The following is a 72,089-nucleotide window of genomic DNA, read 5'->3' on the forward strand; positions in this document are numbered from 1 at the left end:
CTATCAATCCTCATTTTTTATCATGTCGAGGTATGCCAACTTCGACAACTCTATCGATCATGGTTTGACGTAGTGCAACCATGTGTAAATCCCTAGGGTTGTGTAAAAAGAACTTTCTCCGGAGCCTTGTCGGCAAATAAGGTTCTTCTGAACCTAAAACATAATACAAATAATCAAACTTAATGCGATCCGTCAGTCGTCCCTCTTATCTCAAGCTTTCCGAAGTACCCAGAGGAGGGTACCGCGCGCTGTTGACCGACCCCTCTTAGTCAGATGGAAACTGAAGCGAAAGACACTGCAAGATACTCCAGAAGATGATAACCATCCGAAGCATACTCCGTAGATCCCCCAGAAATACCCTTCACACCTCGCACATCAGGTTCGTGAACCCAGAGGATAGAACTCATGGGATCGACCACTATAACCAGGTATATGCATAAAGGTGGTATATAGTTGAGATCAAAAAGATTTAAGATGTGTGCTTCCTCCCTACTCCCTGTTCCTCGTTGGGTTATGGGTCTAGGGTGGAGTCGCACAACTGAACATCCTGCTGACCTCAATTATATATGGCTTGCATACACCAAGTATTAGTGGTTAAGCCGAGTAAGAGCTCTACCATGAACCTCATAGTAAAGCCCTTCATCCTATTCCATAAAATAGGAGCTGGAGTCAAGAGAACCACTGCAGGTTGAGCTACTATAATGACTACAAATCCGAAAGTTGTTGTCATTCCGCTTGAGCCAACATAGTAGCTAACACCCTCGGTTGGTAAAGAAATCCAAGTCGTAAGAGTCAAGGACATTGACTACGACCATCCATTCATGCTTAATCCCCCGAATTAAGCATCGCAGCGAATATCCCAAAAATCCGAGAGCTGCAATAAATTAAACTCTACGAAGAGTGGATGAGAAGACTAAGATTCTGAGTGATGAACCCTATGCTCACTAGAATGGAACTAGACCGAGAAAACTCAGAACCTTCGGAAGAGTAGTTGCAGTAGATGCTTGCACTACTTAGGCACTTCGTCCACCCTGTTACCGCCGAGTAGTGCCTAGGATCCTCCACCCTCTCGCATGGAGGAAATCGTCGTCGCCCTATAAACGATAGACTTCATTCTCCGAAGTGTACACTAGAATACCGAGAACCACAGGATAACCTCCGCAGCCATGAATACCTGAACAAAGTGCGAAAGAAGTTGCGTTAAGCCTCATGACCCAAATCCTGAAGAGATTATAGAACTGACACCAGCCTAGGTGTTAGTCGAGGGGTTATGTAGGAGCATGCGCTCTCCGCACTAGAATAAGCCAACGCCTTGGAAATTAGAGCATGTCTTACGAGATTCATCAGACTATCAGGTGTTCCACGAATACTATCTCACGCATAAATAGTAGAACCACCTCCAGAGATAGCCCAACACTCGTCTAGTGAAACCCTATCTCCCTGACCCTGAGGGTTTCCGTTAGGGATATCTCAAGATTCATTAGTGTAGGTTCATTTTGCACAAGATTGAGATAGCCAGTATACAGCAAAAAGATACCATAGATACACAACCCATCCGATGATCTAGAAAGCCTATAAAAGCCAATTGACAGAAAACGCAAAACCAAAGACAACCCGAGCTTCCTAAGAACCAACTTGAAGGACTACACTACCGGTATGAGAGAGAACGTTAGGAACTTCGGAATGGCGATCACGCCAGTGATGATCTTGCCATAGAAGTATATTGTTTTCTAAGTACTAAAAAGCTCTGCCCTTCCGAGAGCTTAGGACCATCCGAGACTCCTTACGGAGATTGGTCCAACCCTCATTAGACCACTACTACTTTCGGATATTCCACACGTTTCACACTCGATCGATCCACTTCTTAGACTTGATAAGTGCTTGCCCGACGTCACTCTTCGTATCCCACTCATCTTGATAGAAATCATTGAGGACCCTAACCTCGTAGATACACCAGTCGGAACTCACTAACTACACGAGACGGAATCCACATCCCGTAGGTGAAGGTTGTCGGAATGACAAACACAGACCAGAGTTCACTTGGGAATGCGAGGACAAACAAAATAGGAAGTACCCTCCTACCTCTACTCGGTCATTCACACCTACTTCCTTGCCTAGACTTGAATTTCGGGACGAAATTCCCTCTAACGGGGGGATGATGTGACAACCCAAAGTTTATTCCGTAACATTACCCCGTTTCCGTTAACAGAATATTCCATTTTATAAAAGTTCCGTTAATTTGAGGTCGTAAAATAAATAAATGTTTTATTTATTTATATTCTATGTCGTTATTCGTTGTAATAAAAATAAAGTAAAAGCATGTGAATTAAATTTCCATATTAAATTGGAAAAAGTGAATTTTATTGCGACCACTAAATCAGGTGCGACCAAAAGCCCCGTTTAACGGCAGTATTGGGTAGAATACCACTGAGCTTCAACTCCAACCCATATATAAGGGGGAATGGACTTCATTCTACCCCCTTTCCACTCTCTCTCTATACTCTCTCTCATAAAGCTCGTTTTTACCTCAAAACCGCGAATTTCTGCCTCCAAAGCGTAAGTCTCCTTACCCTAACTTATTCTAAACATCATGGCTTGTTGTTATAGCTCAAAAATCGATCATACAAGCTGTTAAAGAGGAGTTTACGACCTAAGAACCTCCTTAGGCCGTAAACCCCTTAAATGAGGCCAAAATGACCCAAAAATGTCCCTTCAAGCTTAGAAACCAATTGGGGAATTAGCCTAGAAGTGTTTGAACCATAAAACAATCATTTTTGGGACATAAAAGAGGGTTTACGGCCCAAGCACATGCATAGGCCGTAAACACCCTCTAAACTTGTTGAATCAAGTCTAAAACACTCCCAAACCACCCTTAGGCTTAAGACATAAATTAGGGACTTGCTATTTCAGGTTTAGAACAGTTAAACACATATATTTGAGGGGTGAAATGGAGTTTACGGCCCAAGCACATGCCTAGGCCGTAAACACCTCCAAACCATGTCAAATGGTAGTTTTAATCCCCCCAAATGGCCTTATACTTCATTATAAATTACTAGGATTGAAGCTAGGGCCTTAAACTTCCATAAAGTCAAGGGGTAGGAGTTCACAGCCGTGAACTCCCATAGGGATGGTTCATGGGCCGTAAACTCCCATTTGGTCCCTTTAAAAGCCTTAAACCCACTCAAACATTTTAGATTTGGACCTAGCAAAATTCCACGATCAATATAAGGCCTTTAAACATCCTAGAACCCCTCACCATGAGTTTACAGCCGTGAACTCATGGGGAGTTGTCCCAGGGCTGTAAACACTATGTATAGAGTTTACTCTTGGAGGGCAAACTCCATCCCTAAGCCATTCACACCCTTAAATGTTACCCGGGACACCCAAACACTTAACTAAAGTGTTTTCCGCTCCTTAGAGTGCGTATACTTGTTTTATTAGTATTAAATGTACTAATTGTATGTGAACATATCTTATCATATGTTAAATAGGTCACTAAGTGTGTCCAAGTCTTTACTTGACACCGAGCACCCAACCGACACCTTCGTCGGATCCACTTACACAACGTGAGTTCATACCCTGAATGAACCTTTTAAATGTTTTTACATGTTTTATAGGGGGAATACAAGTTAAACATGCCAGTTATCATATCAATCACATGTGATTGATAACCCGCATACACAAGGATTTACCACACTATAAACTGTTTTACCGAGTAGGATACTATAAATGGTTTTCAAAAATGTCGTCACTTGTTCAAAACTCTTACTTATACTGTTTTATCAAAGTTCATTTTAAACTGGTTTATGAAAAGTTTCCCAAAAGGATTTCTAAAGGTTTTCAAACTTATTTTCCCAAAGAATACTAAGTTGCGATTTTCTTAAGTATAAAGGTTTTTCCCAAGTCTTCATCAAAGTTTTCTTTGATGTTATATACCCTCACTTGTTTGATACCGCTGCTTTACTTCTACTTAGTTTACTTAGTTTAAACTCCTATTTGATATGCTTTTACCTAGTGATGCGCTTCTTCTTCACTTATACTTGATCTCGCTTCCGTTTCACTTATACTTATTAACGATTCCACTTCGGGGTACACGTATACTTGATGACACTTTTGCTTCACGATTCGCTTATACATCACGATTCGGTTATTCCACACTGTTTGCTTATACATCACGATTCGGTTATTCCACACTGTTTGCTTATACATCACGATTCGGTTATACCTCACGATTCGCTTATACATCACGATTCGGTTATACTTCACGATATGTTTCCACTTGTTAAACACTCAAACGTAGTTAGATGTATGCCTGTGCTTGTATAGTTGCATATAGATAATGGTTGAAGGACTTAGGAAGGCTTGTTCGCCTATTTCCTTTTCTTCGTTGAGATGTGGTCTGGTGGGATCGGATGTCCGTCTGAAGGTCGTTTGATCATTAATGTTATGTTATGTATACAAGCATAGACGTATAGGTTTACATTAGTCAGTTCAGTTATGAGTCTCTACTGTTAGTCCCACACTTATATTGGAAATTCACTACCCACTATTTGGGATGCATCTTCGGGACATGGCCTTCTCCATCGTCCAGGTGGTAACCAGAGTCTCCTGTAGGGAGAGCGGACATTGTGTGTATAGATCTATACGGGATTGACACCCCTGCACCCTGACTGCTAGCTACAGTCCATGGCCTACCAAGCCAAGGGGTGACAAATGTCATGTTTTTTAGACGCTTGCAGGGTGTCAAGTACTCTAGTGTCGGTTAGTATGGTTACGAGTATCCCAGGTTACCTTATAATTCATGGCCTTAAGGTAACAATATTTTACACTGTATTTTACACTATATGCTGGAAACCCAATCTCAGAGTCACACTGTTTTTAGACCTTGCTAGCTGTATCTTTCATTTGATACTGTCTGGGGTCTGTATCCTCTGTTTTAGACCTTACTAGCTGTATCTTTCATTTGATACTGTTTGGGGTCTGTATTCTTTGTTTTAGACCTTACTAGTTGTATCTTTCATTTGATACCGTCTGGGTCTGTATTCTCTGTTTTTAGACCTTGCTATTTGTACCTTTCATTTGGTACCGTCTGGGTTCTGTGTCTCCCTTGTTAGACTGAGCCAGGCGTGTCGTTCATTCGGTACTCTCATGTAGTCTATGATTCCTTTTGCCTTAGTCAGCAGTCTTCACTACTGAGGCATATGTTATTTTCCCTGATTTCTCTTTCTTTCTTTAATAATCGAATTCGGTATTTTGATAATGATAGCGATTAAGGGAAAACTACTTTTTACCACATAACTTCGTCCAGTCTTGGTAGAAGACTGCTTTTATTAAAGAAAATATCGGATTTTCTGGAAAGGACTCTAATATAATGGATACTCCAAAACTACCACTTTTATTAAAGTTATTTGAATAAAGATGACACTAAATACTTATGAACTCACCAGCATTTGTAAAAAATGTTGATACTCACTTTTCAAATAACTTGTATTCTCAGGTCAGCATTAGACATGTACATTCCCGGAGCCGTTGATGAAGATAGCTTAGTGCTAAGCTGAACCTATATAACTACTTGTATTACTTTGATGAATTGTAATGCAAACCATGTAAAACTATTACTATTAATACAATGGTTGTTGTACTTTGATTACTGTAATGCATGTGTTGTGATACTTGACATGACGTCATCCACCCCAGAACGTTTCCGCCGTTCCGGTTTTGGGGTGTGACAGTACAACCCGCATACTCAGTTACTACGCTGAGCGTAGGCGTAAATCAACCCAAACTATGGGACTCTAACCCAGTATGCACGTCGTACCTCTTGGTACACCCAACATACTTTGTCTGAATCAAGCCCTTCTCATTAAGTGCTTATTCCTTATCGACTTTACATCCAAATTCAGATCTAGACCCAAAACATCATTCTAAGTCATAAAGTTTCCACCTTTATGACTTTACATGGATAGATATAGGGTCCAAAAGCTAAAACCCTAATTTAATAATCCATTAAGACATCATAACTCTTGAATGGAAGGGGTAAAAGGACCAAGATCACATTTTTATGGTTCCTAGAACTTAAATACATCTAAAAGGACAGCTCTTCTAGTTAGAGTAAACCATACTCATGAACACTATGACATACTCAAATTTCTCGGCCAGAACAGACCGATTTGGTTTATGCTTTTAAAATAAAATCAGAGTAATTTTCCAAAAGATGTTGCGAAATTTGTTCCCAAAACAAAATATAATGAAATTTATCAAAATATTTATTAAAGAAATATATTTTCATTATGTAACAAAACATCGGAATGTCTTGTTCCAATATAAAACAAAATATAATAAAAATTTATCAAAATATTTATAAGCCTTACAACAGTTATTTACAACTACTGACCTATAATCCAAAAATCCATCTTCAACCTCCAAATTATGCTCTGGGTCCACTGCCTGTCATATTAAAAGCTGAGTGGGTCAGGCTTGGGATCCTAGTGAGCATATAGGGTTTTCAACCCACAATAAATAAATTTATTAATTTCATCAACCAACAATAAATTTATTAATTTCATCAAACAACAATAACCCTAAGGAATTTATGTCAAATAAGGCAACTGATATGTGCATAATTAGTTCATATTAAGTATAGATTTTTATTCGTTTATTAGCTAAATTATTGCATTTTATGGACAAAAGGTACTTAAAAGTGTTTGAATTATATTTTTAGTCCAAAAATGAAGCTCGGAAGCAGGAGAAGCGGTTGAGAGATCGAGAATGGAACAAAGAAGAAAAACACTAAAAATAGCACCTACTCGGCGAGTAGGGTCGACTACTCGGCGAGTCCAAGCGAAGATTCGAGAAGATAAAGACTCGGGATCCCAGAGACTTATCACAATACGGGGACTGAGAGATGGACTCGATGAGTCGCCACCTGACTCGACGAGTCGATTCGTATATATAAAGATAACTCCACAGAATGATGGGGGAGAATTCTGGAACGATTCAGAAGAGCTTAGCTGCAATTCAGAAGGCAGAAAAACCCTAGAAGACGACGAGAGAAGCTAGAATTCAATCCCGAAGGAGAATTAAGGCAAAATTTCATCATTCCACTTAATCTTTTGTTTCGTCATTATGGTTAAATAGTTAGACTCTGTTTGTTTGCTGTTATTTACTTCAATTGTGAGCTAAAACCTTTAGACTTCTGTTTGGGGATACAAAATTGATACTATGGTTTGATTGATTGGTAGGATTAATTCTAAATTGGTGATTTTTGTTATTTTAGCTTGCTAAATAACCTTGTGTGTGAATAATAATTAATTTTCTGTTAATAGGAAGATAATTGATTAGCATGAACATCTATTGATTATCAACCTCATATGCTATGTGATCACTTTGCCATATGTCTAGGATTAATGAATATGAAACTAGAGTTAATAAGAAAATTGAGTAAATTCATGTGCAAGCTTGTGTGATGACCATCAACAAGAAGTTAATTAAAAATTTAAATTAGTTAACTATTGCAAGTCTAAATTAACCCGAATAATTAATCTAGTAAATCTAATTAAATTAGACAACAGGCCACTGTTTAAGTTAGTTTATTTGCTAAGGATTAGTGTAGTGAATGCGAATCTAATCACTTGAATCGGTAACCGACAAAAGAATTAATCCATTGCACCATTACCTTAAAATCAACCATAGGATCAATTGAGTTTAACTAAATAGAAGTTCCTTCCCAATTATTGAATCTAGTTAATTCTTCGTTTTCTAGTTTTTAAATTAGTAATAGTTAGCAAGTTTCTAGTCTTGTAAAACTAGAGAAACCCCCTTCTTATTAATTAATTTAGATAGAATTAGTTTTTAGTTTTAATTTGCCATTCCGTGTGTTCGATACCCTACTTATCCAACTATACTACAATTGATAGGTTCACTGCCTTTGTGTATTATTTTACAATTAAAAGTAGGTTTAAAACTAAGTGAGTTTTAACACATCAAGTTTTTGGCGCCGTTGCCAAGGAACAGTTCTGAAATTAACACTAAATTCCAAATTCATCGATCCTTTGTGTGGGATTTATCTTACACAAAGTTATTTAAAAGGTAATTCAGTAAGTAGAATTAGTTTTAATAAAATTCCATTTTTAGAGTAACTAGGAATTTTTTTCTTTTTTTTCCTTGAACTCGCCGAGTGCACTCGTGCCGACTCGGCGAGTACATCGCTGTTACAACTTTATATATATTTTTTTATTTTTGTTCCTTTTACGCGTTTTTTGTTTTGTTTACAGTTGTTTCATGACCCAAGGATCTGATACACCTCTGGTCCCTCCTCTTGAAGACCCGGAATCCGCACTAAGGAGGAGCAAAGGCAAAGCTGTTGGAGAATCCGCTTTTTCAAAGAACTCACCACTCAAAAACCTAAAGTCCGTTTTCAGCAAGAAGAGGAGCAGCAAATCCGAAGCATCCAGTGCCTCTTTGACAATCGAAGACCCAATTCAAGAAGATATCGAGTACGAGACCGAGGAAGAAGAAGAGCCCACATACGAGCACGACTCCGCGTTTGAAGACGATTCAGCTATCACTATGGCTAACATCGATGAAGTCCCCATGGGGGAATGGAAGAAGAGGATGAGGGATGACACCGGCCCGGGACTTGTGTAGCCCGCAATTCCTACGACCGCTAGTTTCGAACTAAAAGGCCGTATTCTCGCTCAACTCAAGGAAATTCCGTTTTATGGGAAGGATCACGAAGATGCCTACAAGCACTTGGACGGAGTGAATGATGTGGCTGACTACTTCAATGTACCGAATGTTCCCCGTGAGACCCAGCTTCTTCGCATGCTCCCAGTCACGTTCAAAGGAGCTGCAAAGGATTGGCTAAAGTCACTTCCTCCCGGATCGGTCACTACATGGGCCAAGATGAAAGAAGAGTTCATAGACCACTTTTGCCCGCCCTCCAAAATAGACAAGCTAAAGAAAGCCATTTCCAACTTCGAGCAACAACCTAGAGAATATCTTTATGAAGCTTGGGAAAGGTACAAGAGTTTGCGTAGAAATTGCCCACACCATGACCTTAATAGCCAACAAGAGGTCTCCATTTTATATGATGGAGTCAATGTCACCACAAGGCAATTGCTCACTTCTCAAGGCCCGCTCACGAAGAAGGTGCCCCCAGTAATCAAGGAGTTAATTGAAGAATTCTCTAAGCACTCTAAAGAATACCACAATCCAATAAACGAAGTAAGTCAGGGGGTAGTGAACTCGGCAAATGATAGCATGGCGGCGGTGATAGCTAAGCTTGATAGTCTTGATAGGAGGATGACAAAAATGGATCAAACAATCCATGCTATTCGGGTAGGATGTGAGAATTTTAGAGGGCCCCATCTCACAAAAGATTGTGATTTGGATGAGAATGGAAATAAAAAGGCTCAAGTATTCTATTCAAGTGGCGATCGATACGACGAAAATTGGCAGAAATCGAAGAAGGAATGGCTCCCATACGAAGAATATAAGAAGGCTAAGGAGGAGAAATACAAGCAAAAGGAGAGGGGATATTATCAAAAGGAAGAACCGGTGATAGAAAAGAAAGCCGATTTGGAAGAATTGTTCACTAGATTCATAGTCGCGTCCGAAAAAAGACACAATGATCACGATGCTGCAATACACGAGACCAGAAATATGCTAAGGAATCAGCAGACATCCATTCTCAATATTGAGAAACAGCTGGGACAGCTTGCACACCAAGTGAACGAAAGAAGACCGGGTCAACTTCCAAGTAATACCGAAGCCAATCCGAGAATGGAGAATGTGAGTGCAGTGACCTCCATCAATGAAGAAATTTTCACACATGCACAGAGGATCTCCAAGAGGAAGACAGAAAAGGTAGAAGAGTCGGCTCCAGCTAAACCCGACCAGACTCGCCGAGTCCCTCAAATGGACTCGATGAGTCCATGCGTAAATGACAAAACTATCATCCCATTAAAGCCATATAATCCCCCTCTGCCATTCCCAATCAAAGCCATGCCTGTGGAAAAAGTTGAAGCCTATAGAACCTTCATGAAGCATGTTAAAGCCCTACAAGTCAATGTGCCATTTGTAGAAACGATGCTCACAACACCCAAGTACTTCAACTTACTAAAAGGTCTCCTTGCTGCTAGGAAAGACTTGGCTGAAGTCGCGGAGATAATATTGAGTGAGATACCCAAAAAGAAGGGCGATCTGGGGAGTATTATAATTCCGTGCCAGTTTGGAAATACATTTGTCACTCAAGCATTGACCGACTCGGGTGCATGCATCAATTTGATGCCTTTCTCTTTCTTTAAGAAGTTGAATTTACCGGAGCCAAGGCCAGTAAACATGAAGATCCATTTGGCGGACAAGACAACAATTCATCCACGAGGCGTTTGCGAGGATCTTCTTATTAAAGTCGACAAGTTCATATTTCCAATAGACTTTGTGGTGGTTGACATGGAAGAAGACCCCGAAATTCCAATTATTTTGGGGAGATCATTTTTAAACACCGCATGTGCTTTAATTGATGTAGGTGAGTCTACACTAACGTTGAGGGTAGGTGACGAGTCCGCAATATTTAGAGCCGTACCAGAAGCCAAGCAAGAAGAGGAAAGAAAAGAAGAGATCTCATTTATCCATTTGGATGATGAGATACTACAAAAAGAACTTGAAATTTTGCAAGAAAAAGATTCAAGCAAGTTTTTGCTACCTTCTGGAGAGGATGGAGATGTTAACAAGGACTTGGAGGAGATAGAAAAGCTACTGGAAGGAGCCAACTCAGAAAACACAGAGGAAATAGTGGAATACGATCCGACTCGCCGAGTCACTCTCCTGGACTCGACGAGTCCATTCGAAATTGCCAACAACTTGGACGACTTAGATCTGCTTGTTGCTAGTTCTATGCATATTCTGGACTTGGATATTTTTCCTCATTCTTTATAAGAACAAACAGCAGAAAAAGAAATGGATACAGAAGTTCAACACACCCATATAGCATGTCTTAATGCAATTCCGCTTGAAGATGGGGTAAGCACAAAAAAAGAGGAGAAGGCAATGGATAGGAGAGTGGAGGCTGATCAACCATTCATTACCAAACCTAGAGCACGAATTTTCACATAATATGAAGTAATTAAGTTTGAAGAAAAGGAAGTGCAAGAGAAGGTGAAAAAGAATGGGGTGAAGAAGAAAAAGAGGAGAAGAGAAGCCCAAGCAGCTGAGGATGATGCTGTAAAAAAGAAGAGAGAGGAATCAAAACGGGCTTACAAAAAGAAGATTCACGCGTACAAAACAAAGTACAAACCACAAAAGAAAAGGTGTGCATTCCCGATGCTGGAAGATGACGAGATGTAGATGGGAAGGAGTCCAGCTAACGACTCCTTAAAAAGAAGCGCTTGGTGGGAGGCAACCCATTATTTAGAGTTTGCTTTCTTTTACCTTTTTAGTTTTGCTTGAAATTTCTTTTTCCGTTTTTAGAATTTTAATCTTCCAAATCATCGGACATGTCTGCTTGAGAGTGCGTATGGACTAAGTGTGGGGTGGAATAAATTTTCTTTTCTAAATAAATGACAAAAATGTTATAATTTTTGAATTATTTGCAAGAGACTCGCCGAGTCTGACCATGACTCGACGAGTCCATTGAGATTTTAAAAAAGAACAACATCGCGACCAGACTCGCTGAGTCTGACCCTGACTCGACGAGTCGGTATTATTTACAGAAAAAAATAAAAATAATTTTTACAACCGGTAACTAGGGCTTTAACCCTAATGAAATCAGTTTCTTTTTCACAACACACTCACCGTGCGCCTCCCTCCAACTATTTCTCTCAAGCATTCAAGTGTTCTTCCATTATTCTTTAAGTTTTTCAAGATCTATCACGAAAGGTAACTAATTTCTTCCTATTGTCTGTTCAAAGCATGATTTTAAGATGATCTAGGGTAGTAATTTCATAGAAAACCTGATTTTGAAGAATAGTGAATTTCTAGGGTTTCGATTTTTCATGAATTATGTTGTTTTGCATGACTATTCTTGCCCTAATACCTTATAAACATGTTCCTGGACAAAAACCTTGAAGTAATTTTGAGGTTTAATGGTTCAATTTAGACCAACTCGCCGACTGAATCGCGCAGTTCTTGCGACTCGCCGAGTCGTTCATGGACTCGACGAGTCGGGTCGGGGACACAGGAGTGACTTATTTTAATGATTTTCTGTGTTTTCTGGGATTTATGTTATGTGTTGTGCAGGGAAAATGTTTCACAGGAAACAAGGTTCAAGTGGACGCCAAGGAGATTTTCTTTGGTTAAATTTCCCTCAAATCGAATCCGCTTCTACTATGACAAGGTGGAAGAAGAAATTGGCTGAAGTAAAGAAGAAAGAAATTTATGTGCCCAACAGAATTGATTGGGGTTGGTTGCAAAGCGTGCGCTATGAAGAGGAGTTGGCTCCTTATCTTTTAAAGGAGTTTGTTTATGAGGGAGAGACGATGGTATGCGATGGGTGGAGCCGGATCTTTCGTATTCAAGAGCCGGTGTACCAGGAGCTTTTCCTGGAGTTTTTCTCCACGGTATCTTTTTGTGGGGGGGATGACTGTTATCACCCGACGAGTGTTAGTTTCTGTCTTGGGGGCGAGTTTCATCAGTGCTCCGTGGTTGATCTCGCTTGTCGGATGGGTATTTATGATCGTTCATTGGTGTCGACCGCTATTTTCCGTGCATTTATGGAACACTCTCACAAAGTGTTCCCCGATGGAGTGACGAGCACGGGTTGGTGGAATACGATTCCCAACAAAGTGTACATTCCTAAATTAGCTCAGGAGGGAAGCATCCGATCGCCTACACACTGCCTTATCCACCGCCTTATTTCCACCACCATTAACCAAAGGAAGGATGATGACAAGGTTTCTAACCTTGATGTCTTCTACTTATGGAGCATTATCACACCCGATATTTTCTACAATATTCCTTGGTGTTTAGCTTCATATTTGGCTGAGGGTGCGATCAAAGACCGCAAGACATTGAAGATTAATGGTGGAATGTTTGTCACACGGCTCGCTAATTCGTTTGGGTTAATGACCCGTGGCGCGTGGAACTTGATGACTATGATTCCTACCCCTTCATTCAATCCTATTCTTTTTAGGAGGGCTAGGATCATTGAGGATTATGGTGGAGGTCATTATGCTATCTCGCATGAAGATCCTTTTGTTGGTCCCGAGGCGCCAGGAAGGAGGGTCCAGTCGAGGCGAGAACGTGATGTGGAGGAGGAACCGCCGGTGATTCCGGTAGACAATGATGAAGTACCAATAGATTGGTACGATGTTGAGATGAGGCGGTTACAAGATCAAATGGCGCGGGGTATCAACTTTAGCAATCAATCACATATTCGACTTTTTGACCACTTCAACATTCCGCATATCGATGGTGGTAACTTCCCGTATATTCCGTCGTGGGAAGAGGTGATCAATGCGAGAAGGAGCGGTGCGAGTGGAAGTGGAGCGGTGCCGAATCATGATGATGATGAGGAGGATTAGTTTCTTTGTGTTTTTATTGAACAATTTTTATTTTTGTTTTTGTTTTTTTATTTGGTGTGTTTTGGGATTTGTTAAGACTTTTCACTGTTATGCTTGATGTTTGATTGCCTTGATTATTTTTCAGAATTGAATTAGGAGTGCTTGCATAGAAGGGTTAGAGTTATAGAGTCAAGAGGGTTATAAAGAGTAAAAGAGAGTCAAGGAAGGGGAGCGTTAGAGTCAAAGTGTCGAGTCCGGTCCTTAGGGACATGAGCGAGTGAGTCCAGAAGTGAGGAGAAATTTTGAAGATTTATTAGAGGCTGGAACAAATGCAGAATTTCATTTTTTTTGTCCAGCGGTCTACTCGTCGAGTGCACTAAGCTGACTCGACGAGTCACCTTATATTCTCACATACTCGAAGATTTCCGCGCTTATACTTGACGAGTCACATATATGACTCGACGAGTCATTCATTTTTATACTGAGGGGACTGCTGATTTGATGCTGATGAGTGTACCACTTGACCACTTATTTCTTCCATATCGATTCTTGAAGATCTTACACTATTTTCCCTGCATATTTGGAGCTACCACACGAGATTTTGATGCCTAAGTCATGGATGAGTTGTTCCCATGGCTAAAGTCAAGAGAAGAAGGAGCTGAAGAAGAGTATCAACCTATCGACTGCTACCCCAGGGGAGTTTGTTCCAATTCCCTCTATATATTTGCATTTTTATTTTTTGCATAATATGCAATGAGGGCATTGCATAAAATAAGTGTGGGGTAGGGGATTGGTCATACATTAGAAAATTTAGAATCTTAATTTAGGTTAATTTTTAAAAAAAATTGTTTCATACCAAAAATATTACTTAGGACTTAATTTAGAAAATTTTGGTAAAAGCAAATTAGGATTCTATGTTAGAATTATGATGATAATTGCATGAAAACCCAAATGTTTAGTTGAGCCTATACACGTTCTAGTGCATTTGTGGCTTCCTTATTCCAGTGAAATCATGGGACAAAAACACGACCCCGCTCAGCCTGAGGGATGCAATATGTTTAGCAGCCTAAACCTGAAATGTATCCAGGAAAATTATTATCGTTACCCAATAAAGGTTGAGGTTGAGCGCCCCTGCTTAAGCATGTAGGGATTTGAGTGAAAAAAGAGAGGTATATGTAAAAAGAAAGAGAGAATTACGAGTAAAAGTTGTAAGAATTTTGGAGCAAATAAAGTGAAGATCAAAAGATCAAAATTCCAAGAAATTCAAAAGAGTTGAAGATACCAAAAATCGAACAATAAAGGTGGTGAATTCTAAGAGATCAAAGATCAAATTATCAAGAAAGTGAAGAATTCGAAAAAGCTCCATAGTGGTATCGAAAAGTTGTAATTTTAGATTATGTATGCTTGGGTTGCTCATCTAAAAATACCTTGAGGGTAAGTGGTTTTCTGCGGATGGATTCGGAGGGTTGCATAAAATGAGCATAGTTCGGGGTGAGTGGGCGAATGTTTATGAGGATTGTGAGTATTTGGAATATGGGGGGTTCTTTAGGAAAAATTTAGACACAAATGTATGTGTTGCGGTCTTGGCATAATGGCTGGGTTAGATTGGAGTTGTCATATATGATCCTAACGTTTAAAATTCAGTTTTGCTTGGGGGCAAGCAAAAGTCAAGTGTGGGGTATTTTGATATGTGCATAATTAGTTCATATTAAGTATAGATTTTTATTTGTGTATTAGCTAAATTATTGAATTTTATGGACAAAAGGTACTTAAAAGTGTTTGAATTATATTTTTAGTCCAAAAATGAAGCTCGGAAGCAGGAGAAGCGGTTGAGAGATCAAGAATGGAACAAAGAAGAAAAACACTAAAAATAGCACCTACTCGGCGAGTAGGGTCGACTACTCGGCGAGTCCAAGCGAAGATTCGAGAAGATAAAGACTCGGGATCCCAGAGACTTGTCACAATACGGGGACTGAGAGATGGACTCGACGAGTCGCCACCTAACTCGACGAGACGATTCGTATATATAAAGATAACTCCACAGAATGATGGGGGAGAATTCTGGAACGATTCAGAAGAGCTTAGCTGCGATTAAGAAGGCAGAAAAACCCTAGAAGACGACGAGAGAAGCTAGAATTCAATCCCGAAGGAGAATTAAGGCAAAATTTCATCATTCCACTTAATCTTTTGTTTTGTCATTATGGTTAAATAGTTAGACTCTGTTTGTTTGCTGTTATTTACTTCAATTATGAGCTAAAACCTTTAGACTTCTGTTTGGGGATACAAAATTGATACTATGGTTTGATTGATTGGTAGGATTAATTCTAAATTGGTGATTTTTGTTATTTTCGCTTGCTAAATAACCTTGTGTATGAATAATAATTAATTTTTTGTTAAAAGGAAGATAATTGATTATCATGAACATCTATTGATTATCAACCTCATATGCGATGTGATCACTTTGCCATATGTCTAGGTTTAATGAATATGAAACTAGAGTTAATAAGAAAATTGAGTAAATTCATGTGCAAGCTTGTGTGATGACCATCAACAAGAAGTTCATTAAAAGATTAAATTAGTTAACTATTGCAAGTCTAAATTAACCTGAATAATTAATCTAGTAAATCTAATTAAATTAGACAACTGGCCACTGTTTAAGTTAATTTATTTGCTAAGCATTAGTGTAGTGAATGTGAATCTAATCACTTGAATCGGTAACCGACAAAAGAATTAATCCATTGCACCATTACCTTGAAATCAACCATAGGATCAATTGAGTTGAACTAAACAGAAGTTCCTTCCCAATTATTGAATCTAGTTAATTCTTTGTTTTCTAGTTTTTAAATTAGTAATAGTTAGCAAGTTTGTAGTCTTGTAAAACTAGAGAAACCCCCTTCTTATTAATTAATTTAGAATGAATTAGTTTTTAGTTTTAATTTGTCGTTCCCTGTGTTCGATACCCTACTTATCCAACTATGCCACAATTGATAGGTTCACTACCTTTGTGTGTTATTTTACAATTAAAAGTAGGTTTAAAACTAAGTGAGTTTTAACACATCAGCAACCATGTGGGGGATAGAGTATACCATTGAACACTAAGTTCACAAACACCTACAGGTTGCGAGCATACTAGCGTTCCACTAGACTGTCTAGAAAAGTCTGTGGTCGTCATCTATACTCCGCTAGATGACTGAAACAATAACAATATCGAGGCCTCTCATCATTTTAACACACATCAACTTATTCATCTACCCATGTTTTATCAAACATATTTATAGATAAAAATACATATACAGTTTAAAACTTGCATAAAACATCTATTCAACACGCATTTGATATAAACACAAAATATAATTACACATAGCACATATTTTATAGAAAAAACTTCATATCTATGTGAAGATGACTATACACTCACCTGATATGACGACGATTGGACAACACTTCATCTCTTAAAACAATATTCTTCGATGAAACCGCGATGATTTCTTAAAAACCAGGCTTCACGTGGGCAGAGTTTCGGCTCGAAAACTATTTTTCTCGGGATCTTCGGGCTCTCTAGGACCTGCTTACGATGCTAGGATGATAAAATAGGCTTGGGGGCTAATTTTTGCATCAAATGGGAGAGTAGAGGGTGAGAAGAGTGAAAAATGTAAAAAATATTTGGCTGGCTTCAGTTCCTATTTATAGGAGACCGAAGCACCTTAGTACGTGGGGCGTATATCTCAGGTACGCAGGGCGTATTGCCTCGCATACCTCTTCGCTGAGCGTAACTTCGTATGCGGGGCGTACGAAGTGGATCAAGTCGGATGCGTCAATGCTACAACACATGGCTCGCATGCAAAGGATTAGGGCGTGACTAACTTCGAAACCCTTACACGAATACACTGGGCATACTCCTTCGGTACGTTGGGCGTACTCCCTCGGACCAGCCTCAAAGTTTGTGCCCAAAACTTCAAAAATTCGTAACTTTCACATACAAACTCCATTTTTGACATTCTTTATATCCACGTGTAGGTGAAATGAATCTCTATAACTTTCGTTTAGACTCTGTTGGCTAATTTTGACTTTAATTTTAAAGTTATATTTTTAACACGCCGGGACAGGAAAAGTCCGTTAAAAATCCATAAGTTCTTCATCTGACGTCCGTTTTTGTTTGTCTTTTTACCGTTTAACCACTATCAACAAGATATCTGATTCTTATTTAGGTTGTTTCGGCTAAAAATCACTTGATCTAAAGTTCGAGTTTCGGGTTGCATACTACTATGCAAAATATTAGAAAATTCATAACTTTCTCATACGAAGTCATATTTAGACATTCTTTTTATTCACGCTCTCGGTTTAACGTATAATACGAATTTCATTTAGATTGCTAAGGCTAAAAATCACTTTATCGTAAAGTCACTTTTTACGTCACACAACGTTGTGCCGGTTCTGTCGCGAAACTTCGACAAGTCATAACTTCTTTGTTATAACTCGGATTTCGGTACTCTTTATATCTCCGAAATCCTTTTTTCAACCACTACAACTTCATTCTTAGATATCAATTCTATCTGATATTTATTTTTGACGCTTATTTTTATCCTTAATTCATTAAATCATAATAATTAAGTAAATAAGCACAAAATTCACATAATATTCACATAATTCCTCTTTATTACTTTAAAACGAGTTACAAAATTTGACCTAGACTATTACATCATCATTTATGCTTTGGCCCAGAAACACGGGCGTTACAAACACCAAGCTAAAGGGACCAAAAAGGATACAAAGTCATGGTTAACGATATATAAGCAAATAATTCATCAAGTTTCAAAACTTATACCTCCAAAGGATGCTTGAGGATGAAACACTTCTGGATCCAAGATGCCTTAAGCTTCCAAGATGATTCCCCTTTCTTCTTCTTCCTTCAAGAACACCAAAATGCACTCTAAAGCTCAAAAAGGCTCACATAATGGAATAAGGTTTGCTAGGGACGAATTGGGAGGTGGAGGCTGATAAGGGAATAGGTCTTGAGAAGTTAATAACGCTTAAATAGTGCTCAAAGCCTAAAAATTAGGGTTTGTACTTTGCCACATACGCCCAACGTACTTACATGAAGGCACATTTTCAATTAAGGAGCCATAGGACCAATTTTGCAAATAAATTTTATACTAAGGGTATAAATGGAAAATACCTGGATCAGGTGTTACAAAAGATGAAACATCCCAAAAACATGGTCCAAAATTTTCATTTTAAAATCATTAATAAAACCATAGCTAACAATCCATTACATAAAAACTGTAGTCATGTATCTCAAAATATCTTATAATTATTTGTCAAACACATCAGAGTAAAAATATCCCAGGCTAAACCAATGGTGTGTGTACTGCAATCATCCCGAGCTTTTCCCCTTGCTACTGGAAGTACTTGAAATCAAAACTGAAAAATGTAAGCACAAAGCTTAGTGAGTCTCCCCAAACTACCACATACTATACACATATAACCATGCAACTAGAAGGTATGGGCCCCACCCAGACTACACTGGCTTCGAGATACGGGCCCCGCCTACACTCGGATACTATGAGGTACGGGCCCTGCCTACACTCAGCTACTATGAGATACAGGCCCCACCCACACTTGGCTACTATGAGATATAGGCCCCACCCATAGTTAGCTACTAACATACATACAAGTATCACACAAACAACAAGTATACTAATTCTTCCAGTCAGCCATATCCATACTCAAATAATACTATGAGATACGGGGCCCGCCCACACTCAGCTACTATGAGATATGGGCCCCGCCCACACTCGATTACTATGAGATACGGGCCTCGCCCACACTCAGCTACTAACATACATACAAGTATCACACAGAAAAAAAGTATAACTAAATCTATCAATCAATCATATATCGATACTCAAATAATAGTATGAGATACGGGCCCTTCCCACACTCAGGTACTATGAGATACGGTCCCTTCCTACACTCAACTACTAAACAAATCACATATACGGGCCGGCCTTGGTGCCGTAGACCTGTTCCTACTGAAGGAAACTCACTTCGCACTGCTGAAGTCCCGCGAATAAATCTCTGGCTGTCACACCCCAAAACCAAGAACGGCGGAAACGTTCTGGGGCGGAGGACGTCATGTATAATATCAACAACAATGTAAAGTAGTAAACAAGCAACAACATCATCCATTGCATTAATAAAATAATTATTATACAATTGTATTCTGTCAAATTTTGATAAACACTAAAGCATTAAATCAAAATGAAAGATAAGTCTTGAATAAGCTCCATCTTCCTTTCTCCTTACATCGGTACCTGTCTATGATGACCTGAGGATACAAGTAATTTTGAAAGCGAGTATCAGCTATAAAGCTGGTGAGATCATAAGTATTAATGTGTCTTAATTTGTGAAAACTTATAATTTCTAAGACTTGACATTTCTTTGAAAGAAAGCTAGTATAAGTATGAAAATGTTTGTAGCTCAACTGTAAATGTTTGAAAAACCCTAGAATCCCTATGATTCCTATTAGTAACAAAAGGAGTCTTCTGCCAAGACTTAACTGTGCTCTTTGTAGTCTTCTACCAAGACCTAATTGTGTTACTATTATTATCATTATAAGAAATTGTATCCTTTGGTACTAGGATACCTAAATATAATTTTACCTCATTGGTTATGTGATCTTCGTATCCAAGTATGTTGATCTTCGTATCCAAGTATCCAACCTACAATCAGATAAATCTAGTCTTGGCGGACAACTGGCTGAACTCAAAAAGAATAAGAAGCTGAAAAGCAAGCAGATCTCCGATTTACAAGATCATTTTAATCTGCTGACTTCGAGCTATTTTGAGCTAAAGAAGAAACTTGAAGTTGATTTTGGTGAGAGATACCATATGTCTGTTGAAGAACAAAGGATTAACCTTCATGTACAAGCTTTTCTGGTTGACCTCCAATCGGTCAGTCCTCTGGTACTACTGAACGTGTTGTAGTTGAACCTCCGTTAGCTCCACATATTCAAGAACTTATTCGTCGTAATTAGGAAGATGATGTTCAGAGAGGTCAAATACTGTTTAAATGGAATACTAATCGGAATACATCTCCGAGCGAACCCTTAATAACTGTTACTGATCTTGAAGTTGTGAGGTTCTGGAATACATTTGGGGATAGATCAGGAATGACTGTCTGGGGATTTCATGACCCTCTCAGAAAGTGGATTGTCATTCATAAGAGTGGTAACTCAGAGTTATATAAGGATATTCATGCATTTGGGTCGTTTACAAGAATTGATTTGACGGAGTTGTCTCAAGCTCCGTTCATCAATCTTTTCAACACTCCTCATGTTACTCAGTTTAAGCACTTTCTGGATGATCAAGTAAAGAAAGGATTTCCATCGATGTCGACGGTAGAATCGGTTATATTTGAACACCCAGATATTTTGGAACCATCAACTGACAAGCCGTTACAGGTAGTGATGTGGCCCGCAACGAAACAAGTCAAGCAGTTTCCTGTGCTTCAAGGAGCAGATATTTTGGAACCATCAACTGACAAGTCGTTGGGTTTATGATGAAAATACATCAGGAGCGGTCATCAAACTTAAGAATGTGTGTATTCGTTTGTACGATCGCAGAGACTTGTTGCAGTTCAGGAAATGGGATATTCATTATCTTAGCAACTTTCAAATTAAAGTTGTTGAAGATATATATGAGGAAGGAGCCAAGGTGTACACATCAATGATCGCGGAGATTCTAAGCAAGAGAATGTGGAATGGAGCGATGGGCCAGATGGACGTGATGATTGTCAACAAAGGAATGGGTTCGAGCTAGTCCAAACCAAGGGGGAGATTGAAAGACCCTGTGTAATGGTTTGGTCTAGGCATACTAGTTAGTGGTAGTGATGGTGTAGTAAAAAGTGATTTTGTTTAGTTTATAGTTGTTATGTGTTTACGGCCGTAAACTCCTTGCGGTTGTAAGTTAGGCCTATAGATAGGGCGTTGTGTCACACTTTAAAGGTTGTTGATGCCTTCGTGTTTTCTCCAAGTTGTATCTGACTTTTTATTGCTTTAAGGCGTATGCAAGCTTGGTTCGTTGTTATTTTCTTATTGTTTCATCTTTTGCTTCTGTTATTTGTCTTTGATCATTGGTAGATCCGTTTTTGGGCTTTACAATCGTCGATAGACTGACCAAGTCTGCTCACTTCCTGCCGATCAAAGAAACAGACAAGATGGAGAAACTTACAAGAACTTACATTAGGGAAATTGTAAGACTGCATGGTGTTCCCTTATCTATTATCTCGGACAGAGATAGCAGATTCACTTCGAGGTTCTGGCAGTCATTACAAAGCTCCCTAGGAACTAGGCTAGACATGAGTACAACCTATCATCCACAGACCGACGGGCAAAGTGAAAGAACTATCCAGACCTTAGAAGATATGTTGCGTGCTGGTGTGATTGACTTTTGAAAAGCTTGGGATACCCTTTTACCCCTGGTCGAATTTTCCTACAACAACAGCTATCACACGAGCATAAAGGCAGCTCCATTCGAGGCCCTCTATGGCCGAAAGTGCAGATCCCTTCTGTGCTGGGCTGAGGTGGGTGATACCCAGTTAGCTAAGGGACGAGTTCCCGAGAGCACTCTCACGGGTCCGGAGATCATTCGGGAAACGACAGAGAAGATCGTTCAAATTTGTGAACGATTGAAAGCCTCTAGAGACGGACAGAAAAGCTACGCTGACAAGCGAAGGAAACCGTTGGAATTCTAGGTGGGCGACCGAGTTCTACTGAATGTCTCACCCTGGAAGGGCTTGATACGCTTTGGAAAGCGTGGGAATCTGAATCCAAGATACATAGGGCATTTCGAGATTCTCGCAAGAATCGGCCCCGTAGCTTACAAAATCAACCTACCGCACGAACTTGGTAATGTACATCCTACCTTCCACGTCTCGAACTTGAAAAAGTGTATGTCCGACGAGACTCTTGTTATTCCACTCGATGAGATCGAGACCAACGAGAGCCTCAACTTCGTGGAGGAACCAGTAGAAATCATGGACCGAGAGGTCAAGCAAACAAAACAGAGTCGTATCCCGATAGTGAAGGTTCGCTGGAACGCCAAACGAGGACCTGAATTCACTTGGGAACAAGAGGATCAGATGAAACTGAAATACCCTCATCTTTTCTCTTAGTTATTTCTAATTTCTTATTTGCTTAAATTCTAATTTCGGGACGAAATTCCTTCTAACGGGGGGATGATGTGACAACCCGAAATTTCCATTCTGTACGAACTTTATAAGGTTAATAGAAGTTATGACAGTCACAGTAAATTTCAGACTTTTCTGTATAAGTTTGAGTATTTCGGGATTAACACTTAAGGAGATATCAGGAGAGTGGATGCACTAAGGTTTTGTGCAACACTGTTATTCTAAAACTCTATTTCATTAGAGTTCATTACAGGAATAAAATATTTTCTGCCAAAAATCTCAGGGCTATATATAGAATTTTGAGCCATATTCATTCATTATTGACAATTCCAACTAGAGAAAAGCCAATTCTCTCTCACGGATCTTCGGGTTTTCATCCCAAATCGTGAGTACCCTTCTCTAGTTGTATTATATGGCTTATAACATGTTTAATAACATAGATTACATAGCAAAACTGCAAGATTCGGGAGTTTACCGCCCAAGAACATCTTGGGGAGTAAACTCTTACTTAGGGCCTATATGATGCCTAGTCCCTTCCACTTGCTAAATAACGAACTTAGGCTTGTATATAGGTGTATTTAAGACAAGAAAACATCAAAGAAACACCACAGTTTAGGTGTTCACGGCCCAAGAAGTTCTTGGACCGTGAACTCCAAAAACAAGGACCAAAGAGTGCTTTTAACACTCCTAAAGCTTTGGACAATTACCTAGATTTACTCCTAGTTATTTGAGAGACCTTAAAACATCAAAAACCCCTTCCAAAGTGAGTTTACGGACCTAATATGGTTCATGGGCCGTGAACATCAAACAAGGGCACCAATGTGTGCCTAAGGCCTTCATTAGCTTTAGTTAAATGTATAGAACTTACCCTACATGAGTTTGGGACTTGAAAGCACAAAAATATCCACTTCCATATGAGTTTACGGCAGTAAACTCAAAAGGAAATGGCCTTTGGGCCGAAAACTCCCAAAAAGAGTGTTTTGATGCTCTAAACCCTTCCAAGGATTTAAACCACCAAGTCAAATTGCTTCTAGAAATCATTTAGGACTTCAAAACACAAAATGACACTAAGTCTAGGAGTTCACGGCCGTAAACACAAGAGTTTACGACCGTAAACTCCTTGTGTGGGGTTATATGGAGAGTAAACTCAAGTATGGAGTCCCTTGGAACCCTAAACTCACTAGCCTTGTCCCACAACAACTTAGATGCAATCATTAGGGCTTATAACACTTATATAAAGTGTCTATTATGTTATAGGATGTCTTAACATTATCAATTAGTAGTTTAAGACTAATTGGATACATATATGTGGTATTATATGTTAACTAGGGTTATAAAGGGTGTTCAAGACTTCACTTGTCACCTAGCAATCCTACATCTTCAGTTCATCCGTACCACTCACTACAAGTGAGTTCATATCCCTTAATCAATGTTTTAAATGATTTTAAATGCTTTAATGGGGGGGGGAATACAAGTAGAAAACAACATGTTATCAAATCTTTCATATGTATTTATAACTGTGTTTTCATCCAGCAGATTTCACATACTACAAAATGTGATGCATGAAATGGTTTTCTATCTTAAAAATACTTTGTTATCAAATGTATTACTTTTGAAATGTTTATTAAAATGACATCAAGTCATTGTTACCTATTGTTCAAAACTCTTAGATGTTTTACAAAACCATTTTTACCTACTTGAACAACCAATTACCTTCCAGTTAACTATCATAGGGATAGTTAGAAGATAGAAAACATTATTCCTATTACAAGGAATCACACAAGAGTCAGTTCATTCATGAGTATATACCAGTACATTAAATGATACATGAGTACACTTACATATGCTTACATGATACATGAGCATATTTACCTAGGCTTACATGATACATGAGTACGTTTACATAGATACATTTACCTGAATACGCTTACATGAATACCATACATGAGGAAGATTTATTAGTACCTTCTATGTAAATTTTCCTGCCTATCCTAGTTCAACGGGATGTCTAGATAGGACTAACCATTCTGGAGCCCAGCTGCTAGCACCATTGGCTGATGACCATCTACTGATGTCTAAGGTTACTACTTATATTAGGAGTCAATTATGGGCCTAACCAGTCCTTGATCCTACTGTTCGCTACAGAGGCTGATGAACATCTACGGATGTCTATGGTTAATACTTATATTAGGAAAACGTTTACGGGACTAACCCTTCCTCCCCCTGTTGCTGCTACAGAGGACAATTGGACAATCTTCGGATGTTCATTAGGTTATACATTTCGCTTACCGCGATGTCGTGTTAGTCCTAGTACCAAAGGATAACACTTACATTAGTACATTTTCCTACTTACTTTATTTTGTGATACATTCACATAAACGAGGAATTAGACTAAGTACTTTTAGTACTAGTCAATAGAAAGGAAAAACTATCATTTTACTTACAAAACATTCGGGTCTTGGTAGAAGACTACATTACATACTAGTCGGAAATAAGGGATTTCCTAGGGTTTTGAAACTTATATCAACTGTTTCATTTAAAGATTTTCATGGCATTCATAACAGCTTTTCTGTCACAACTAGAAATTTTGTGTCTTGTAATCTCTATATTCAAGTAATGTTGAATCAAAAACTTAAGAGCATGTGTGATACCTATTATTATGACATCAAAAACTTCAATCAAATACATCATACAAATACTACAAATAGTCATCAAGCAAATTGGAAACCCTAGAAGTTCTTGTTTAGATCCATATGGGACTAGGACTTCCTTGTTGGACTCAATGGACCAATAAGCTTCCAATTTGACTATCATGGGCTTAGAACCCTTAATGGGGCTCTAATTGGACCCACATTAATTTATTTCAACATTATGGGCCATATTGGGCCTAGAATGAAATAAATTAAAAGCTTTGATCCATGAATAACCTAAACTAGTCCAACAAAATGTAAAAATCATATTATGTTCCTTTTAGGTTAAAACTCCCCCAACCTAACTTCTACATGGGCTAGAGGACATAAAAGCCCAAATTTTCCCTTTTTCCTTCCAAATTCTCGGCCCAAGTCCCAAACCCAAGAAAAGATGAAGAGAGTTGACTTGCAATTGACACCTCATTATTGTCTTTTGGATCTCCATGCAACCTATTCCATGTTTCCATGCACATCACCTTAAAGGTCTATTTCTCCATCTCTCCCTCTCACTCTCGGCCGAAACACACACACATACACAAATTCTCTCTAGGATACTCAAGAACACATCCTTCCTCTCCACTCAAAGATCTCGAAAATTAGGAGGCTTTCAAGAGGATATTTCCACAAACTCTTCATCTAAGGTAAGGCTATGCTTGGATCTATGACTTAGATTCTTTGTTTTATCAAAATCTCTTCCTAATCCATGCAAAAATCATGATCTTGCATCCTAGAACCACCTCAAACTCGAGATCTTCAAGAAAGGGGTGCTAAGGCCAAAAACCACCAAGCTTTCTTCCATCTTTTCTTCAAAAACCGAAACCACACCCTAAGGTGAGCTTCATACTCCCTATTTTTCTGTTTTATAAGTTTTATGGGGGGGGGGATTACAAGTGAAAGTGTAGATCTATATGTGTTTTGTATGCCTTGTATGATTTATATGCTTATATGTGTGCTTTTGTGTGTTTATGATGTTGGATCTAGTCATAAGTCCCTAAAAATCGAGATATACCTTATGTTAAATGATACTAGCACAAAATATATTTCTACATACAAAGTGTTCCAAGAAAAATAGCTAAGTGGCTTAATAACATTTTCTTTGGGCTAAAAACTCAATTTTTGGACATAAAATGTTAAAAATACAAAGTTAAAGGGCCCAAAATGACATATTACGAATTCTGATGGATGAGAAGAGTCAAAACAATTTCAATAAAGTATTTTCTGGAAATATACCCTTTCGGAAGGTTAAAAATATAAATTTCAAGCTTAATGCGCTAAAAATGACATTTTTGGCCCAATAGGGCCCAAAACGCAAAATTTTCTGTTTTGAAGGACCAAAACTGTATTTTTCTGCAAAACAGTGGACTACTAGTGGCCCAAGTCCTTTTCTAAGGTTTAAAAAGCTTTTCAAATTTTAAAAGGACCAAAGTTGCAAAAAATTTCCAATTTGGGCCAAAATTGAAAAAAATGCGAAAAAGAGGGGTTATAACCGAGAAAATTGTATTTTCAGGGACTCAAACTGTTTTCAACTAAAAATATGCTGAAAAATATCAAATTCAATAAGTTTTGGTGTTAAAATGTCAAGAAAAAATGGTTTAAGGACCAAACCGGAAATTTATTTAATTAAAGGGTTGAAAAAGTAAATTCACAACAAAAAGAGGGGCTGTAACAGAAAAGTTGAAATGTTAATTCAATACATCCATTGTGATCAAACACTGGCACTACGACTATCGACGAATTATATTACCCAACAACACCAAAAATCGTTATCAAACGAATTGATTCGGTCTCGAATCAACGACAAACCCGAAACTACTAACACGACTATAACTCGACTCATACACGGAAACATTTGGGAATTCAATACACACGTGAGAGTGCACAGACGTCAACGCACCATCTTTGGGCCCCAAAGTGTAAAATCTTGTTTTTTGGGCCTAGCTAGCCCAATGACCTGATCTTTAGGCCCGAAGACTCCAACCTTACAAGTTGTTGGGTCTTACATGATCCAACACAGCGTAAAAGGACTTTCAATGGCTTTTTACTATTGGTCCCCAAGGGTCCTTTGGTACTGCTAGTAAAGTCGGTTATTCACATGCGAGTGGGCCAAGAGCCCTTCGTACACTTTTTTTTTATCCCCAACCAGCTAATGGAGTTACCGAGGTCTTCGTGCCCTCTTTCTCTTCGGATGCGGGACTACAAGAAGTCAGGGCGGTTGGATTATGTGAATAGTACGGACGACGCCCATGGGATCGTTTGTATAATTGTAAACTGATCGTTTGCGTAACGCGTGTTTATAATAATTCACAATGCACAATAATCCGACGTCGCCTGGAATCAATGACTTCACATGCCATGATGGTACAACAACTACATGGAAATTCAAAGTGTTAGGAAAACATCGGGTTTTCCTAGGGTTTTCAATACATACAATTTCGAAATGTACACAAGTTCAACGAATACTTTTTACAACTATAGAAACAAACAAGCATACTTATGGATCTTCACAAACTTTTTCAGAAACTCTTTTCAGAAAATATCGGATTTTCTGGTGGTTTTCAAAATGATACAAAACGTTGCTTTTCAAATACCGCTTATGAACTCACCAACATTTCATATGTTGACGTTTTTCAAAATACTTGTATTCTCAGGTAACAAGTGAACCAAAGGAAAAATGTACTCAGTGATGGCTTGCAGTTTGTTTATCTATGAACCGAACAATTTGTTTTTGGGAATGTAATATTAAAACAATGTACTCAGTGTAAACACTATCAGTTGTACTATATTAATGCATGGTGACGAATGATGTTATGTTTCATATATATTCAATGTTATGGTATTCAATTAAGTCACAACAGCCCTCGGACGTTTCCGCCGTCTGGTTCGTGGGTGTGACAGGTTGGTATCAGAGCCTTGTTTATAGTGAACTAGCATGTCTAGCCACACATTGATATGCAGCTATAAACCAAAAAGAGGGACTAACATGACTCTGAACAAAACAAGTAAATAAAACACCCTTGCTTGCAGTAGGAATAGGAACATAATGCCGAACCAAATAAAATAATGCTAGTATCCCGGTTAATTCAGAACTGTTCTTAGGGGTACCAAGGAGTGGATGTAGCCTGATCAACTACATTCTCTCCAAAGTACAACTAACACACGTTTTGATGAGATCGGAATAGCTAGGAAACCTAAAACTATACCCTTCTAGCACCAAAAGAGAACTCCTACTTAGCTTATGCAATAGTCGTGGCGCCTTAGAAATAATGTTAGCAAATTTACACACTCTCGCAGACAGCATGGCTGGTTTTCATCATCCTGGGGATCCCTACTTCCCTAACCAGGGAAACAACGGATGGCTAGAGGAGGAGGAACCTGAGGAAGAGCCTGAGGAGGAGCCTGAGGAAGAACCTGAGGAGGAGTTTGAGGAAGACCCCGAACAGGAATCTGACGGGGAACCGGAAGCAGAATTCGAGGGCGAGCCTACCAAATCAGAGGAAGACGAAGGAAATCTCGAGGAGGATACTGATGATAGCGAAGGGGGTGATTCGGACACGGAGTCCGAAGTCATCGACCCCTCTTACCCGATCAGGGTGCCTGCCTATGGTGTAGGCCCCACTGGTCCTACACCTCCCTGGGGTATTGACCTTTGGAGGTGGAGCAGACAGCAGGGATAGCGACCCCCGTACGGCATGTCACGCGATTTCTTTGACCTGAGAGACGGAGGACCGGCTGATCGAGCCCTTCCAGTTATGGTGAGGCGGTTACGGAACACGGGTGACCTTGCCCAGGACATTGTTGATCATGTGCGCCAGTTGAGGACTAGGGTCGAGCGTGCGGAGCAGGAGACGCGTGACGTCCTTCGAAAGTTTCATATGAGGCAGGTTCGGTGAGAGTCTCGACTTCAGGACGCAGAACGCTTGGTGGCTCGCCTTCAGGGAGCATCCACATCCTCGTCACCACCTCCGGACGCAGCTCATTGTGGTTAGGGATAGACTGACTATAGTAGATCGATAGGAACTATGCTATGTACCCCGACTCTATGTTTAAGTGACTACACTACTCATAGAGCCGTTATGCTGTCGAATTAGTGTCACTCATGTATGCTCTTACGAGCAAAATTTTCTTGTATCAAATGCGGATAATATTAATAAACTTTTATGTGCTTTGTTATGATATTGCAAATTGCTATGTGTTGAGAAATTACGATTGAATGTCCAAGGGAAGTAGTGTTCCAATTCGTACCATGCACCTAGTCAGTAGGATCACAACCTCACAGAAGCCACATACACTCAACATCTTTCCGTTTCGTGACAGAAAGATGCCTCTCCGACCTACTCGCGGAAACCTAGGACCAACTCCACCTGAAGTTGACTCAGCCGCGTTCCAGGCAGCTGTATCTGCTGCGGTCACTGCAGCGATTGCACAAATTCATCAAGGGAACAATGGAGGAGTCAATGGACAAGGAGCCGGAAGTTCGAACAACGGAATGAATCAAGGACCCACCAAAACATGTACCTACAAGGACTTCACAAACGCCAAACCACGAACTTTTAACGGCACTGGAGGGGTGATCACTCTGAAGCGATGGATCGAAAAGGTGGAGTCGGTATTCGAGATATGCGATTGCCCTGAGCAGATGAAGGTGAAGTTCGCGGCCTGCACTTTTGTGGACCAAGCACTCACTTGGTGGAACGGACACGTGGAAGCCATGACGCTCCCTGTAGCCAACTCTATGCCGTGGGCAGAGATGAAAGAAATGTTAATGGCTGAGTACTGCCCACGAGGCGAAATACAAAAGATGGAGCAAGAGCTATGGAACCTCACTGTGCAGAATGCGAATATCGATGCCTACATATCGAGATTTAGTGAACTATCTCTGCTGTGCCCGGGTATGATCACCTCGGAAGGAAAGAAGATTGAGCGATTCATCTGGGGACTAACATCACCCATTCAAGGGAACGTAATAGCTGCAAACCCGGAAACATTTGACAGTGCGAAGAGATTGGCGAAGAAGTTGTATGACCATAACACCAAGAAGGGTGAGAAGCCAGCGGAGACTAAGGGCAAAAAGGAAGATGATGGCAAGAAAGGGAAGAACAGCAAGAGGAAGGGACGTCAGGGCCCCGAAACCTCTACAAAGCAGCAGACAGTGGCGGTTAATGCTGCCACTGCACCGATTCCAGCCACCCCACATGCTCCAGCCTCAGCTGCTTCAAATGCTTCAAAACCCTATTTCGGTAATCTTCCCAAGTGCAACAAGTGCGGTTTCCATCACCATGGAGAATGCAAGGAGTTTCAGTGCACCAGTTGCAATCGAAGGGGACACACTGCAAGGTACTGCAGGACTTACCCTCCCCAGAACCAAAATCAGGGAAACAACAACAACTATCGCAACAACAACAACACCAATGCCGGCGGCAATAATGCAGGGCCTAGCCACACCTGCTTCGGGTGTGGGAGGACTGGGCACTTCCGCCGAGACTGCCCTAACAACAACAATCCTGGGAACAGAGGAACAGGAAGGATGCTGACCATGGGCCAAGGAGAGGCAGTTCAGGACCCCACAGTTGCGACCGGTACGTTTCTCCTAAATCACACTTATGCATGCATCCTATTTGACACCGGAGCGGAGCGAAGTTTCGTAAGCGATAAGTTTAAGCATTTATTAAAACAACAACCCCAAAAGCTAAATGAAACCTATACGGTGGAAATGGCCAATAGGAAGACCGAATCCATTGGGGAAATCTACATCGGATGTACCCTAACCCTTAACCAACACGTCTTTCGAATAGACCTAATGCCTGTATCAATTAGGAGTTTCGATGTAATCATCGGCATGGATTGGTTAAGCCCCCACCATGCTAAAATTATGTGCCACGAGAAGGCCGTTCGTCTTCGTCTCCCAAATCACGAAACCCTAGTAATTTACGGAGACAAACCCAGCATGAACCTTCGCCTCATCTCGTGCATTAAGTCACAAAAGCACCTACGAAAGAAGGATTCGGCATTTTTGGCTCACATAGTGGATAAAACCAGGGAAGAGACTAACATTCAAGATATTCCGGTAGCGTGTGAATTTCCAGACGTGTTTCCTGAAGATCTTCCGGGAGTACCCCCAGAGAGACAGGTTGAGTTCCGAATCGACCTCGTTCCAGGAGCAACTCCTCTCGCTAAATCACCCTACCGGCTGGCTCCTGCTGAAATGCAGGAATTGTCCAGCCAACTCAGTGAGCTTCTGGACAAGGGATTTATCCGACCTAGTTACTCGCCATGGGGAGCTCCGGTGCTCTTTGTTAAAAAGAAGGATGGATCTTTTAGAATGTGCATCGATTACAGAGAGTTAAATAAACTCACTGTTAAAAATCGCTACCCACTCCCACGAATCGATGATCTATTCGACCAGCTCCAAGGAGCTAGTTATTTTTCAAAAATAGATCTACGGTCCGGATACCACCAACTCAAAGTCCGGGAAGAGGATATCCCAAAAACCGCTTTCCGAACTCGCTACGGACATTATGAATTTGTCGTAATGCCTTTCGGTCTGACGAATGCCCCTGCCGCATTTATGGACCTAATGAATCGAATATGTCGACTGTTCCTTGACAACTTTGTCATTGTTTTTATCGATGACATCCTCGTCTATTCTCGAAGCAAAGAAGAGCATGGCCAACATCTCCGACAAGTCCTAGAAACTCTGCGATCGGAAAAGCTTTACGCCAAACTCTCCAAGTGTGAGTTCTGGCTCCGGAGTGTGAACTTCCTAGGTCACGTAGTTAGCCAAGATGGAATTCATGTGGATCCCTCTAAGGTCAAAGCTGTTGAAGGGTTGGCAACCCCGACGACGCCCACAGAAATTCGTCAGTTCTTAGGCCTAGTGGGCTACTATAGGAGATTCATTCAAAACATCTCTAAGATCGCCAAACCACTTACTTCGCTTACGCAAAAGGGCGTACCATTCAAATGGATAGACAAACAAGAGATTGCATTTCGGACTTTGAAGCAAGCTCTCTGTAGCGCTCCTGTACTATCTCTACCTGAAGGAATGGAAGATTTTGTAGTCTACTGTGACGCGTCAAATCAAGGCTTAGGTTGCGTTCTCATGCAACGTGGAAGGGTGATAGCATACGCATCCCGCCAACTAAAGACGCACGAAGTAAATTATACGACCCATGACCTATAATTGGGAGCCGTGGTCTTCGCTCTGAAAATTTGGAGGCACTACCTGTACAGTACGAAGTGCACCATCTTCACGGACCATAAGAGTCTCCAGCACATCTTGAACCAGAAGGAGCTGAACATGAGACAACGAAGATGGGTTGAATTGCTAAACGACTACGAGTGTGAGATTAAGTACCACCCAGGCAAGGACAACGTGGTAGCTGATGCATTAAGTCGGAAGGAGTACTCTAATCGCCGTGCAAAAACTCTCTCGATAACCATTCAATCTCATCTGGCCACCCAAGTTGCAACAGTCCAGTCAGAGGCCCTGAGGACGGAAAATAGAGCAAGCGAGGCATTACGCGGGATGGAGAAGAACCTAGAGACAAGGGAGAATGGAGTGTACTACTTCATGAACCGAATTTGGGTCCCAAAAATCGGAGGATTTAGGGAGGTTGTTATGAAGGAAGCCCACAAGACACGATACTCCATTCATCCCGGTTCAGACAAGATGTATTTGGACATTAAACAACACTATTGGTGGCCTAACATGAAGGCGGAAATTGCGACCTACGTTAGTAAGTGCCTTACGTGCGCCAAGGTGAAGGTGGAGTACCAGAAACCCTCAGGATTGTTACAGCAACCGGTAATCCCTGAGTGGAAATGGGAAGGGATTTCTATGGATTTCGGGACCAAGCTACCCAAGACGTCGGACGGACTGGACACCATATGGGTAATAGTCGACCGACTGACGAAGTCTGCCCATTTCCTGCCTATAAAAGAATCCTACAAGATGGAAAGATTGACACGTTTGTACATTCGAGAGATCGTGAGACTCCACGGAATACCAGTATCTATCATCTCGGATAAGGACAGTAGGTTCACTTCACAATTTTGGCAATCACTTCATAAGGTGATGGGAACAAACCTCGACATGAGCACCGCTTATCATCCACAAACGGATGGTCAAAGCGAGCGAACCATCCAAACGCTCGAAGACATGCTCCGCGCATGCGTGATAGACTTTGGGAAGTCTTGGGATACCCACCTACCTTTAATCGAGTTCTCATATAACAATAGTTATCATTCGAGCATCAAGGTGGCTCCTTTCGAAGCACTGTACGGGCATAAATATAGATCACCGTTATGTTGGGCTGAAGTAGGTGACACCCAGCTAGCAAAAACGCATACGTCGGACAAAGCACTAACGGGACCGGAGATCATTCGCGAAACCACGGAAAAGATCGTTCAAATCAGAGCTCGATTGCAAGCATCGCGTGACCGACAAAAGAGCTACGCTGATAAACGGCGAAAGCCCTTAGAATTTCAGGTCGGTGATCGAGTACTGTTGAAAGTGTCACCCTGGAAAGGGGTTATACGTTTCGGAAAACGGGGAAAGCTGAACCCACGATACATTGGACCTTTCAAAATCGTCGCCCGAATAGGTCCGGTAGCATACAGACTGCAACTACCCGCAGAGCTAAACAGTGTACACCCCGTGTTTCATGTCTCTAATCTGAAGAAGTGCCTATCAGATGAAACCCTCGTCATTCCTCTTGACGAGATCGAAATCAATGAGAATCTCCTGTTCGTTGAAGAACCAATTGAAATCATGGACAGGGAGGTAAAGCGTACTAAGCAAAGTCGCATCCCGATCGTGAAAGTACGGTGGAACGCAAAGCGTGGACCAGAATTCACGTGGGAACGCGAAGACCAAATGAAGCAAAAGTACCCTCACCTATTCTAGCATACTCGAATTTAGCTTTCAAACAGAATTTCGGGATGAAATTCCCTCTAATGGGGGGATGATGTCACAACTAGAAATTTTGTGTCCTGTAATATCTATATTCAAGTAATGTTGAATCAAAAACTTAAGAGCATGTGTGATACCTATTATTATGACATCAAAAACTTCAATCAAGTACATCATACAAATACTACAAATAGTCATCAAGCAAATTGGAAACCCTAGAAGTTCTTGTTTAGATCCATATGGGACTAGGACTTCCTTGTTGGACTCAATGGACCAATAAGCTTCCAATTTGACTATCATGGGCTTAGAACCCTTAATGGGGCTCTAATTGGACCCACATTAATTTATTTCAACATTATGGGCCATATTGGGCCTAGAATGAAATAAATTAAAAGCTTTGATCCATGAATAACCTAAACTAGTCCAACAAAATGTAAAAATCATATTATGTTCCTTTTAGGTTAAAACTCCCCCAACCTAACTTCTACATGGGCTAGAGGACATAAAAGCCCAAATTTTCCCTTTTTCCTTCCAAATTCTCGGCCCAAGTCCCAAACCCAAGAAAAGATGAAGAGAGTTGACTTGCAATTGACACCTCATTATTGTCTTTTGGATCTCCATGCAACCTATTCCATGTTTCCATGCACATCACCTCAAAGGTCTATTTCTCCATCTCTCCCTCTCACTCTCGGCCGAAACACACACACATACACAAATTCTCTCTAGGATACTCAAGAACACATCCTTCCTCTCCACTCAAAGATCTCGAAAATTAGGAGGCTTTCAAGAGGATATTTCCACAAACTCTTCATCTAAGGTAAGGCTATGCTTGGATCTATGACTTAGATTCTTTGTTTTATCAAAATCTCTTCCTAATCCATGCAAAAATCATGATCTTGCATCCTAGAACCACCTCAAACTCGAGATCTTCAAGAAAGGGGTGCTAAGGCCAAAAACCACCAAGCTTTCTTCCATCTTTTCTTCAAAAACCGAAACCACACCCTAAGGTGAGCTTCATACTCCCTATTTTTCTGTTTTATAAGTTTTATGGGGGGGGGGATTACAAGTGAAAGTGTAGATCTATATGTGTTTTGTATGCCTTGTATGATTTATATGCTTATATATGTGCTTTTGTGTGTTTATGATGTTGGATCTAGTCATAAGTCCCTAAAAATCGAGATATACCTTATGTTAAATGATACTAGCACAAAATATATTTCTACATACAAAGTGTTCCAAGAAAAATAGCTAAGTGGCTTAATAACATTTTCTTTGGGCTAAAAACTCAATTTTTGGACATAAAATGTTAAAAATACAAAGTTAAAGGGCCCAAAATGACATATTACGAATTCTGATGGATGAGAAGAGTCAAAACAATTTCAATAAAGTATTTTCTGGAAATATACCCTTTCGGAAGGTTAAAAATATAAATTTCAAGCTTAATGCGCTAAAAATGACATTTTTGGCCCAATAGGGCCCAAAACGCAAAATTTTCTGTTTTGAAGGACCAAAACTGTATTTTTCTGCAAAACAGTGGACTACTAGTGGCCCAAGTCCTTTTCTAAGGTTTAAAATGCTTTTCAAATTTTAAAAGGACCAAAGTTGCAAAAAATTTCCAATTTGGGCCAAAATTGAAAAAAATGCGAAAAAGAGGGGTTATAACCGAGAAAATTGTATTTTCAGGGACTCAAACTGTTTTCAACTAAAAATATGCTGAAAAATATCAAATTCAATAAGTTTTGGTGTTAAAATGTCAAGAAAAAATGGTTTAAGGACCAAACCGGAAATTTATTTAATTAAAGGGTTGAAAAAGTAAATTCACAACAAAAAGAGGGGCTGTAACAGAAAAGTTGAAATGTTAATTCAATACATCCATTGTGATCAAACACTGGCACTACGACTATCGACGAATTATATTACCCAACAACACCAAAAATCGTTATCAAACGAATTGATTCGGTCTCGAATCAACGACAAACCCGAAACTACTAACACGACTATAACTCGACTCATACACGGAAACATTTGGGAATTCAATACACACGTGAGAGTGCACAGACGTCAACGCACCATCTTTGGGCCCCAAAGTGTAAAATCTTGTTTTTTGGGCCTAGCTAGCCCAATGACCTGATCTTTAGGCCCGAAGACTCCAACCTTACAAGTTGTTGGGTCTTACATGATCCAACACAGCGTAAAAGGACTTTCAATGGCTTTTTACTATTGGTCCCCAAGGGTCCTTTGGTACTGCTAGTAAAGTCGGTTATTCACATGCGAGTGGGCCAAGAGCCCTTCGTACACTTTTTTTTATCCCCAACCAGCTAATGGAGTTACCGAGGTCTTCGTGCCCTCTTTCTCTTCGGATGCGGGACTACAAGAAGTCAGGGCGGTTGGATTATGTGAATAGTACGGACGACGCCCATGGGATCGTTTGTATAATTGTAAACTGATCGTTTGCGTAACGCGTGTTTATAATAATTCACAATGCACAATAATCCGACGTCGCCTGGAATCAATGACTTCACATGCCATGATGGTACAACAACTACATGGAAATTCAAAGTGTTAGGAAAACATCGGGTTTTCCTAGGGTTTTCAATACATACAATTTCGAAATGTACACAAGTTCAACGAATACTTTTTACAACTATAGAAACAAACAAGCATACTTATGGATCTTCACAAACTTTTTCAGAAACTCTTTTCAGAAAATATCGGATTTTCTGGTGGTTTTCAAAATGATACAAAACGTTGCTTTTCAAATACCGCTTATGAACTCACCAACATTTCATATGTTGACGTTTTTCAAAATACTTGTATTCTCAGGTAACAAGTGAACCAAAGGAAAAATGTACTCAGTGATGGCTTGCAGTTTGTTTATCTATGAACCGAACAATTTGTTTTTGGGAATGTAATATTAAAACAATGTACTCAGTGTAAACACTATCAGTTGTACTATATTAATGCATGGTGACGAATGATGTTATATTTCATATATATTCAATGTTATGGTATTCAATTAAGTCACAACAGCCCTCGGACGTTTCCGCCGTCTGGTTCGTGGGTGTGACAGGTTGGTATCAGAGCCTTGTTTATAGTGAACTAGCATGTCTAGCCACACATTGATATGCAGCTATAAACCAAAAAGAGGGACTAACATGACTCTGAACAAAACAAGTAAATAAAACACCCTTGCTTGCAGTAGGAATAGGAACATAATGCCGAACCAAATAAAATAATGCTAGTATCCCGGTTAATTCAGAACTGTTCTTAGGGGTACCAAGGAGTGGATGTAGCCTGATCAACTACATTCTCTCCAAAGTACAACTAACACACGTTTTGATGAGATCGGAATAGCTAGGAAACCTAAAACTATACCCTTCTAGCACCAAAAGAGAACGCCTACTTAGCTTATGCAATAGTCGTGGCGCCTTAGGAATAATGTTAGCAAATTTACACACTCTCGCAGACAGCATGGCTGGTTTTCATCATCCTGGGGATCCCTACTTCCCTAACCAGGGAAACAACGGATGGCTAGAGGAGGAGGAACCTGAGGAAGAGCCTGAGGAGGAGCCTGAGGAAGAACCTGAGGAGGAGTTTGAGGAAGACCCCGAACAGGAATCTGACGGGGAACCGGAAGCAGAAGTCGAGGGCGAGCCTACCAAATCAGAGGAAGACGAAGGAAATCTCGAGGAGGATACTGATGATAGCGAAGGGGGTGATTCGGACACGGAGTCCGAAGTCATCGACCCCTCTTACCCGATCAGGGTGCCTGCCTATGGTGTAGGCCCCACTGGTCCTACACCTCCCTGGGGTATTGACCTTTGGAGATCAAGATGGACATGATCATATTTAATGTTACAAAAACATATGGAAAAAAGGAAAAGGTGGTTTATGATATTAAATTATATTTTTATACTACTAGGCTATGCCGTCAATAGCGACGTTATAGCGGTTAGCGGAGGTAAAGAAACGTTATTTCAAAATAGCAGTTTAGAATAGCGGTGACGCTATTAACGCTGTGATTTACTGCGATTATGGTCACCACTATAGCGACGCTATACCCACTATTTGAATAAATTCCATTTTTGGGCTATTTTACATAAATTTTTTTTGCTATTCTATTGAATAAAATTATTTTTTTCTTATTCCAAACCAAAACTGTGTCATTCAATTGAATAAAATGATAATTTTGTGACTGTTATGACTTCTACTGAAATCATGTTTGTGTTGTGTTGCTAATTGTGTTGAAAACTTGAAGTACTACATTATGATTAACTATCAAATTACTTAATTATTTTATTTGCTAACTGTAATTGTGTTAAAGTATGATAAAATTATAAGTGTTTCATATGTTTTCTTGATGATTGTGTTAAAATATGATTAACTGTGATATTGATAACCGGTCTATAAAGTATGATTAACTAATTATGATATGTGAAGTATGATTAACTAAATATGATATGTGAAATACGATTTACTGATTAGCTAATTAACTAAATTGGGTTGAACTTTGATATATGATTTACTGATTAAAACTCTAATATATATAAATTTTAAATAATATAGAAAAACGCTATATCACTACTATACCGCTGCGAGAACCGCGATTTCAAACAGCAGCCGGTGACCATTATTATATTTTTGACCGCGATAACTACTTAGCTACTGGGTTATCGGTTAAAGCCAAATGAGTAGATGCTATTGTTCATTGTTCAAAAAAAAAAAAAAAAAAAAAAAAAAAAAAAAAAAGATTTTTGCGTGGCCTAATATCTATGTATGTCATATGGTTGTTAATCCGAGCTTAATGGATTGTTATAGTTTTGAATACATGTAAACGCCTCTACATAAGAATAGGCCGACAATCGTATATTCCATAAACTGAAGCTGAATGTTGCTTGGAATCTTAAAAAGATGATTTTCTTTAAAATTTTGTAAGATTTTATTTTTTTTATTATTATAAGTTTCGAAAACTTCTTGTAACATTAAATACGATTTTCTTTTTATTAATACGTGAATTCACCAGTATATTTTTCACAACTATAACATGGTCAAAAACTTCTTAAGTGATTCTATAATTTTAGTTGTATATTCAAACAACATATATTTGTTACATAATTATACTAGGTTAAAACCCGTGTAGTACACGGGGTGAACAATTTAAATAAAAAAAAATTAAAAATTAATTACTATATAAATAATAAAACAATGATACCAGATATCCTTTTACAAACATAAAGCAAAATAATGATCATTAACTCTATATATAGTCATGTTTGATGTGTAGACTTGTGATCAATACCCTAAAATAATTCAGATTAGAACCAAGTATTTGGTTCCTATTATGTGTTCTAGTACATATTATGTGTTCTAGTACAGTTTTCACACACAAAAAAATAGATTGAAATAGCTTGAAGTAACATGAAAGTATTCATAATTTACCGAAAATGGATTATAGGAAAGTTTCAGCAAGTGTTAAAGTGCAGGGGCTAAAATGAAACATTGACAGTTTTTAAGAAACTATGTGTACTCTTGATATATATTATTGTTCGAGCATAGTCTTCACTCACACAATATAGTTTGATTAAAATATAGTAGACATTTGGGATGAGCGGAAAAATTAGATAGTTTTTGAACACAAGAGGTGACAAATATCTCAAAGTTACTTATTTTTTGTCCGTGAGAGTTGGAAGCAAAACTTCAGTTCTTTTCTATATCTCCTTTTGTTTAATAATTAGAACATTAGATAATAAAGCTAAAGCGTTGATTGAATTTTGATAAAGTTTAAATGGTTGTCAAGCATCTACTTGTGTTAGCAACTTAGCATTGCAAACAACAAAATGTACATCAGAAAATCGTAATTGTAACATAATGCACATACATCCGCCCCTGAAATCGAATGAATTTTGATTGATCTTTAAATAGTTTCTTCATTTTCAAATAATAAAAAACTAAACAAACAATAATATAATTTAGTTGATCATTATAAATTCTTTATTATAGGAATGTAGTTAATTTTAGTTGTTATTTATATTAATGTACTTTCATTTAAGATGGCCAATCTTTGCCGTAAAAATGGTCTTTTTTTTGCCAAATGGTGAAAGTTTTCTCTCAAAATTGATCCTATTTTGTTGTAAAACTTGTCAGATAAGCACAATGTCATCATAATAGTAATCTTTTCTTTGTCAGATTACTCAAAAATTGGTCCAACTATATGTTTAATTTTTCTGTTAAAATGGTCAATTTTGAATGTCAAAAAGCTCATTTTTTGTTGTCACCAGTAATAATCTGCTATCAAATTAGTCAAAAGGTGGTCCGGTAATATGTTCATTTTTGCTGTCAAAATTGTTTATATGTTACTCTCTAATTAGTCAAAAAGTGGTCTAGTTACAACTACTTCTCACATCCTTCATCTCCTAAAAGATTGGTCATAGCCAAGAACATAAGTGACAAGAGTATTTTCCTGATAATGGTTTTATTTCATCTTCAAGAGATGCCCTGATTGAAAATTTACAGAATATGAGCAGATCATAGATCAAAATATAGTAAAGAAAAAAAACCGGATAGATGATCAAACATATATAAAGTTCAATGAATCACTTTTTCAAGGAAAATATTCAAACATAAATAAGAAGGGCAAGTTTAAATTTAATTTTATTACCAAAGTGATGTTTTATAAAAACTCAATACATAAGCTTTATTCCTTTAAGGATTAACAAACATTCCATCATTTCTAAGCATCACCAACTTAAGAAAAATTAGGATATATCAAACTTCAAACCCCATTTAGGCAGACCTGTGGCAACTAAAACAGAAGCCAAACAACACCATGACCAAATATATCTTCAAACCACTTATTCGAACGCACTTTATATGTATAAACACCAACCTGCAGTGGACCTAAGCATCAAAAACAACCAATGAAAATGCACTTCCTGCACAAATATGTAATGTAAGTTTTTAATTTTTTACATTTAATCTTTATTTTAAAGTTACCTACACCATCTACATAAATTTATATAAAGGGAAAAGTATTAACATTCTTGTTTCGATGATGCTTGTATTTTGCTGCATGTATATAAGTCACATTACCCCATGTAGATCCACAATAGCAAATAACTTCTCATATTTATTTGATAGAAAAAAAACATATAAAAAAATACGGAACATTTAATTCTTTAAACCATATAAAGCACATATAACTTCAGTGTTAAATTAGCTTTGACCGTTTAATTCTTTAAACGGTATAACGCATATATAAATTCAATGTAAATCCTACACACAACATAACATGAATCTTTCAACTTTAATAGAAACATGAAATAAAATATTAGAGGAAAAAGTTGAAGAACATACCTGGATAAACAGAGAATTGAGGAAGAAGAGCAATAGCAGTGGATAGCAGCAACGAAAACAATATGGAGTAATGAGACAATCGTGATGGGTGGAACTGTCGATCCCTGATAGTAATCAAACTTGATAAAAGTTACAGAAGAGAGGTCTACCAAATCCCACAAAATATAGTCGACATCGAAACAACAAATGATTATATTTTTCGAAATTGAAGAACTTGCAATTGAAAAGCAAACGAAAATGGCACAATTTTCCGAAAGCATAACCTTGGTTGTGTTCCAACAACGATGGAAGCTAAAGACAAGTGTCGTCAGAAATGTATTAGGGAGTGACTCACAGATGAAAGCGACAATAGTAGAAAGGAAGAAAAACAAAGCATTATATCAAACACCTGGTAGACACGCATTGCAACGCTGCTTCTGATGGGAAACGAATTGCAATTAGCATGGGGGTTTAGCTCTTGGCGAGAGAGATAACGAAGATGAAGGAAGGGATTGAATGATTAAGATTCAAAATTAGATAAAGATTTCATTCATAATGTATTGGGATTAAGTTAAGAAGTTCCCTGATTTTGTGGGATTGATCAAAGATTTTGTTAAATCTATAATGCAATTGCTAAATGATTTGGAAATAGATTTCCTGATTTATAGGGACGGTTTAGTATAAGGTTAAGAGTTATATCCTTGATTTAAATTCGAACTGAAAGCTACAGTTATAAGATTGAAGGGTAGAAAGGTAATTTAAGTTGAAGGGAAAATGGGTTAAAAGAATGACACGTGGCGTGAATGGTACTGTTTTATTAGGAGAGTAGATTATCATCATATTATTATTTATTTATTGGATTTTTAATCGAAGTATTCAATGATGCCGATTAAAAAGGTTAATATTATTATCAGGTAAAATTTGAAATTAAGATCAAAAGGTAAAATAGAGTTTGTTAAGGTGACTAGATAACAACTTACTCTTTCATCCTTTGTCAAACAAACTTCCCCGGTTTTCTCCTCTCACAAACACTCGTATCTTCTTCTCCACCATTGAAGCACTCATCCATCAATTCCATGAAAATTTCTTCCATTGAAGCTTCTTTTAATCCACATGGCCTTAGAGCTCTTCTTGTGGATCATAATCCTACCTCCCTCTTAATTCTTTCCAAAATGCTTCAGTTTTACCATTATCATGGTAATTCATTACTACTCTATTAATTTTATTATTATTATTATTCCGTTTGCATTCTACATTATTAATGCATGCGTGTTCTTAATCATACTCGCAGTTACACAATGTCGACGGCCTAGAGAAGCCTTATCGTTGATTAGAAACGGCCTAAGCAAGTTCGATATTGTGATAAGCAGTGTAGACTTCTCATCGGATATGAACGGAGTACAGTTTCTTGAGATTATTGATCGCGAAACCAGTTTACCTGTCGTTAGTAAGTCATTTTTCTAATTATTCTCATCTACAGAAAATAATCATACTTAATTTCGTTCAATTTCTATCCCTCGCAGTTGTATCCGCAGACGACAGAAAGGAAACGATTATCGAGTATGTAAAGAAAGGAGCGTGTGCTTATTTACCAAAACCGGTGAGGATGGAGGATATTCAGTTGCTATGGCAACACGTTGCTCGTAAAGAAGTACTCCGGTTTAGACAGATGAAACAGATTGATAATACTGTCGAAAATGGCGAGACAGATTCCAATAATTGTGGTGAAGAAAAAGAGTTCTGTGGAAGCTCCGATGGTGGTCCGGTTCTGATAGATCGCCGGAGAAAAGATAGAGATGAAGAGCCGTATAATGTCGAACGTAAGAAACAGCGGTTGGTTTGGACCGATGAGCTTCATCAACAATTCCTCGATGCTGTGGAACAACTCGGAAACAATAGTATGAACTCTCTTGATCTCTACTTTATTTAGTACTCCAAACATGTGTTATATTATCTTCATCAACATTTCTTGTAACGTTTCATTGCAGATGCTGTCCCGAAGAAGGTATTGGAGCTAATGAACGTTCCTGGGCTCACGAGGGAAAACGTTGCGAGCCATCTACAGGTTCAAAGCTGCAAAATGTTTGTTCGAGTTTTACCAACAGTTTAGCAAGTATTAACATTTTCGTATCTTAATTAATGTTTCAGAAATATAGGTTAAATCTCAAAAAGCGAAGTGGGTATGTGCAAGAAAGTATCCCGGTGTCAAATTCTGTCTCAGGCGTTTCAGTGATCAGACACAACGAGTTGTTTCAAACAACTCCATCGACCACTGAACTACAATCCCCACTTATGCTCGATCACTACTATATGGATCTTGGAAGCAACTCGATTCTTATACCGAACGATAGGTTTCATGAGCCTAATCATTGTTAATTTGTAAGTATGCAGACGTGACATGCATGATTGTAATTAAGAGGTTAGATAACTGTTTTCTATGTTGGCCATTGTTTATGAAGTCATAGCATCGTACAACAATCTTCTGCAATCTATTAATGCGCATGATGTGATTTAATATATTTAAGTTGTAGATTACATAACATAAGCATTTATCATCGGACTTACAAAAAGAATATGGAAAAGCCATTGGAAAAATAATAATGTGTACGTTAGAGCAAACTTTATAGAAAGACCAACAAAACCAGCATAATTAGAACCGAATCAAGGGTGATCATCATCCGCGAACCATGGCTAGAGATGGGAAGAATATCAGGAACCGAGCATTCTTCACCATTGAAATAGACTTTGTGTGGGAACCCATCACCATGTGCCACATTGAGCCCGGGTATATTCTTCTTTGTGAAAGAAATGACCGATTGTTGTGAACCCGGAACACGTGGGTCTTTCTCTGGTTTACGCCCATCTTTCTCAGCCACAATATAGTTTAGACCCGGTAGACCTTGTAGGAAAATCATGTCACTAGAACCCGTAACCCGGCTACCATTGAACGAGTACACTTCCTCAAATCCTGCCATTGATTTGTTCAACTCCACGGCAGCAAACCAATCGGCAAAACTCGTTTCGCCCCAGTTGAAAATGGTCATTCTTGCGGTCCATCCTTCTTTGAAATCTGATAGTAGGTGCCAGTTGATGCTGACACCACAGTTATCCGCACATGGCAATTGATTGGGCAAAGTCCAATCATTGTCCTTTGCAAAATCTACAGTAAGTTTAGTTCGGTTCTCAAACGGCACCAAAAGTGCATTTGAAGGAACAAGAAGTGCGGGTGCAGTTGTACTACATGAATCTGCAGTGTTACACCCGCACGCACAAGTTCTGCAAGGGACTACAGACTTGTTGAAAAATGACGAAAAGGAGACACAACATTTCGGGGTATCTGATTTGGCCCGTGTTATATTGCAAACAACTTGCCAGCTAGCAACTGCAGTGGATTCGGAAGTAAGCCCAACTGGGTTCGGGAACAAGGTCGGGCTAACCCGTGTGGGTTGCCCACATTGGTAGTTAGGGTTCATTGTTCCGCTGATTCTCCAATTTTGAGGTGGAGTGAGTTGAGTCCGGTTTATGGCTGGTGGCATCTTGAAAACTTGCATGGTAAAAGCCGAAACCGACTTGCTTGAATCCATCGAAGGTGGTAAGAGGGTCCCATTACGACAACAGAATGGAACCAAGCCTAGTTGTGTGTCGTTTGTTTTGTCAAGAGGAAGGTCAACAATTGTTGGTCTTCGTTCACAATTTAGTGCTTTTGAGAAGTCGAGTTCTTTATAGAACTCGCCTTGTCGGCCAAATATACAAGGGTTTGTATCTATAACTGAAGGATACGCCCCTTTCATCGAGTAGATGAATTCATCTCGCATCCAATCCCAACTCAGCTGCCAATAGTCAAGGCGACCGAGGGGATTGTGATTCGAGAGGGTCACTTGTGCCATGTATTCAGTTTCTTTTGAACTGATTACATCGTACATTATGACAAGATCACCCTCTTGCCGTGCGTCGAATGTCTCTTCTACATTGGTGCCAGGTGTTGTAGGTGTTGCATTTGGGTCCTTTTCACAGCATACGTGTGTCTCGTTGTTTGCTGCAAAAAAAAAGTTACTTATTTAGGCATGTTATGTCACTGACCTATTGAATTTGCCTCTTACTATTTATAACTTATCTTTGGTAAAGTCCCACATGTACGTTAATTTAAATTACATAGGAAAAGAGAGGGTTATAATTATAACCTGGGCTAGAAGGTGCAGAACACAAGAACCCATCATTCACGAGATACAAATTCGACGGCAAGGAAACATTTGGTGGCGCAACACCAAATTGGGTGCCGACCAATTGTATGCGAGCCTGCATTTGATTCCAGTCACCGGCGGTCTCAACGGCGGTCTTGAGGTCAGTGGCGGGAAACCCAGCGAAGACAGCACCGGTGGTGACGTTAGCAGGGAGAGAGGTGCCATCTGCAAGAACAGCATTGGAAGATGAGACTAAGAACTCACGGTGTTGGAACCCTACAAACACCCGCCATGATTTGAGTCGATCAACGCCGGCGTTGGTCAGAGTGAGAGTAGACTGGAAGGTGTAGGGCTGGTTGGTTGTGTTGGTGGCCGTCGGTGGGATTTGGAAGCCGGAGTTGTAGACGTAGGATATAGAAATTCCGTTGCAGGTGGGAGATTGGGAAGTGGTTGTGGGGATCGAAATGAAGGCCAAAAAAAGAAAGATGATGAAACCGATGCTCATTTTGGAATTAAACAAGATACAATAGAAAACAGATGCAGTAAGAGAGATGGGTATATATGTGTATAGGGAAAAGTTTGACTGGTTCACAGCTTTGTAAACGAAAGATGTTTAATTGTTTCAATGCCGGCTATGAGAGGAGAATCAGCCGAGAAGCCAACTGCCGGCCTATTTATGAATAAAAAGGATATATAATAATATAAGTGAGGTTGTTTGACCGATTGACGTTTTTTTTGTTATATGCATATTAGACCCTCTCATCGACAATATTTTACTAATTAAACATATTTTAATACTTCTCAACAATAATAAAAAAAATTATCGCATATTATTAAGGCTTGAAGGAGTGGTGCGGTGAAGCGAATACACACTTGCCACCTTCCCAGGGAACATCGTCCCCTGCCAGCAGTGTGGGTTCGGTCTTGATATCACTGTGGTTCGGTAAGGGAATGCACTCTACCAACAATGTCTCAATTTATAGATATAAAATTTCGCAAACTAGAGAGACTGAATATATATATATATATATATATATATATATATATATATATATATATATATATATATATATATATATATATATATATATATATATATATATATAGAGAATGAGAGAGAGAGAGAGAGAGAGGTTATAATGTAGATGGACAATTATTATGTTGACATATGAATAATGCTATTTTATGAGAGTTACTAAGAGAATACATTGTTTAGTAATGCGAATACGTTCAATCTTAGAGAACTATTGTTATTTTAATGGATTCTCACTAATTTTAATTCACTTTTGTTCATATGCATCGTTTTTCATTTATTTTAATTCTTACAGAATACGACTCAATAAACATCATGATAACATTTTGAGAAAATGAGAATAATCAAAAAGAAGTCTATTAACCATATAAACGATTTAATTAGTGAAATTGCGTAATAATTACAATAATTATATAAGATTGAACGTATTCATATTATCAAACAACATATTTTCTTTATCTTTCTCAAAGAATATCATTGTCCAAACGTCCACACAATAGATATCAATCCACATTTGAACCTAGCTCTCTCTCTCTCTCTCTCTCTCTCTCTCTCTATATATATATATATATATATATATATATATATATATATATATATATATATATATATATATATATATAGGGTGAGGTTCAATAGTGTAACACCGAAATTTTCGAAAATAAAATTTTCATTTAAAATCGTTTATCTCTTTAACACTTTTCACAAAAATCTCCATTTTGTTTAATTTACAAAAACATAACTCCATTTTCACTTGCATGATAAACCAGGATCCTCAAAAATATGACTCTTTCTCTGGTGTGAACAATCGAGCCGGTGCCGTCCCGTGATACTGTGATAACCTGAAACACATAACACAAAACACTGTAAGCACGAAGCTTAGTGAGTTCCCCAAAGTACCACTCTAACACATATTAGCCACTCGAGGCCATAACTCTGTTGACCCTCCAGTCAGTGTGTCTCAGTGGGACCTTCCAGTCCCAACTCTCTTTGGGCCCACTAGCCCTAACTCTGTGGACCCAAGGGTCCTAACTCTGAATCATGCATATCGCATCTCACAATAAATCTCAACATATATATAGCATACAAATATACTAGCACATAATACGAAAAACACCACATATAGCACATATTAGCCACTCGAGGCTATAACTCTAAGGGCCCTTGGGCCCTCACTCTGCAGACCCTCTGGTCCTAGCTCTGTGGACAATCTGGTCCTATCTCTGATATACACACAACATAAATCACATAGAAATAATGCGGTGCCACACGTCACATACAATAACTCTGTCACATAACTCTGTTACCACTATAGGTAAAGTATAGTGAGAAGACTCACCTGGCAAGCAGAAAGCAGATATCCACACACTTGAATCTCGAACTCGCCACCGCCTAACACATAAGGCAAATACTCTCATGAATATAACTCTCGAGACTAGAATCAACCCTCTCTTGGCACCCTCTTAAGGGTAAAAGACCATTTTACCCCTCTCTTGGCCCAAAGGCCACATCGCTGACCAAACCCTAAAAGTCAAAAAAAGTCAACGGTCAACTTTGACCAGACTCGGCGAGTGCACTAGGGCGACTCGACGAGTCTATACGTGTCCACTGACTCCCTTGGATCCTCTCTTGACACGTCGAGTGCTTCCCTAACTCGACGAGTTCCACCTGGCATGAATCGCGGGACCGCCACGACTCAACTCACCGAGTCTCAAGAACAACTCGGCGAGTTCAGGCTTGACTCAGCCCCACCCCTTGACTCTCCCTGACTCACTGAGTCGACCCCTCAACTCGGCAAGACCACTCGCTGAGTGGTTACGGGCAAACTTCATGCTACTCGCCGAGTCTGTTCTTCAGACTCAACGAGTCCATGCCATGCATAAACTCAAACTCACTTATGAGGTCAGATCTGTTCCACACAATCATAGATCTGGCCTCCCCGGGCATGATAATCACGTAAAGTCCAAACCTTGGTGCTCAAACAACAACTATTTGCGGATAAATGATGTTTTAGCCCCATATTTCACAACTCTAGGTCAATACTCTCATGAACCCTCATAAAGCTTAAGGAATAAAGCTTCTTTGGACCTCTATGGATCTCTTCTCAAGCCTCATCACAAATAGGGACGAAATGGACATCAAATCTAACCAACAAAGGGGTCAAGAAACCCTAAAACCCCATGTTCAACATAACAACAGAAAAAGGGAGCCAAATATACCTCCAAGATGATGCTCTGAGCTCCAAAATCGAAAGATGTCCACCTCCCTTGCCTTCTCTTATCTAGAATCTCCTTTGCCTTGCCAAACAAAGCTTCAAGGGTCAACAATGGCCTCTTCTCTCTCCCAAAACGCTCAAATCTCTTTAGGGTTTCTCTCTAGGGGTTGGTGGCTGCAAATGACGCCCATAAGCCCCTTTAAATAGGTCTCAAACCCTGGAAATTAGGGTTTCATTAAACAGCGTGGACTCGCCGAGTCCAGACGCGAACCCGCGCCCAAAACCGCGATCCTACTCGGCGAGTTTGGACTCCAACTTGCCGAGTCTCCTCACAAACACCAAAATATAAAGAATAAAATAATACTTGGGAATCCGGGGTGTTACAATTCTCCCCCACTAGAATTAGACTTCTCCCTCGAAGTCTCTCTCTACAAATAAATCCGGATGTTGCCCACGCATCTCACGCTCCGGCTCCCAAGTAAACTCTGGCCCTTTCTGATGCTGTTGTTGGATCTGCACCAGTGACACCTCTTTATTCCTCAGAACCTTAATCTTTCGATCTCTGACCGCCACTGGTCTCTCAGCATAATTCAGGCTCGCATCCACCTGAATATCCTCTAGTGGCACTACTGTTGACTTGTCGGCTACACACTTTCGTAATTACGACACGTGGAAAGTGTCGTGAATCTGACCCAACTCTGCTGGCAACTCCAAACGATAGGCTACCCTGCCTACCCTCGCGACCACCCTGAATGGACTAATATATCGGGGTTCCAACTTGCCCCTCTTCCTGAATTGAATCACTCCTTTCCAAGGAGAAACCTTCAGGAGCACATGGTCGCCGATCTGGAACTCGAGCTTGGACCGGCGCTTGTCCGCATAACTCTTCTGACGACTCTGAGCAGTCAATAACCTCCGCCTGACCTGCTGAATCTGCGCAGTCGTCTGCAGCCCAATCTCCGTACTACCCATAACACGCTGCCCGATCTCTCCCCAGCAAATGGGGTCCGATACCTCCTTCCCTACAACAGCTCAAAGGGTGGCATACTGATGCACTAATGATGGCGCTAAGGGCAAATACGGGCCACAATTCCCCCCCCCCCTCCCCAAAATCTAATACACAAGCCCGAAGCATATCCTCAAGCGTCTGAATCGTTCGCTCGCTCTGAAGTGTCCACAGACATCACCATGGTAAACTCTAGCTCATTTCTCATATTCATCTTTGATACCGAGCACCAGGTCAGCTTTTGGCCCCACAGCTAAACCCCCAAAGGTCACACATAACATGATCCAAAATATCTCACTAACTTCCTCCCCGTGACCGCTATCACGGCCCAGTGACACGCAAGTCACGAAATTCCCTTTTCCTCAAAAAAAAATACAATCCAATCGGAGATCGAATCAGCTCTAACCTTTGGCGTCTGCTGCGCATATTCTCCCGCGCGCCTCGCTGACCCTCCCGACAGAGACGGAGACCCCAGTCTCGCCCCGGTTTAACCACTAGGCTCCATAAACTCAACACTAGGGCCACTCAAGCCTAAAAATCTTCTACATCATGCACTTATCGGAGAACACTCCCTCATCACACTCTTTTTCCGTCTAGTGGGTACTATGGCTTCCCGTAACATTACGACAACCTCTGACTAGTGAGTACTACGGCTCCCCTTAGCATCACAACACCCTATGACTGGTGAATACTACGGCTCCCCGTAGTATCACGACTCTCTCTCTGGCCTGTGAGTACTACGGCTCCCCGTAGCATCACAACACCCTCTGACTGGTGAATACTACGGCTCCCCGTAGCTTCACCCTATACTCTCATTCTCATTACAACGCCACACTATGTTCACTAACTCTTGCACCGAAGACTATCCTAGATGGTTACACACACACTTGCCCTGATATACATTACAGACTCTGGCGACAACCGCCATAACACAGAACCTACCTCTGCGGAGATCCACTTCCTTAAATAATCCCTCTTGATGACAATACACAAAGGGCTCCCACTGGAACCATAGATACATGATACATCACTAGTCGTCTTAAGCCCAAGACTCTAAATAACTCCGAAATCAGGACGCTATACGCGGAAACCACGGAACACCATAACAGAGCATCACAATGTCCTGACTATACCACTGATTCCCTTACTCCTAATACCATACACATACAACAATACATTTCCTCTGAATCCCATAATAATTTCCTATTTCACTCAATGCGCAACTTCAGTGCATCCAATCTCTCAATTGGAATACAAGGAAGGCACTAACTCTTTAGAACACACTGATGATCCTCCGAAACCCTTTCCACTACTGCTCAAAATCCAAGCAAGAATACACATCCCAGCCCGGGAGTTGGCTACTCGACAATCTTCTACCCATATTTCAACCCAGAAGTTCTCAACTGCCCATACCATCATTACGAGTCTTCCACTTGAAACGACTCTGACCACTACCAGATTCCTGACCATTGACCACCCGCCGTGGAGACACCCATCCTTCTCTCAGACATATACCACATGCATTATCTCGCCCTACACCTTTCCCTGATCACCAATGACCCTGATCTCATGAATTCAAGCTGCAGGTTTCTATATCCAACCCCTAACCGCTCTTGAACAAATCTATGGTTTTCTCAATAAACCACCCGGTTCTCCCCCACTTAGGGTTCGAACCATCACTATCTGACTCACCAACAATCTCACAAACTATTTTCACCAGCAATTACGCACCTGCCCCTGGAAAGTGCTACGCCACGCCCGATAATCCCCTTTAAGGAAATCAATCGATCTCATATACTCTGAACCTCGGATGAAATCCTCTATAACTTCTCGTCACTACTGCCTCTAGTCGTTCCAAGTCACGTACCAATCCAATACCAAACAACTCAACTGTCTAATAACATCACTGACTCATAGACTGGACCACGAAATCATCATACTCCCCTACCTCGACTCATCAATCGACGTTCCAACACCTGGATCATCCCAAGAACAGGGACCCACTCCCATATTCAATACCCAACATAGATAGAAAAACCACTGCACAGATACTCTGATGGAAAATCATCATCAATGACAACCTGCAGGGTTTACCCCCAAACCCAAAACTTAAACATCATGCCTCTCATGTTTCGCACACGAACATAAATAGCACCACCCAGGTCATAGAAGGTGACATCTCCTCTATCGACTGATCGCTCAACTCAGACCGAAATTCTCCCCTTCTTACCAAAATACTCTGAAAGGCTCTCAACCACCCTCTCAAGGGACGCCTCTTCGAACTCAATCATGACCCACTGGCCTAAAACCCATAGCGTCCAATCTCTACCTCATTAATCATGACCGGATAACCGGGGAACTACTAGCATCATTCACTACGAACCATGGTACTCATCCCATGACATCTCTTCTTAATATGCTCCGGTGTATGGTACCCGAACCATAGCATCACTCTCCATCCGCTCCGATGTATGGTACTCGAACCATAACTTCACTCCTCGATCCACTCCGATGTATGGTACTCGAACCATAACATCACTTCCTCAATCCACTTCGATGTATGGTACTCGAACCATAACATCACTTCCTCAATCCGCTCCGATGTATGGTACTCGAACCATAACATCACTCCTCAATCCGCTCCGATGTATGGTACTCGAACCATAACATCACTCCTCAATCCGCTCCGATGTATGGTACTCGAACCATAACATCACTCCTCCATCTGCTCTGATGTATGGTACTCGAACCATAACATCACTCCTCCATCCGCTCCGATGTATGGTACTCGAACCATAACATCACCCCTCAATCTGCTCAGTAGAACCTTCAGAATAGTCCCTGTATCAAGTATGGGTCCTCTGCTTTCAGTAGTACGGGCCAATACTACCTGCCACATCTACCCATACTTTCCACACGGACTAACCTGGAGCTCCTAAGTAGCTGTTCGACCTTCTCGTTTACCAATTCCGTCGCACGTTCTCGCTCCCCAACGAAATTCTCTACTCTGCCAGCGCACTCATCTGGCTAAGGTTACTCCCTAGGCTCTTCCTAGATTCCCACACTTCTCTACCATCAGTTGCTGAAGAGCTCCTAATGATGCCAGCCATCTACCTCCTTAATATCGTCATATTCGCTTGGTAGTTGACTCCCATCATCGAGAGTTCCAAAAAGCACGAAGCAAGCAGCATTCGAGCATCGAAGAATACATAGGACTCACTCTGGGTGATAACTCTGCTTGCTCTGCTCATCCTCGAAAGTACCACCGAACTCTGCAACTCTTCCCCTCGCGGGTTCTAACTATTCTTTCGCTAAGTACCACGGTATTCATCTAGGTATCTCCCCTAGATTAGTCCTCTACTCAAATCCCCTAAAGGATTTCAACTAAATATTCTCACTCATCACATACTCAAAAGCACATCTCATATAACAGCAATCCCTAGGCTAAGGCATCACAAATTAGGCTACTCTAGTCCTAAGATATGAAATACCTAGCCTGTCTCTAGCATGCAATAATATCTCATAAAGTGCATCATAAATATCTCATGACACAAAAGTAAGGGTATTTTGGGAAATCACCGTTCGGGCTCTGGCTGATTGTATACACTGCTCTTTCTCACTTTCTCTTTGAACTCTTATTCACTTTAGAAAATTATTTCTTTGAAAACTTTTCTTACTTCCTCAGTTTGAGTCCAGATTTACCCGAAGGTGCATCCGAATCCCTCAAACCAAGGCTCTGATACCAACTTGTAACACCGAAATTTTCGAAAATAAAATCTTCATTTAAAATCGTTTATCTCTTTAAGACTTTTCACAAAAATCTCCATTTTGTTTAATTTACAAAAACATAACTCCATTTTCACTTGCATGATAAACCAGGATCCTCAAAAACATGACTCTTTCTCTGGTGTGTACAATCGAGCCGGTGCCGTCCCGTGATACTGTGATAACCTGAAACACATAACACAAAACACTGTAAGCACGAAGCTTAGTGAGTTCCCCAAAATACCACTCTAACACATATTAGCCACTCGAGGCCATAACTCTGTTGACCCTCCGGTCAGTGTGTCTCAGTGGGACCCTCCAGTCCCAGCTCTCTGTGGGCCCTCTGACCCTAACTATGTGGACCCAAGGGTCCTAACTCTGAATCATGCATATCGCATCTCACAATAAATCTCAACATATAAATAGCATACAAATATACTGGCACATAATACGAAAAACACCACATATAGCACATATTAGCCACTCGAGGCTATAACTCTATGGGCCCTTGGTCCCTAACTCTGCGGACCCTCTAGTCCTAGCTCTGTGGACCATCTGGTCCTATCTCTGATATACACACAACATAAATCACATAGAAATAATGCGGTTCCACACGTCACATACAATAACTCTGTCACATAACTTTGTTACCACTCTAGGTAAAGTATAGTGAGAAGACTCACCTGACAAGCAGAAAGCAGATATCCCCACACTTGAATCTCGAACTCGCCACCGCCTAACACATAAGGCAAATACTCTCATGAATATAACTCTCGAGACTAGAATCAACCCTCTCTTGGCACCCTCTTAAGGGTAAAAGACCATTTTACCCCTCTCTTGGCCCAAAGGCCACATCCCTGACCAAACCCTAAAAGTCAACAAAAGTCAACGGTCAACTTTGACCAGACTCGGCGAGTGCACTAGGGCGACTCGACGAGTCTATACGTGTCCACTGACTCCCTTGGATCCTCTCTTGACACGTCGAGTGCTTCCCTAACTCGACGAGTTCCACCTGGCATGAATCGCGGGACCACCACGACTCAACTTGCCGAGTCTCAAGAACAACTCGGCGAGTTCAGGCTTGACTCAGCCCCACCTCTTGACTCTCCCTGACTCACTGAGTCGACCCCTCAACTCGGAAAGACCACTCGCTGAGTGGTTACGGGTAAACTTCATGCTACTCGCCGAGTCTGTTCTTCAGACTCGGCGAGTCCATGCCATGCATAAACTCAAAATCACTTCTGAGGTCAGATCTGTTCCATACAATCATAGATCTGGCCTCCCCAGGCATGATAATCACGTAAAGTCCAAACCTTGGTGCTCAAACAACAACTATTTGCTCATAAATGATGTTTTAGCCCCATATTTCACAACTCTAGGTCAATACTCTCATGAACCCTCATAAAGCTTAAGGAATAAAGCTTCTCTGGACCTCTATGGATCTTTTCTCAAGCCTCATCACAAATAGGGACGAAATGGACATCAAATCTAACCATCAAAGGGATCAAGAAACCCTAAACCCCCATGTTCAACATAACAACAGAAAAAGGGAGCCAAATATACCTCCAAGATGATGCTCTGAGCTCCAAAATCGAAAGATGTCCACCTCCCTTTCCTTCTCTTAGCTAGAATCTCCTTTGCCTTTCCAAACAAAGCTTCAAGGGTCAATAATGGCCTCTTCTCTCTCCCAAAATGCTCAAATCTCTTTAGGGTTTCTCTCTAGTGGTTGGTGGCCGCAAATGACGGCCATAAGCCCCTTTAAATAGGTCTCAAACCCTGGAAATTAGGGTTTCATTAAACAGCGTGGACTCGCCGAGTCCACTTTTGGACTTGCCGATTCCAGACACGAACCCGCGCCCAAAACCGCGATCCTACTCAGTGAGTTTGGACTCCAACTCGCCGAGTCTCCTCACAAACACCCAAAAATAAAGAATAAAATAATACTTGGGAATCCGGGGTGTTACTAATAGAGAACCATAATTAACCAAGGAACCAAGGAACCAATCGTGAGCGTCGGAAATCATAACGATCAACCGCCAAGGAAATAGATGTACACTTTTACATTGGACGCACATACACCAGATTATACTAAAAAATCTACCATTTACAAAAAAAACCCACTATTTTTTTCGTTTAAAATTTTTTTTAGGTCATGTTTTTTATCGAAAAAAAAAACCCGAATATACCGTTGTTCACGATTTTTCGTCCTCTTTCCATAGAGATCCATGATGATATATAAAAAACGGATTTTTTGTTTTGAAAAAAAACTCACTTCATTTCATTGATGAAAAAAGTTAAGGTCTATTTTTTTTATAGAAAAAAAATTAATAAATATATCAAAATTTATATTTTTTTTTTACTTTTTATAGATAGATTCATATTCATGTTTTAAAAAAAACAATATTTCAGTTCAGATTCACATTGTGAACTTGTTCAATTTCATATGTAAACCTGTTCAGATTCACATTGTGAACCTCCTCAGATTCACAATGTGCATAATAATAAGTAAGACTCACAGTGTGAACCTGAACTGATCGAAGCTTTTTCACATTGTGAATGTTAAAATTTGAAATATTTATAGTTTAGATTCACAGTGTGAATCTACACTGATCGATGTTTTTTTTATGAACATTTTCAGATTCACAATGTGCATAATAGTAATTCAGATTCACAATGTGAATGTGAACTGTTCGAGATTTTTCATATTGTGAATGTTAAAAATTGAAATATTTACAGTTTAGATTCATAGTGTGAATCTACACTGTTCGAGGTTTTTTTTTAGTCGGTGTTGATGTTTATTAATAGAGTATAAAAAATTAATATTTTTGGTATAATTAGTTTTTTTTTGATAAAAATGAACTTAAATATTGAAAAAACTAAGGAAATCAAGTGAGTTTTTTTCGAAAAAAAAAATCGTTTTTTATATATTATCATGGATCTCTATGAAAAGAGGACGAAAAATCGTGAACAACGTTATATTCGGATTTTATTTTGATAAAAAATTTGGCCTAAAAAAATTTAAATGAAAAAAAGGGAAGGGGGTTTTGTTATAATCCGGCACATGTGCGTCCATTATAAAAGTTTACAACCCTTCCTTTTACCGTTGATCGCTTTAAATTCCGACGCTTTGGATTGGTTCCTTGGTTCATTGATTAATAATGGTTCTATATTGAACTTTCCTCTCTCTCTCTCTCTCTCTCTCTCTCTCTCTCTCTCTTTCTATATATATATATATATATATATATATATATATATATATTGTAGCACCTGATTCTTGGTACGTATTCTTTCTATTAATTATTTAAATATTTTGCATTTTGGCCTTGGACTCGGCGAGTTGAAGGACCAACTCGCCGAGTAGAAGCGGGATGGGACACGAGACTTAAGTTATGGACTCGCCGAGTCGGATCCCGGACTCGACAAGTAGGCTCTGGCTGGACACAAACCCTAATCTGAGGGTTTGCACCCTATTTAAGCAACCTTATACAACCCCCATCGTCCCTTCAGCCCCCAGAAACCCTCTATAGAAAACTCTAGCCATTGTTGAAGCAATCTAAGACATTTTGGTGGATTTATGTGTTGGTAATTTTAAGAAGGAAGGAGAAGAACTTGAGGAAACAAGAGGAGACTAGAGGGCTTCGAGTTTGTGCTTCATCTTTAGTTCATTGAAGGTAAAAAGTTGCTAACTTGCTGGTTCAATTACTAGATCCCATTTTGTGGAGATTTAGGGATTTTATAAGCCATTTTAGGTAGCCAACCATGAATGCAAGCATGTTTGGGGACAAGGCTTCGGATCTAGGTCCTTTGAGGGGTCACAAGGCAGAAAGTGGGGGATTTTCCACCCAAGGAAGACTCCATGCAACCCAAGAGCTTGTTTTAGGACCTTTTGAGCTCAAAGTCCCATGCAAGCACGTAAAGTCTGTAACTTTACGTGCTAGATCGATTGTAGAGGCTTGGATCTATCTTTTGATCAAGGGTTATTGTAACACCCAAAGTTTTGAAGGCCAAGAAAGGAAAGAAAACCTTAATGTGAAGGGGCGACTCGGCGAGTTCAAGGAGGAACTCGGCGAGTCCGAGCGGGATCCGGGTCGAGGAGTAAGTGACCGACTCGGCGAGTCGGCCAAGGTGACTCGGCGAGTCTGGTCTGTGCATGGAAAACCCTAAATTCGGGACTTTGAGCCTATATAAACGTCTTAATCTTCTTCCTAGGGTTCCTTACTGCCTCTTAAGCCCTGGATATCAAACCCTAGCCGCCATATCCTCTATTTGAGCCATTTATTGCCTTCAAGAGTGCATTAAGCTTGGAGAAAGAAGAAGAATCTTGAGAGTGCAAGAAGGGGGCTGTAGATCCGGGATTGGGAAGACATTTCTGAGCTTTTGGAGGTGTAAACTAGTTCCTGGACCCTTTTTGCATCTAGATTTATGTGTGGTTGTTGGGGCTCTTTAGCCATAATGATATTATTTTGAGTTAGGAGTCGGATCTGGAGTTGCTACTTCAGATCCAAGTGTGTTATGGACTGGAGAAGCATAAAGTATCAGCCATTGAGTCGATTTTGAAGCCCCATGGCCTTAAACCCTAGTTTATGGTTCTTTTTGCCTAGATCTCCCTCTCTACACGTAAAGTTTGCAACTTTACGTGGGGGATAGGCTTGGGAAGGGTAGATCTAAAGTTTGGAGTCCATGCATGACTCGAAAGTCCTCTGCATGTATGTAGATCTGAATGGACTCGGCGAGTCCTTCGAGTGGACTCGGCGAGTAGCTTGAAGATGAGGAGGAACTCGACGAGTGGGATGGACAGCTCGTCGAGTCGGATGAAGATGGGCATGAACTCGGCGAGTTGGATGAACAACTCGGCGAGTTGGATGAAGATTGCATTGTGCTCGGCGAGTCTGTTCTTAGACTCGGCGAGTCAGGTCGCGTAGTCCCAAACCCTTCGAGTTAAGACTCAAGTCAGCGAGTCGAGCAAGGACTCAGTGAGTTGGTCAGGACAGGATTCGGGAATATGTAGACTCGGTGAGTCAGGGGCTGACTCGGCGAGTCAAGTCGCGATTGGAAGGACTTTGAGCTTAAGAACTCGGCGAGTCAGTAAGTGGACTCGGCGAGTAGGGTTGACCTGGAAGGTTGACTTTGACCAGGACTTTGAATTTGACAAGAGTTGACTTAGTTGACCTTTGAAGGTCAGTTAGACTAAGTGTTATGTTGATATTGGTAGCTCGGGGAGCTAGTGGAGCAGCAGTTCGGAGTCAGTGGTCAGGTAGCGGTCAAAGGGATTAGCAGCAGCAGTTCAGCAGTATCAGGTGAGTTTCCCTTTGTATGAATGGGTCTATGGCCACAATGCCGGCCCATGTAGTTATGAGTAGAAGACCCAGGGGTTAGCCCTAAGCCCAGTATGCTAGTATGATATTCGGGACGAGGTCCAATGATAGAGGGCGGGTGCCCAAGGAATGGTTTAAATGATAGTTTATACTTGTTGTCTGTGTGATACTTGTATGTGCCTGGTAGGGAGGTGAGTGTGGGCGAGGTCCCGTATCTCACCAATAGCAGAGTGTGGATGGTGTTCCATATCTCAGTAGCAGCAGATTAGGGGCGAGGCCCAAGTTAGGGAAGGAGTGAGGGTGGGCTGGGCCTATATCTCACTATCAGCAGGAGTATGGACGGGGTTCCATGACTCATCAGTAGCAGGACATGGGCGGGGCCCAGAGATAGACGAGGCCTTAGAACAAGATCCGTTAGTATGTGTTTAGCTTATGTGAGATGTTTATGTGCTATTATATGTTAGTGGGCGAGGCCTTATGACAGGCGAGGCCTACGTGAAACAGATCTGTATCCGAGCGGGGCTCGAAGCCAGGCAAGGCCTTGAGCGGCGGGGCCGTTGTAGCTGGCGAGGCCCGAGGTAGGGGGCGAGGCCCAGGATAGCGGGCGCGGCCTAGTATGTGCAGTATGTGGTTATGCATGATATGTGGTAGGGTGGGGAACTCACTAAGCTTCGTGCTTACGGTTTTCAGTTTTGGTTTCAGGTACTTCTGGTAGCGGATGATGGAGCTCGGGATGATCGCATGGCACACACCATAGCTTAGACAGCCTGGGAATGTTTACTCTGATAACGAATATGTATTTTGGAAACTAATACTTTGTTTATGTTTGAAAACGATGATTTGCTTAACGTAATGTTTTATTAAATGAAATTTTTATTTTTGACTTTTGGGACGTTACAGTTGTACATCAGAAATCGAAGATTTAGTGAATGGACGTGACCGACTCGACGAGTCCATCCTTGGGACTCGACGAGTCCAAGGCTTTGAGTCCCATATCTGTTGAGGGTCAAAAGGACCCAATTGAGTGTTGGAAGGGTTGTAACCAGTTAGAAAGAGTGAACCAACACATTGGACGCAATTTTAGACCTGAATTCTGTAACATCCCGAAACACAGGTAAAGCTATTTAACCCTTTTATTTTCCAAGTTGTCAAGATAAGTCCCTTAAGTAAAATGTTAGACTTGTGAGTATGCTGGGCATACTGAGGAGTACGTTGCACGTACTCGTGCGCTTATTTTGGACGCAGACTCGCCTGGGTACGCTGGGCGTACCCAGGGTTACGCTGGGCGTAGCGAGCCAAGATGTAAACCCTAATTTGGGGCTTGAGCACTATAGAAGGAATGCCATGGCTTCGACCTTAGCCTCCATTCCAGAGAGTAAAACCCTTATAGAGAGTCCCCCCCCCCCCTTCGTTTTTAGCTAGTGTGTTGGTGTTCTAAGCTTCTAAGTGTCATTTGAAGGTGGTGGAAGAAAAGAAGAGGTCATTTTGGAGGCTAGAAGCTTGTGGAAAAGAGTAGATCCGAGATTTTCAGAGGTTGGAGTTTCTCCCTGAGGTAAAAAGCTCAAAACTTTCCTTGTCATTTATGTTGTGTGCTTCTTGGACCAATTTCTAGGGTTTTTGGTCCCAAGATGGAGACTTTATGAGCAAATGGTCTCCATTGGCCTAGATTTATCATATTTCAGGACTATAAGTGTAGTATGTTCATAAAAATGTAATCTTGGACATAAATATTGAGCCATGCATGAGATCTAGACCTTTGGAGGAGGAAGGAAAGAGGTTTGAGGGTGTAGGAACCTTTACAGCCATGCAAAGGCTTAAAGGTTCTGACTTGATGGAATAAGAGGCTATAAGAGAGGCAGCTCTGGAAGTTGAAGGAGTGTCTTAACCATTTAAGACCAAAATCTATGAAATGGCTGAACTGGGACTTACGTTGGGCGTAACTCTCAGTACGCGCAGCGTAAGGGGTTAAGGCCCCGATTGTGGCTCGATGGCGTACGCCGCACGTACAAAGAGGGTACGCCCCGTGTACTGCCTTTCGTTGACTTTCGTTGACTTTTAGGGTTTTGATCAACCTTCGGACTTTTAGGCGGGGGCTAGACCAGTGTGATTAGAGTGCGAGACTGTCTGAGATACCGAGGTGAGTCTTCTCACTATACTATACCTGGAAGGGTACCTATGTGTGACCGGAAGGTCTTGTATGCTATGAGATATATGTGCTATATGCTGTTATGTGATATGTATGTGTTATGTATGTTATGGACCGGAAGGTCAGGAGGTTACGGACCGGAAGCTCGATACGGGTAGGACCGAAAGGTCTACCGGGATTCTGGACGGAAGTCCCCTGAGACACTTGGATCGGAAGATCCTATAGAGTTATGGCCTAGAAAGGCATATGTGTTGCATGTGGTATTTTAGGGAACTCACTAAGCATTTATGCTTACAGTGTTGTGTTATGTGTTTCAGGTACCAGTGAGGATCGTGGTAAGGCGTCGGCCTGATCAGTACACACATGAGGAGTTTTACATACTATGATCTTGGGATGTAATGCCATGGGTTGTTGTGTGATACAATGACATTTTTATGACTATTATGAATGAAAGTATGTTTTTAAAATGTGAAAAATTGTTTTGAAATTTACGTTGTTACAGATTTCATGGGACTCGACGAGTACTAGAGCAGACTCGGCGTGTCCTAGGCAATCTTCTTAAGATTGAAGATGAACTCGACGAGTTGTTCATAAAACTCGGCGAGTCGGGGATAGGACGTTTTCATCAGATGAAGTTTGATTTGACGAGTGTTCATACAACTCGAAGAGTCGGATAAGTTTCATGCGATGTTCATATGAGAGAGGAACTCATCGATTCGATGCCAAATTCGATGAGTCGAGACGTGGTTAAGGACGAGTAAAGGGTGGGGGACTCGACGAGTTGGCAGCCCAATTCGTCAAGTCGGGTCAACTTGAAGTTGACTTTGACTGGACTTGGACTAACCCTGTTTATGGTTGTATGTGATGTGTGTTGACTTGAAGGTTGTCGTGTAGGGATTGAGGAGTCGTAGGGAGTCGACTGGTGCGCCGAGGATAATTCAAACACTGCACGACATTGAGGTGAGTTACCTTCCAGTAGGGGTGGGTCTAAGGCCACAATGCCGACCCACCAAAAAGGGGTATTTAGAAGATAATCTTTGTGATAATTATCTTGGTCTGGTTATATGTTGGTTATGAGATTAATCTGGATGATATGTTATGTGTATAGGAGGGATTAGTTTCCCTGACAGTGGTCCTTAGGACCCAAGGGTAGGTCAGTACCCGGATATGCCTGACTGTATGCTTATATGTTGATTGTATGCTAGTGGTAGGGGGTGAAATAGTCCCCAGTTACCGGTTGAAAGATACCGATGACGGATACCGGTTGAAAGATATCGATGTTGGTTACCGGTTGAAAGATACCGATGATGGTTACCGGTTGAAAGATACCGATGAAGGTTACCGGTTGAAAGATACCGACGATATTGTATGGTATGTGGTATGATGGGGGAAATCACTAAGCTTCGTGCTTACAATTTTGGTTTCGGTTTCAGGTACCTCTTCGTCGAAGGGGAAGGAGCCGGCGGTGTAGCGGCGCATCACACACACTCATGGTTTCCGCAAGGAGTTTTTGGGACTGTACTCTAATTTTCATTGCTTTGGATGTTATGATTTGAGACACAACAATATGATTTTGTAATGGAATGTTTTATTGACAATGTTTTGTTAAAATGTTTAAATGTGTTAATTCAAAAATGAAATTTTTGGCCTTGAAAATTGGGTCGTTACAAGTTGGTGTCAGAGCCCTGGTTTGAGGGATTCGGACACACCCTTGGGGGTGTCTGGACTCAAACTGAGGGACTAAAAGATTTTTTTTTAAAAACGGTTTTCAAAAATCTAAATTGAGAAATTTTAAGAAAGACGAAGTGTGTGATGCATGGGACCAGCCGAGCTCAAGTAAGTTTTCCCAAAGATACCCATACTTGTTATGTTATGTTATATGGTTTTGATTCAGAGAACTGCATGCTAGAATAGGACTAAGGATCTAGGAGGATGCCTTGTGTGGTTGATATAGGATTCTGAGAATTGCATGCTAGTTAGGGCTAAGGATCTAAGAAGGATGCCTTATATGCCTGTGGTATGAGATGTATGCTAGGACTGTTTAGTCAGCAGTAGGATGGCCTATATAGGTTATGCCTGGATTGGTTACTCAATGCATGAATGTTGCTTGTTTTGAGCTATGGGGGTTCTGGCCAGCTTTAACTAACTAAGGAGCGGATATGTAACAGTATCCGCAAGCTAGTTAGGGGGAGATGGTAGGGAATCCTAGCGCAGCTGATGCCGGAGAGTAGGTCGGAAGAGTGCCCTAGGAAAGCCTAGGATGAGGTCAGTGGGAAGGGTATTGGAAAAAGGGGACTTGGTGAAGTCGAAGCAATCCTTGAGGAAAGTACGGATAGATATGGAAGGTAGTATGGGCCCATACTACTGGAAGCAGAGGATCCGTACTCGAGTCAAGGAGGGCCTAGATGGAATCAGGAAACCTGGAAAGTGTGTGTGACCGCCAGAAAGTATATGTGACCCTGACAATTGTATGTTTATTTTTCCAGAATGGTGGTCATGCGACATGGAGCAGGAGGTTCAGAATCTGGGTCAGGATCGGGCTCGGGGGCAAGATCCGAGCATGTGGATGATGGGTTACGCGAGCTCATTGTGTCCGAGATCATGAGAGGTATCCTTGATGTGACGCCAGTTATTTCCGGGTCGATCAAGGAGGGGATCATTAAGCTGATGGAGGATCGCCTCAGGGCGTTCAGGACTGACATGGCATCCAACCAATTAGGATCACGCACACTGTCCATTAAGGACTTCAGGGGCAGTGGTGCGCCAGATTTCCACGCAGCGAAGGACCCCATTGCTGCCAAACGATGGATTGCGGACATTGAGTCTGCACAGCTGACCAGCTTCTGCCCTAAGGGGTCGAAGGTACGATTTGCAGCAGGGTGTTTGAGGGACCGGACTAGGGATTGGTGGGAGTCGGTTGGTGACTCTCTGGGAGCCTCGGCTATTGAGGCTATGACCTGGTCGGACTTTGTGACTAGATTTAGGGTGGAGTTTGCGCCAGCTGTGGAGCTTCAGCAGCTGGCCAGGGAATTCTTGGATATGAGATAGACTACGGAGACTGTGGCGGAGATCACCGCCAAGTTCCGGGAGAGGGCATTATTGGTGCCCCACTATGCGGGTGATGAAGACATGAAGAGGACCCGCTACCATGACATGCTACGAGCTGACATCCGGGAGCATGTCAGTTTTTCAGCTTGCCCTACCCTGGATTCCATGATTTCCAGGGCTAGGGAGAGGGAGATTGATCTGGAGCCCATCCGAAAGAGGAAGGCAGCAGAGGGGCTAACGACGGGGGCTTCGGGGAAGAAGCCCAAGGGACCCGAAGGTAAGCCAAAGAGTGTGACAACCCGAAATTTTCCATTCAAATCAAACCACATCAATCCAATAGTAGTAGAGCAGTTACAGTGAGAATTCAAACTTTTGGAGTAAGTTTGGCAGTTTTAGGGTCTTACACCTAAGGAGTTATTAGGAGAGTGGGTGCACTAGGATTTTGTGCAACACTATGATTCCATTACTCTAGGTCATTAGAATCCATTCCGAGAATAGAAATAATTCTGCCAAAAACCTCTGGACTATAAATAGAATTCTGAACCAAATTGGTTCATTATTTGATTTCCATTTAGAGAAAAGCCAAATACTCTCTCACGGATCTTTGGGTTTTCATCCCAAATTGTGAGTCTACTTCCCTAAATGTGTTTTAATACTTGTTATATGCCTTATAACATTGTTTACATGCCCAAAACACAAGATCCGGGAGTTTACCGCCCAAGAACGTTCTTGGGGAGTAAACTCCAAAATCAAGCCTAAAGACCACCTGGTCCCATTTCCGTGTTAGGCATCTATCTAAGGACTTAGTGTATGATCATTAGAGTCTAGAAACAAATCAAAACCATGTAGTTTGAGGAGTTTACGGCCAAGGAACCACCTCTTGGGCCGTAAACTCCAAGTAAAGGGCACAAATGAGTGCCTTGTGATCCCTAGCCTTAGAACAAAAACCTAGAAGCTTTAAACTCATGTTTAAGACCAACAAAACAATTAGAAACCCACTTTGGAAGGGAGTTTACGGCCAAGATGCTCCTTAGGCCGTAAACTCCAAGATTTAGGGCCAAAACCCCTTCAAACTCTTCCTAGGGCTTAGTCTTCATTTTTAGCAAGCACCTTGATGGGTTTAGGACCTAGAAAAATCATGAAAAGCTAAAGTGTTGGAGAGTTTACGGCCAAGAGTATTTCTTGGGCCGTAAACTCCTTAAATGGGGTCAAAGGACACCCTAGACACTTCCATAGGCCAAGAAACTTTTAGGGCAAGTACTTAGAGGAGATATGGACTAGTTAAAATTCTTAGGACCTCATGTGTGAGGGAGTTTACGGCCCAAAGAGTTCTATGGCCGTAAACTCCATCAAATGGTCCCATTTAGTGCCTTAAACCTTCCTTAACCAAATGGTTGAAGCCTAGACTTGTTCCTAGAATTGTTAGACACTAGAAAGGACAATAAGAACCCTCCCAAGGGAGTTTACGGCCGTAAACTCCAAGGGAAAAGGGTCTTTGGGCCGTAAACTCCCCAAAGGAGTCAATGTGGTGCCCAAACACTTGTATAGGCCTTGAAACAATTCCCACTAGAGTTGTAGTAATTCAAAGTACCATTCCAAGCCTTGTTTGAGAGTTTACGGCCAGGAGCTTACTCCCCTGGGCCGTAAACTCTAATGAATATGGTCTTTTGACCTTAAACTTCCATTAGGGGCATTGCACTCCTTTGTTGCAACCCATTAGCCTCCTAGCACTTGACCAAAAGTGTTGTCCTCGCGCTTAAATGTTTATGCTTGTATAATTAGTGATTTAATCTCTAATTATTTATATACATATGTCTTCATATGTAATTAGGATCATTGTGTGTGTCTAAGTCATCACTTGAAACCAAGCATTTGTCCGATCCTTCCATACGATAACAGCCGTTCACTTCCAGTCACATACTGCAGGTGAGTTCATACCCCTTAACTAATGTTTTAAACTGTTTTAAATGTTTTATGGGGGGGGATACAAGTAGAATCATGCTACTTATTATGTCAATCACATGTGATTAGTAGGTAGGACATTATTACTTATTACATCAATCACATGTGATTAATATACAGCATTCAAAAGATTTGGCTACTCATTAGCCGTTTTACCAAATAGTTTCCTTCAAATGATTTTTATAAACATTTTATATGTTTTAAACTACTTCTTACACTGTACTTCTTACTCTGTTTATCAGACTTCAAACTTATTTACAACTGTGTTTCAAACAAATGTTTCTTTATACTCAAAACTGTTTTATTATACTTATGCCTTCAAATTGTTTTATAGATTGACAACAAGTCGATCTTCTCTTAAAATAATATTTCTGTTTCAAATGTTTTACAAAACTTACTTATGCTTTTATTTTATTATAAATTGCATGCCTCTATATGTATAGTTATATAAGAAATGTTTAAAAGACTTAGGAAGACTATCCACCCTATTTCCTTTTCGCGCCTTGAGATGTGGTCTGGTGGGACATTGGGTATTCGTCCGAAAGTCGTTTAAAGATTTGTTATATATCATGTGTACATATATAGTCATAAAAGGTCCTTCCAATTCATCCTATGCCCTTGGGTAGCAAGGGTATACATCCACGTCCATACGTGCCACTTAGATTACTAGTAAGCTACCATATGGGTAGTTCAGGAAGATACTAGAACCATTACTAGAACGCGATATCATACAATGAGTCAGTTCATTCATGAGTCAATACTTTCTAGAACATTACTGTACATTACATATACATCTATACTAGGACGAGAACGTATACAAGAATACTAGAATGTTTACATTACTATACTTGCTAGATAAAGAGAGCACACATTACAGCTAGCACACTTAGAACATTATAGTACAATTACATGATCACACTTACATAAGTACAATTACATGATCACACTTACATGAGTACAATTACATGATCACACTTACATAAGTACAATTACATGATCACACTTACATGAGTACGCTTACATATACGAGAATACGTTGATTACGGTGATTTAAATCGGAGCATGACTTAAAACCTCATGACTTGAGTTGCGGCCAGAGTCTCTTGAAGGGGGAGCGTTGAGTTTGCGTATAGATTCTATAATGGATTGACTATCCTACGCCTTGCTGCTAGCTACAGCCGGACCTGCAGGTCTGCGGGTGCCAAACGTCATACACTGATTTCGACATCCTTATGTCGATATAATCAGTCCATAGTATGAGTTTGTGTATAGATCTATGCTGGATTGACAATCCTACACCTTGCTGCTAGCTACAGCCGGACCTGCAGGTCTGCGGGTGCCAAATGTCATATCTTTATTACGACCATTCGTATGTCGTTGTTACAGTCGATAGTATGGCGCAATTTATCACGTAATGCCTTTGCCCAAGATCCGGCATGAGGTAGTTAGTACGGTAGTAGTCCTTTTAGTACTACGTTTTAGTACTACGTTAATATTTCCAGTACATATTTTTAGTGATAACCTCACTTAAACGTAAATGTACAAACTATATTTTTGGATAATGATAGTTATACTTTGGAAAAATACTTACTCTTACAAGAGACACACACACACAGAACAGTTAAGTCTTGGTAGAAGACTCCTTTTGTTACTAATAGGAATCATAGGGATTTCTAGGAATTTTCAAACATTTACAGTTGAGCTACAAACATTTTCATACTTATACGAGCTTTCTTTCATAGCAATGTCAAGTCTTAGAAATTATAAGTTTTCACAAATTAAGACACATTAATACTTATGATCTCACCAGCTTTATAGCTGATACTCGCTTTCAAAATTACTTGTATCCTCAGGTCATCATAGACAGGTACCGATGCAAGGAGAAAGGAAGATGAAGCTTATTCAAGACTTATCTTTCATTTTGATTTATGCTTAGTGTTTATCAAAATTTGACAGAATACAATTGTATAATAATTATTTTATTAATGCAATGGATGATGTTGTTGCTTGTTTACTACTTTACATTGTTGTTGATACTATACATGATGTCCTCCGCCCCAGAACGTTTCCGCCGTTCTTGGTTTTGGGGTGTGACAAAGAGCCAGTCGGGGCAGGACCGCTGTGGGAAATGCGGTCGGTCACATGAGGGAGCTTGTGGCACTGGGTCAGGTTCAGGCTGCTATAAGTGTGGCAAGGTTGGGCATTTTGGCAGAGATTGTACCGCCCCTACTCCTGCGATTCAGATATCAGACCTGATTTGCTTTCATTGCAATCAGAAGGGCCATAAAAAGGCCAATTGCAATAGATTGGCAACAGCAGCGGTGCCGGCAGTGGCGCCGACCCCCGCAACAGCACGGGTTCTGGATGGCCGGAAGGCCAAGTTGGAGGCTCTAGTGGTTCGGAGCCGAGCATTTCAGCAGACAGCCGAGGACGCATGCGTTGCACCCGATGTGGTGACGGGTATGATTTCTTATCCTTATGATTTTATATTATGTCGCTGTGATTTTGATATATCATGTGCCTTGTTTAGGATCGTTCCATGTAAACGGTATCCCAGTTCAGGTGTTGTTTGATTCGGGTGCCACCCGATCATTTGTCTCTCTTGCGCTTCGCAAGAAGTTTCCGGAGTCTTCGGGCATGTTGGATTGCCCTCTAGAGGTCGAGATTGCAGACGACCGGTCGGTACGAGCATCGGAGGTCTACCGGGATTGTGATTTGAGGTTGTTCGAGGAACGTTGCCTGGTAGACCTGGTTCCTATTCCGTTGAGGGGGAACAAGGTGGTTATAGACACGGATTGGTTGAGCCCCAATGGGGCAGTGATAGATTGCGCACAACAGCTGGATCGGATCAGAACCCCATGTGGGGGAGAGTTGGTAGTTTAGGGCGAGAGGCCACAGCGAGGACCAGCTGTATGTTCACCAGCGAGAGCTAGGCGTTACCTTCAGTAGGGTTGCACAGGATATGTCGCTTATGTCATGGACATCCGGGAGGCAGGTAAGGCGGTAGTGGGCGATGTGCCCGTGGTACGAGAGTTTACTGACATATTCCCCGGGGAGTTGCTTGGGGTACCTCCGGAGAGGCAGGTGGGGTTTAGGATCGACTTAGTCCCTGGTGTGGCTCCGATAGCCAAGGCACCGTATCGGTTGGCTCCTCCTAAGATGCAAGAGTTGTCTACATAGCTGCAGGAGCTGTTAGACAAGGGATTCATTAGACCGAGGAGTTCTCCCTGGGGAGCCCCGATTCTGTTTGTGAAGAAGAAGGATGGGTCGCATCGGATGTGTATAGATTATCAGGAGCTGAACAAGGTAACGATGAAGAACCGTTACCCACTCTCGAGGATTGATGACTTCTTTGACCAGCTACAGGGATCATCTTGGTTCTCCAAGATTGATCTGCGTTCAGGATATCATCAAATGAGGGTCAGAGATGAGGATGTACAGAAGACTGCGTTTCGGACGCGCTACAGCCACTACGAGTTTGTGGTGATGCCCTTCAAGCTGACCAATGCTCATGTCGCGTTCATGGACCTCATGAACCGCGTGTGTAGACCGATGTTAGACCGGTCTGTGATAGTGTTTATTAATGACATCTTGGTTTACTCCAAGACGCAGGAGGAGCATGAGGAGCATCTGCGGGAGGTTCTGGAGACTTTGAGGAGGGAGAACTTGTATGCTAAGTTCTCCAAGTGTGAGTTCTGGTTGCGTGAGGTGTAGTTCCTTGGGCACCTCGTCAACTAGGACAGGATTTCAGTGGACCCAACCAAAGTGGAGGCCGTGATGAGATGGGAGGTTCCAAAGTCTCCATTTGAGATTCAGAGTTTCCTAGGATTAGCCGGCTACAATCGGAGATTCATCCAGGATTTCTCCAAGATAGTCGTGCCCCTAACCAGGCTAACAAGGAAAGCCGTGGTCTTTTGTTGGGGGCCTAAGCAGCAGGCCGCATTCGAGACTCTGAGACAGAGATTGTGCGAGGCGCCAATCTTTGCCCTGCCAGAGGGCATGGATGATTTTTTTTCTGTATTGTGATGTGTCCATCTCAGGTTTGGGCATAATACTGATGCAGAGAGGGCATGTCATCGCCTACGCGTCGAGGCAGCTGAAGCCTCACGAGACGAATTACCCGACGCATGATTTGGAGCTGGGGGCTGTTGTGTTCGCCCTCAAGATATGGCGTCATTACCTCTATGGGGTTCGCTGTACTATCTACACTGACCATAAGAGATTGAGGTACCTTATGGATCAACCGAATCTAAACATGAGGCAGCTTCGGTGGATGGACGTGGTAAAGGACTACGATTGCGAGATCCTTTACCATATGGGGAAGGCCAATGTAGTGGCCGACGTGCTTAGCTGCAAGGCAGCGCCGATCAAGGATATCTGTCTGAGGATGATAGTGGTGACTCCGCTGTTGGAGCGGATTCGGGAGGCCCAGCAGGAGGCCATGAAGGAGGAACATCGGAAGAGCGAGCGGATTTTGGGGCAGGTTTCAACCTTCGACTATGACAGCCGGGGATTACTGACACTACACCGTAGGGTGTGGGTGTCGTACCACAAGGGAGTGTGCCAGGTTCTAATGGAGGAGGCGCACAAATCTCGATTCTCCATTCATCCTGGGGCAACGAAGATGTACAGGGATCTTCGTCTAGACTATTGGTGGCCCTACATGAAGCGGGATATGGCATGGTATGTGGAGCGGTGCTTGACCTGCAGGAAGGTCAAGGCCGAGCATCAGAGACCTCACAGCAAGATGCAGCCGTTGGATATTCCACTATGGAAATGGGAAGACATCACGATGGATTTTATCACAAAGCTTCCCAGGACCGCACGGGGAGTAGATTCGATCTGGGTCATCGTCGATCGATTGACCAAGAGCGCCCATTTTATCCCGATTCAGGAGAGTATCTCGACCGAGAAGTTGGCCGACATCTATATCCGGTAGGTGGTGGCGCGACACGGGGTGCCCGTTTCTGTGATTTCAGACAGGGATGTGCAGTTCACTTCTAGGTTTTGGAAGAAGTTTCATGACGAGCTTGGTACTTGTCTGCATTTTATCACAGCCTTTCACCCGTAGACGGATGGTCAGAGCGAGCGGACCATCCAGACTTTGGAGGATATTCTGCGAGCATGCGTGTTGGACTTCGGGGGTAGTTGGGATACCTACCTTCCATTGGCAGAGTTATCCTACAACAATAGCTATCATGCGAGTATTGACCTCCCTCCCTTCGAGATGCTGTATGGGAGGAGGTGCAGGACCCCGATATGTTGGGGCGAGGTTGGCCAGAGGGTAATGGGGAGCGCTGAGGTAGTGCTCAAGATGGCAGAGAAGATTCAGCTGGTCCAGAGCAAGCTTCAGACTGCTCAGAGCCGATAGAAGAGCTATGTCGATAAGCGTCGATCAGACCTGGAGTTCTAGGTCGGGGATATGGTTCTTCTGAAGGTGTCGCCATGGAAAGGCATTATCCGATTCAGGAAACGGGGCAATTTGGGCCCCAGGTACATTGGACCGTTCAGGGTTATAGCCCGGGTGGGCAAGGTGGCATATAGGCTGGATCTGCCAGCCGAACTCAGTCAGATACACAGCACTTTCCATGTTTCTCAACTGCAAAAGTGCCTGGTGGACGACTCAGCAGTGGTACCCTTGGAGGACATTCAGGTTGATGGCAGCCTGAATTACATTGAGCGACCTATGGCAATCCTCTACTGGAAGTCGAAGGATTTGAGGAAAAGAGGGTGGAGCTCGTGAAGGTGCCATGACAACACCGAAGGGCTCGGAATGGACTTGGGAGCCGGTGGACGA

The 72,089-nt window shown here is 41.0% G+C and overlaps 1 protein-coding gene, 1 non-coding gene and 1 pseudogene across 2 annotated transcripts; 1 reads left to right on the top strand and 2 right to left on the bottom strand.

Moving 5' to 3' along the window:
• Positions 1 to 8,952: 8,952 nt before the first annotated feature.
• LOC145071638 (small nucleolar RNA R71) lies at positions 8,953 to 9,059 on the bottom strand. Its single transcript, XR_013690645.1, has one exon. It is a non-coding gene; the product is annotated as a small nucleolar RNA R71 (small nucleolar RNA).
• A 33,638-nt stretch (positions 9,060 to 42,697) lies between these two features.
• LOC145068283 (two-component response regulator ARR11-like) lies at positions 42,698 to 43,551 on the top strand. Its single transcript, XM_079015232.1, has 3 exons — positions 42,698 to 42,818; positions 42,913 to 43,068; positions 43,145 to 43,551. The coding sequence occupies exons 1-3, from the start codon at positions 42,698 to 42,700 to the stop codon at positions 43,549 to 43,551; spliced, it is 684 nt and encodes a 227-aa protein (XP_078871358.1).
• Positions 43,552 to 44,125: 574 nt separating this feature from the next.
• Positions 44,126 to 46,307, bottom strand: LOC145069016 (COBRA-like protein 7 pseudogene; annotated as a pseudogene).
• Between the last annotated feature and the right edge of the window lie 25,782 nt (positions 46,308 to 72,089).

This window comes from Lactuca serriola, chromosome 8 (assembly GCF_051521515.1).
Source record: "Lactuca serriola cultivar US96UC23 chromosome 8, Lser_US96UC23_V15, whole genome shotgun sequence".
NCBI lineage: Eukaryota > Viridiplantae > Streptophyta > Magnoliopsida > Asterales > Asteraceae > Lactuca > Lactuca serriola.

Coding starts and splice junctions, on each gene's coding strand:
- LOC145068283 (XM_079015232.1), top strand. CDS start 42,698: ATGAAAATTTCTTCCATTGAAGCTTCTTTTAATCCACATGGCCTTAGA. Junction 42,819..42,912: donor TCAGTTTTACCATTATCATG/GTAATTCATTAC, acceptor TCATACTCGCAG/TTACACAATGTCGACGGCCT. Junction 43,069..43,144: donor AACCAGTTTACCTGTCGTTA/GTAAGTCATTTT, acceptor TATCCCTCGCAG/TTGTATCCGCAGACGACAGA.